The following is a 72,089-nucleotide window of genomic DNA, read 5'->3' on the forward strand; positions in this document are numbered from 1 at the left end:
TGAGATAACAACCTAAATGATGTCTAGAGAGAGAGGATTAGCAATGTCACATGTAGGAATATTGTACAATCTTATTGTTATGATGATTAACAAGTTTCTTTATAGCTTCAATAGCAAAAACACTATTGGGATTATGATTCTCTTGCATAAGACAAATTTTCAATTTGTTGAATTCATGAGTAAGCTTGCCAACTTGGGAAGGAGGAACTCTTGAGGCTTTACCTTCATCATGAGAAGAGTGAGAATATTTATTCTCAATAATAGGAGTGTTATCCATGATAGGGTTAAGCTCATAAGTGAAAATTTTTCTATCATCATGGGTCCTATGCAAGAAAGAGGAACCATAATCAAAAGAACCCATGAGTCTATGGTTACTTCTAACAAGAATGCTATAGGTTAGACTTAATGTGATAAAGCTCATAAAAGGAAAGATCATAAAAATATAATCAAGTGAGATCTAACCACAACAAAGATATAAACAATATTAATTTAACAAGGATCATACCAAGTAGATAAAGATACAATAATGAACATAAAGAGATATAATTCCATAAGATAGCATACAAAATTCAAGACAAGTTCACCAAAAGAAGATGAACAACCAATATAAAGAAGAAATTAGAGAGATCAAGGGATCTAACTCCAAAATCATAAAGTGGAGATGATTTGGGTTCACTAGAACGTTTAGGGGTGAAATGACATCAATAAATTTAATAATGTAAACTAGATGACATGAATTCACTAGTTAAATGATTTCAACTTAAGTCATTCAATACAAGAGATTGAGGGACTTCCAAACAAAACTCTCAATATAAATGAAGTTGGATTAGAACAAACTAAATAAGATGAAAGGATACCCATACTACACCTAGATTATATTCAGGAAGTACACAAACAAGTCATGTTTCACACAATGTTCATTAACTTTAGATATGCAATATGATTGTAAATTTAACCAATTGAGTAAATGGAGACAATGAAATAGATCTAGGAGCCCAATTAAAGTAGGAAAATTTATTTATGATATGAGATGAAGAGGAGAAAGAAAACTAACCTCAAAATGTACAAGGGAAAGTTCTTTTCTACTTAGAAAATTATGAATATGCAACTGTTATACAAAATCTAATTGTAGATCTACAATCAAAATAGAAAACCCATTAAACCCTAAAAATCTCATATCTCCAAGTACATTTCAATTTGGATGATGTCTACTGATGGGATACTGGACATGTTCCTAGAGCACAGAAATAGTGTCAACCTAGATTTTTCCTAAAGCTTTTGACAATTAGTTTTATAGATCTAAATTTATAATTCCGATAACCTATTCTTGCACAGAAGAAAAAAATATTTTTATTGGGGAGCCCCTATTTAGGAATCAATCTTGAAAGAGAAAACTATGAAATAGTATGTAAAGAAGTAAGATAAATGTAAATATACACCTTACTTGATGAAACCCTTGTCAAAAAGGATTTTGCAATGCTTAATGTTGTTGATGTTGAATCTTTAATAAGAATATGAGAAATCTTCACAAATGCAATGGATTTGATCAATACCAAATTGGGGAGCCATGGATGTAAATGTGCTCAAAGAAATAAGAATATGAAGGAAAGAATATAGATCTCCTCCCTTGATGACCAAAAAAATGCTAGACTTGAAGAGGAAATGCTCATGAAGAATCCTTGAACCTTGAGAACACCTTGAGTGCTTGATGAAAATTTCCTTGAATATATATTTTTTGTTGTAAAAATGCTTGAAACCAAATGTATAGGGGCCTTATGCTTTCTTTTAGATCTCTATTTCATTTGAAAATTATGTGTGTAATCTTCCTTTTATATTGGTTTTCAAAATTGAAAGCAAAACAAGATATTGGGACCACTAGATTTTAAAATTTAAATCCCTAAGAAAAAATTGGCCTTGGAACTAAAAATGCATGGGGTATAGGTCAACTTGGGCAACCTATACTAATATAGGCCAACCTAGGTAATCTATATTGGTATAGATCAACCAGGTTGGCTGATACTAGGGTTATTCTAAGAAGGGATAACTCTGAGCTCTCATAAACTACACAGATGGAACTGGAAAAGAAGAAACTGAGTGAGAGAAAAATCGGTTTGAGTACAATTGCATCCATGGGCAAAAAAATCACTAAAAGGTGAGAGCTAAAAATTCTTAAATGATGGATGAATCCATTTAAAGACAATAAAAATTCAAAGCTTAGTAGTATTTTGGAATCCGTGTCTTTCCCTTTTTTTGTTGTAGAATCAATTGGTGGACTTGAGGTATGGTTTAAAACCTTTTGTAATCTTTCCTTTTGAAAAATATTTTATTCCACATGTTTGTTAGGTTGTGCATGAATTAAGTTTAAGAAATGTTGGATTGGTCTTTTTGTGAATTATAGGAAGAAAGAATCAATTTAGTTTTTCTATGTTCTTTTTTGGATATTTTGTATGAGGAATTGTTGATTTCTTTATATGAACTTTTTTGCTAAAATTGAATATCTACAAACTCTTGTATTCAAATCAAAGAAAAGTATCTTGCATGAAACTTGTCAAAACCCTAAGTTCTTCTTGTGAAAACTTATAGGGGAAATAATTTAAAAATATGATTATTCATGTAACTAGGGTTTGATTGAATTCTTTTGTTCAAAATTTATGAAATTAAACCAAATTGAAATCTTAAACCAATTAGACATTATTAAGAAAATTTAAAATATGGAGAAAGAAGAAGAAAGAAGAAGAAGAAGAAGAAGAAGAAAATTATATGTCAAAATATATTTATATATTTTAATATTGTATTAAGAAAAGAGTTTTTTTTTTTCTAAGTGTGTGTGTGTGTGTGTGTGTGTGTGTGTGTGTGTGTGTGAATCAATGGAGATTTACATGCAAATAAAGATATTTATACATATGAAAATGAATACATACATGTTAGAAAATAGTATATTATTCTTCCATATGTTAAAACTACATAGGCATGTGAAAGTAATATGGAAGCTTATTTTTAAATTTCATGTGTGTGTGTGTGTGGGTGTTTGTGAGTGTACGTACATCTGTATCTATTTATACATATAAATATAGATATATGTATGTATGTATGTATATATGTATACATATATATGTATGTATGTATGTATGTATATACATATATACATACATACATACATATGTACATATATATATATACATATATATATATATACATATATATACATATATATACATATATATACATATACATATATATATATATATATATACATACATATACATATACATATATATATACATATACATATATATATACATATACATATATATATACATACATATATATATACATATACATATATACATATATATATATACATATACATATATACATATATATATACATATACATATATACATATATATATATATATACATATATACATATGCATATACATATACATACATATATTTACATATATGTGTGTGTGTGTGTGTGTGTGTGTATGAAATTATTAAAAAATAGATTTATTAATTTAGAAAAAAAAAGATTATTTAAAATAATTATTTATTTATTCTTAAATTATAAAATAAATAAATAAATATTACTTATTTTTTATAAATGGGTTTTTTAATTTATGCTTTTATTTATACACTAGCTTTTTATCATTAAAAATAACAAGAGGGTGTTGGCTCATATAACAAACTAGTGTATTAATAGCACTAGCGACTTTCAACACATAAACAACAACATCTATCTTGCCTCTATCAAAAACCAAAACTATAAAGTTCAATGTATTTATAGTACTTGTAATGTCATGTAGTAAAATAATAATAATAATAGAGTATCTATGCCAGACAAGATGGATAAAAGTTCTAAAGCCGTTGAGGCTTAGCAGAAAACTAGGAAAACCCATAAAGCAAAAAACTAGAATTTTCCCAACCACTTAGGCAGTAGTGTGGAGGTCCATTCTTCCTTAAGGAACTAGAAGACATCCTTGTAATCTTCACTAGGCTTCAACTTAGTCCTAAGAAACTTCTCATGGAGGGCAAAAAGGGTCACTGAACATGCATGAATAACTCTAATAGCAAATTTGTTGGAGTCCTCCAGACGCCTATTGAAACTATCAACCTCCCTTCTTAGCTCCTGAATCTCTAAGTCTTGCTTGTCAATTTTCTCCTTCATTCTACCAAGCAGCCCACCTACAATCGAGCTAGTAGCCTCCTTAGTCTCCTCCAGAACTTGCACAACAAAGGGATTGGGAGTGGGATTTGGGACAAGGTTTTTTCTTTGGGTCTATGAGGGAGAGGGAACAGGGGTATTTTTGACATTAGACCTGGAGGGGGAAATCCAAGGATTTATTAGAGGAATTTCCAAAGATTTCTTTAGCTTAGTTAGCCACAGAACTATTAGAATCTGACCCAACAACATTTTTTGAGGCTCGTTTACACTTCTCTTTGGCAAGGTGGTTAGACCTATGGGCTCCAAGGGTTTCAATAACATCACCTGACTCAATAGTATAAATCTCACGCTTGCCTTTTTTTGTGAGCTTGCTAGATTTTTCACCAGGTGCAAAATCCATTTTGGATCTTTTCTTGCCATTATGGGAAGGCCCAACATCAAGGGGCCCAATGGGATGGTCGTGTGAGAGACAATGGGTTCCTTAATCGACAGATTAAGCACATGATGAAATTTATAAAGCCTAAACAGTAACTCTTGATGCAAAATTACATTATCCTTGTCATTTTTGTTAGCCTCAATGTTTCTCTCAATGAAATGCAGCAGGTACAATGGAATGGAAATTAAGGCTCTATGGCATAAATGGTTTAGAAAAGCCAAACGGTAGAAGTAGTAAATAGTAAACTTACCTTCAAGAGTGAAGTATTCATAATAATATGGAAAATATCCTTCCAAATACCAAAAAATCTTCCCTGTTGAACCCGCCCTACTTTTTAACCAGTTCCTTCGAGGGATTGAAGAATTGGTTGAGGGCATCATAGTTAGAAGTCTTAATCTTTTTTTTCCATTTCCTCCCCTCCATGGATAGGCTTGTGAATTTCTATATGACCTCTTCATTTACCTTGAACATTAGGTCTCCCACCATAACCTTCTTGTTATTCCAGGACGAAACAAATTGCTTTGAAATATTCTCACTGTACCCACCACACATGCATTCCATCAACTGTAATAGTCCCCCTTCCTCACACACAAACATGGCCTTTGCATTGTTCCTAAAGGAAATGTAAATCCTTTTAGGCTCAATCCAAAGCTTATTGCCACCCATAGTCTCCAGCATGAAGAGCTCAGAGAAATACTAAAACTAGATTTTTTGCAAAATAACCCAAATGAGATTCAAAAAGCCTTTTTAAATGTGGTTGTAGCCTTTCCTTATAATGTCATGATGAAAGTGACAGGAATCATCGGTAGGAAAGTTGTCTCTATGACCATACTTGTGCAAACCCTTAGTATTACATAAATAATTAGTACACCACTTGCCTTTATAAATTAACTCAATGTTAGGGGAATAAATACTTAAGATCACTAAGATCTACCCATAATGATACAATATCATTAAAAGTTTGTGCCTATAAATCATGAAAAAAAAGCCCAAAGTTTTTTTTTTTCCTTTTAATAGCAATGTGACAAGTATCTTTTTAGAGTTGTAAAAAAATCCTACTACACAAAGGGTAGCCATTATTTCCCTTACGGTGATGCCACATGTATTGATTGATGATGTTATGCATGGTTGTCCCTACCCTTATATTCCTCCCTCATTATAAGGTTCCTTGTCTCATGTGGAAGAAGATTTTCCTCCCTCTAGCACCTTAACGCCTCCATTTCTAGCCTAATGGCAGCCTTTAAGTCTACAACCCCATTTCCCTCTCTGTATATGTGACCAAATTTGTAGTTTTGAAATCTCTACATTTGGGCATTTGCATCATCCAAGATAGTGTTGACCCTCCACCCAGCACTAGTCTTCATGTGCATGGCTTGTATAATAATTTTAGAATCACCCTCCACATCAATATTAGTAATTCCTAAGGCTAGAGAAAAATTAAGACACCAGAGGAACACCATTCCCTCTGCTTAGTTAACCATGTGTTCTCTGAGAGGTCCCACATAGGCCACCAAAAATTTACCTTTACAATCCCTTAGAATTCCTCCTCCCACATGTTTTTCCCCTCTAATAGCCCCTTCTAAGTTAAGTTTGCACCACCCAACCAATAGTGGAGCCCATTTGGTGTTTTCTCTAGAAAATTTCTTAGAAGTGTCAATTCTATTGAATCCTTGCTAAAGGTTCCATTCACTAGCAATATCCATTTTAGCTTGGGAGGCAAGTGAATTAGTGCATTTCCAATAACTAGCTTTTTCATTTTCAAGAAGCATTTTCAGACCCAAAATGAAAGTAAATTGAGGAGTATTTTCCTCCTTCCTAAATACCATGTTATTTCATTCCTTCCACATACACAAGAAGACATGTAGGGGGTCAACTTCCAAAGCATGGCACTAAGGGGATGATTAGAGACACTGGTCTAGTAAACAAATTGCTTGAGATCCACATCAGTAGTCCAGTTGATCCTCAACTTATTGAGAACCTAATGCCAAATAGTAGTAGCCACCTCGCATTGGATAAAAAGGTGGTTAATGGTCTCCTACTCTTTTTTACACAAAACACATCTATTGGCTAAATTGAAGATTCTCTTAATAAGGTTGTCTTGGGTGAGAACCTCCCCATGCAAAAGAGTCAACCAAAAGAAATCTATCTTGTGGAGTGAGGTGCTTGTCCCAAATTTTTTTGCACTCAAGGCCAGCACAAGGGGAGCAAGAGTGAGGTCATAAGCTGATCTAGTGGAAAAACATCCTAAAGGCATAAGGGCCCAAAGAATTTTTTCCTCCATGTCCATTTGTAGGATCCTAATGTGCTTCAGTTGTTCAGTCAATTCCTCGCCAAAGACAAGTAGCCCCTAATAATTGATGACTTGGCCCAAATTAATCCACCTTCTATTACTAATGTACCCTCCACTTTTTCCCCCAACCTTTGCATTAACTGATGACATGAAGAAATAGAAGTTTTATTAGCCCTTTTTGTGAACATTTGTCTATAACATACTGAACTTTATCATCCTTTAGTGCAAATGTCTTGAAATTTTGATGTATAAAGTATGGACATAGGGCATAAAATGATAATCGGAATTATATTTAAAAAGGGGTTCATTTTGTGGTAAAAAAATTTCTTCATGAATATCCGATATGGGTAGATCTTCCTGCAGCTAAACAGATTGCAAAAACTGTTAGTTGAATAATTAATGCCTTTTCTTTATAAACTAATAAATGAAAATAAATGCTTGCAGGAAGTCTTGTGTGTATTAAATGTTGATCGCAGGATACAAGCTGAGTGGGAGTTAAACAAACTACAAAGGAATAGCGCTAAGGCATTAATGACATTAAGAAGAAGCGTTATGATACCATTGTAGCTAGAAGACTTGGCGGCGAAGTCAGAAGGGACCTATTTTAATGAATAACAAAGCGGGACCTGATAAAATGGCTAAGCAGGGAAGCAAGCATCAAGGCAATCAGTTAAACATGTAATGCACGATACCTGGATTCTTGGAAAGCTGTTTGAAGATAGATAAAAGAGAAAATCTAGCATTTGCTATGATCTATATTTGTGGGGAATTTAAGGGATAATTAATGTCTTTCAGATTGCATTTTTGCAGTCTTAAGTTGTAACTGAATTTCCTTCATGAGGAAGTCATAGTTTTAGGAGTTTGTTGTTCTTCCCTATAAATAAGACCTCATCTATATCTATGATATAAATAGTGAATACACAGATAGAGTTGATAGACATCTTATCATTTTTCCAAGTTATTGTAATATTGCATATTGAATGAATACATGCCTTTGCTGAGTTTCTAAATTTTTATCTGAGTTTGTCTTTCCTTCATTCTTCCATGGGGCCCACGTGGAAGGTGGATTTTTCTTTAGTAAGTAGAAGTTAGAATCAATTTTTGAAGTTAGAGTTAGAACTATTGTTCTTGCAACCACTGGAAACAGAACTAGTCACTGTTCCTACAGTAGTAGGTTCATAGATGTATGGCTAAATACTTATAATTTCCTTCCAATTATTTGATAGTTGTCTTTCCCTTGGATAAAATAGATTTCCTCAATGGTTATTGCATTCAAAGTAGTAGTGAATTTTAGTGAAAACTAGAGCATATACTTTGCAGACATCATCTCAAGTTCACGCTCCTAGATTGACATTTAATGAAAATCAGTATAGTACTTTGGTGGTAAGGGATGTCCAATCCTACAACTAAAAGGGTGTTATATTGGTTAGATATATTTTTGGCGCCATTTCCGAGGATGGTGTTAGTCTAGTATTTACTGTTGAGTCATTTAGTTTTATTTTCAGCATTCTTGCATGCATAGAAGAAGAGATCACCTTTGAAGATTTCTTCCCAACTTCAATCAGGAAGATCCTTTTTATCCTGACTCTAAAGAAAGAGAAGAGAGAGAAGAAGAACTGTCTGAGAACATATTTGCAGAAGTACCAAAACAAGTACAATCACTAACCACATCTAAAGAATCTTTTCATTTGAATAATCTTTTTGTTGAGCCAGAATATCAAGATAATCCATTAGCTCTAGTCATTTATCAGCCACCACTAGGACATCTACAAATGGCAGAAGCTTAGCCTACCTTTCCTTTTCCAATTCCTCCTCAGCAGGGTAATCAAAATTTGAAAAATATACCCTCAACTACCTTGCCTAAATTCTATGGCCTTATTACTGAAGATCCAAAAAAAATTCTCTTTGAGTTTGACATCCTTTGTCGAAGTTATGACTACACAACTGATGCCCATAAGCTGAAATTATTTCCATCAACTCTAAAAGAAGCCGCTTTGAGATGGTTCATGAGTTTAGGTGCCAATACTATGATAGATTGGCCAACTATGAGTAATCTATTCCTTAATAAATATAAGGAATATTGCAGAGGCCATGATTTGAAAGGAGATGACATTTTTAAAATGTCACGAAAGGAGGATGAGACTTTGGAGGACTATGTTGCCCAGTTCATGTTTAACCTATAGTGCAACACACAACATCAGCTAAATGAGGAGTCTCAAAAACATCTCTTTCTGAAAGGATTACATGACAGGAGTATGGAAGCTTTAGACTTAATGGCTGGAGGTGACATTACACAGAAGATGTGGGCTGAAATCCAGAATATTTGTTTGAACTATTCCAAAGCAACAACAAAAAAGGATGAGGTTTGAGGGATTTACTCCAAAAGACTCCTAGGGAAGGAGTATCTAAGATAGAATTGTCAAACCTCTTGTCGGATTTCAATCAAGACATCATTAATGGTGTTGCTACACAATTGGATACCATGCAAACATGTAGGAAGAAGGAAGATGCTGATAGTATGTTGGTAGAATATTGCCCCCATTGCAGAGAAAAGAAATGCAAATGCCGATGTAAACCTATTACTAGCTTGGAATCACAACATGTGCCTACTGAGTTCAAGGCAGTTGATGAAGATGGGGAAGTCTTTTATGTTGCTCAACGAAGGCCATGGGCTCCAAGATCAGGTATTCCTCAAGACCTACTCCATAATTATGATAGTAATAGTCAATGGCAACAATAGCATGCTAATTATAATCATTGGTAACAACCTTACCAAGGTTAGTAGTAGCCTAACCCAAGGTGGTAGCAGCCTAACCAAGGTTGACCGTAGACCAACCAAGGGTGGCAGCAGCCCAACCAAGGATGGCAGTAGCCTAACCAAGGTTGGCACCAACTTGAGCAGGGTTGGCAGCAAACCCAGAATTGGTAGCAGCACCAGTAATAGCTAGCTTTGACTCAACCTCCTCAACAATAAGCCTTAATGCCTCTTGTAGCCAATACAACCCCTCCAAAATAGCCACAGTTACATGCACAACCTGCACCTAACCCTAATAGTGCAAAACCTTCAGCCCAGCAACAAAGTTATTCCATCACCCTGAATGATATCCATCTAAGATCTGGAACAATGCTTGCCTCACTTCAGCAGCCCATTATAACAGAAATAGATGATACAAATGCTGAGTCAGGTCAAGACCTTGCCACCACTGTTTCTCCTGCAGCCAAAACACCACCATTTCCTAGTAGGTTAACAGAGCAAATATTGCCAAGTGAAAATCAAGCTGCACTAGATTTGCTTGAGAAACTTAAGCAAATGACGGTAAAAATTCCCTTACTTGATGCAATCAAGGAAGTATCTATATATTCAAAAGCCATCAGAGAAGCCCGTGTTAAAAAACCAGGAAGGAAAAAGAAAGACCCAAAGACTATCCATGTCCTTGGAAAACTTTCTGATCTTATGCTTGATAACTGCAAAATGCCTAAGTATGCAGACCCTGGCAACCCAGTAGTAACCCTCACCATTCAAGGGGTACAAGTGCAGAATGTCTTAATAGACCTAGGAGCATCCATCAATGTAATAACCAAGGAAGTAGTGTCCAAATTAAGCATCATTGGTCTTAGGCAGACCCCAACAATCTTGCAACTAGTGGATAGTTCTACCATCATTCCTGATGGTATGCTAGAAGATGTCACAGTCATATTACATTCATGGGAGTATCCAGTTGATTTTGTTGTACTCTCTCCAAAAACAAGTATTGGGGGCTACCCTATAATTTTAGAACGACCATGGTTAGCAATAGTAGATGGTTATATTGCATGCCGATCAGGGAAAATGACTATTTCAGATGGAACAAACACTAAAATTTGACCTTGTATTCTCCTCCTCAACCTTTGCTGTAGGATGATCAAGTTGTCTGGCCAAATATTCAGCAATTGATGATGATCTCACGGGACTCATTTTTAAGCATTAAAGAAGAAGATGATGTCATTTCTTCTATCATAATGAATGAGTACGGAACACAACCTGCGACATCTTCTACACAAGAGTATGTCTTAGAAAGCATTCTGCCTTTATCTGATGAACTGCATTATTCCAAGTCTGCACAACTTATGCATTCACTGCTGCCACACGAGATAGATTCACAACCAATTGTGCAAATTTCAATGGCTGAAAAAGTAGTCAAAACAACAATCATTCGAGGAAGAGAATTAAATATAATCAAGTCCTTATCTTAGGCACAACATCATGATACCCTGCAGCTATTACAAAAGCATCAAGATGCTTTTGCTTGGGAGTATACAGATATGAAAGGTTTGGATCCTGCACTCTATACCCATAGAATTTATATCAGTCCAGATTATAAACTTGTGTGACAACCTTAGTGTAGGATAAACCCAACATTAAGGGATATTGTCAAAAATGAATTGCAAAAGTTACTCGATGTTGGCTTCATATATCCTATTTTCGATAGCCAATGGGTGTCACCATTGGTTATTGTTCCCAAAAAGGGGGGAAAATGGTGAGTCTCCATAGATTATAGAGAACTTAACTCGGCTACCAAAAAGTATCATTTTCCATTGCCCTTTATCGATCAAGTCCTTGATAATCTTGCAAGAAAAAAATACTTTTCATTCTTAGACGGGTTCAATGGTTACAATCAAATATAGATAGCACCAGAAGATCAGGACAAGACAACATTCACATGTCCATGGGGAACATTTGCTTATTCTGTCCTACCATTTGGTTTGTGCAATGCACCCGCGACTTTCCAAAGAGCTATTATTAGCATTTTTTCTGACATATCTGCAGATTACTTGGAAGTATATATGGATAACTTCACCACATATGGGAAAACATTTGAAGAAGCCAAGGAAAACTTGGACAAGGTTTTACAAAGATGCAAAGACTACAATTTGTCTTTAAACAGTGAAAAGTGTTTTATAATGATGGAAGAAGGAGTGGTCTTCGGACACATTATTTCTCCTAAAGGAATTGAAGTAGATCGAACAAAATTAGAAGTCATACATACATTAGCTGTACCAACCAAATTGAAAGAAGTCATGAGTTTTTTAGGACATGCGAGATATTATCAGCATTTTATCAAAGATTTCAGTCAAATTGTAGCACCCTCATACAAATTGCTTTGAAAAGATGCAGAGTTTGTATGGGATTCAGAGTGTACAAAAGCTTTCTTGTAGCTTAAGGAAATCCTCTCAACATCACCAGTGCTTCAAGGACCAAATTGGGAGTTACCTTTTCATATACACACAGACGCTTCAAATCATGCCATTGGAGTGGTACTTGGCCAAAAGATAGATTCAGTAGAACATGCAATTTACTATATCAGCAAAAATCTTCAAGGAGCCGAGTATAATTACACGGTGATAGAGAAGGAACTACTTGTTGTAATTTATGCTCTAAATAAATTTAGACATTACATTACAGGATACCAAATATTTTTACATACAACTCTGCGGATAGCTTTGGAACTTGATATTACCCTTCCTGCGGCACAACAGGATTGCATGCTGCATCTCAATGAGTTGGATGAATGGCAAAAATTAGCTCTTCATAACACAGAATTAATTAAAAGTCAAAGAAAGCAATGGCATGAAAATTTCATTAAAGACAGACAATTCTCTATTGGTGATTGGGCACTCCTGTATGATTCATGATATCAGCATCACCAAGGCAAATTTCAAACTCGATGGCTTGGTCCCTATGAAGTCATTACAATTTTTAGCAATGGAGTAGTTCAACTATCAACAATTGATCCGGTTAAATTCAAACTCCTGGTTAATGGGCATTGCCTAAAGTTATAACATCCTTGACTGTGAGAGGGAGGCCAAGATAGGTAGACAGGAGGTTGGTAGGTTGACATCCAAGGATCTTGATAATCTTGTTTTGAGTGTCGTGGTCTGTATTAAAGAAGAAGACTCTACTTTTTTGAAGGTTTATTTTTTGACCCGAATTGTCTGCATAATGATCCAGTAGGCATTTCCATGCTTTGGCTTCCACCATTGAGGATTCATCAAAGAAAAAGGTTTTGTCCACAAACTATTAGATAACAGAGTAGGGAGGGTTGAGGTTAGTCTGATGCTTTTGACTTTTTGATTATCCACCAGATGTTGCATGTTCCTTCCCAAGACCTTACTAATCATTATAAATAGGTATGGAGAGAGGGGGTCCCCCTGTCTAAGGCCTTTGCTGGGGCCAAAGAACTCCCTCAAGATGCCATTGACAATAATATAATAGTTAACAATTTCCACACACTCTTTAATTAAATTGACAACTTTGTCATTGAAACCAAAGCAAGAAAGAGTTTTTATGGAAATGACCAATTAACATTATCATAATCTTTTGAGATATCAAGTTTCAGGGCCATACTCGCATTCCTTCATTTGTCCATAAAGTGGATGATTTCATGAGTTGAAATGGCAGCATCCAAAATTTTCTTACCTAGGACAAATCCCTTCTAATTGGTACTGATAAGTTTATCCAAGATTTACATGATCCTATTCACCAACACTTTGGAGAGGATTTTGTAGAATGTGACATATAGGCTTATAGGCTTGTAATCATTAATTGTTATAGGGGTGCAATGTTTAGGGATCACCACAATAAAGATTTTATCATGTTGTCTTAACATTTTACTAGTCCTAAAGAAGTCTCTAGCCAATTTGAGCACATCCACCCCCACAATATGCCATAATTCTTGTTAGTAGGCTAGGGAGAATCGATTTAGGTCAAGGGCTTTGTAATCATTCATGGAGAATGCACTTGCACTAACTTCATCATCAGAAACCCTTCCCAGAAGGTGCATATTGTCTTCAGTGATTGCCACACTAGGGATGTTTTCTAATAGTTGGTCATGGTACCTACTCGTGCCAGTGTCGATAGAGGCAAAGCATGATTTGAAAGAGTTGGTAGCCAAACCCCCAACAAAAATTCATCACTATAGGTTTCTCCCCTTTCATCTAAAGGGTATCAATAGTATTTCCTCTTTTATAATTTGTGGCATACCTATGGAAAAAGGTAGTATTCTTTTCCCCTTGCCTCGGTCATTGAACCCTCGAATGTTGCTTCTAATATGTTTCTTCCCAACTCATAAGTTCCTTCCACTCCCCTCTATACTTATCTTCCTAGCTTGTGCTAAACATCTAGTGGGGTGCTCCCTTTAGCCAGTTGGGCTTGAATGTGGGAAACTGATCCAGTTAGATTCTTCTTGGTAGAAAAGATGTCTCTAAAATTAAGCTTTCTATAACCTTTAACCTTAGTTTTAATTAGGTCTAACTTAGAAGAGAATCTAAACATACCAGTGCCCATTATGGGCATGTTCCACCATTTCTCAACCATCCTTTTGAAGGAAGGGTGGGAGCTCCATATGATTTCATATCTAAACAGGGGATGACCTTGAGGTAGGGAATCTTTCCATCTAAACATTAACTAGTTTTGATTTGACATGGTACATGGCAAGAACTTCAGGAGGGAGTTATTAGCAACCACCGAGGAAGAGGAGACAAGGAATCTATCCAATTTGACCTGTATCAAATGAGCTCCTTTGTGGTTATTATTTTAGGTGACAGGATTTCCAATGAGAGAGATATCCATAAGGTTGGTACTATCTATAAAAATCACAAGTTTTCCCATGCTATCACTATAGTTAACAATACCCCCAACCTTCTCAGAAGGGAAAAGAGGGGAGTTGAAGTCCCCTCCAAATAGGTTATTATCATAGGGCAAGAACTATTAATAGTTTTTTAATTCCTCCCATAGGGATTTTCTACCAGCCCTAGTGTTAGGAGCGTACACATTGAAAAGATGCTAATGGTTTTGATCTTTAACAAAAGAGGCAAAAAGGTATTTTTGGGAAAAGGAAAGGAGAGATCCCTTGAGTCTAGATGGGTTCTAGAGTGTGGAAATACCCTTGAGCCACCATTGGATTCAAAATAAAATAATATGGCCCCCGACCAGAGGTTATTAATGAATTTGGAAAAAATAGAAAAAGTCATTTTAACTTCTTGGATCATAAGGATATCCACCTTGTGCTCAACAAAGTACTTCTTAATAGAAAATTTCTTTTTAGGTTTGTTAAGCCCTCTTATATTCCAGGAGAGGAAGATCATTTCTTACCTACGTGATGTGTTTCTAAGGTGAGTTGCCTTCTGATAGCAATCTTCCTTGCAACAAATTTCAGGCACCTTGCCCTTTCTTTAGGTCTTCCTCTTGTAGAGTCTCCACCCGCATCTAGTTTTTCAATTGTCTTTTTTTTTAGTCTTTTTTTTAGCATTTTCCACTCCACCTTCTTCCTCATTAGTGTCAACATCCCCTAAATTTTACCTCCACCTGGTGCTAGAGATCATCGGCTAGCCCTACCTTGCAGTGAGTAATAAATACATGTAGAGATCATTAACACCCACTAGATCAACCAAGGTTTGATCAGTAGCTTCAACTAGGACTACAAGGGTCTCATCCAGAGAACCTTCTTTCATTTGGGTTTCCCCAATCACATTGGGCTAGAAAATTGAACTTGTGGTGCTTCCCACTTCTACCAACACCTCTTGGTTATCTAATTCATTCTTAGGGGACTCCTCAAGTTGCATAACCTCAACCACCAAATGGTCAAGATCAAAAAACATAGATTCCATAACAATAGGGGTTTATTGGATCCCATCCTCCAATGAGCCATCTTGTACCTCCATAGTCAATTTTAAATTTTCTCCTTCCAAGCTATTGGTAACAACCTCATACTAGGATTCAATGGTCTTAGAAAATTTTCCTTTAGTTGTATTAATGGCTCCAGTGAGGAGACATTTTACTTATCTTTTTGTTTCTTTGACTTATAGGTATCTGCAACATGATCCCTAGTTCTATAGTTTTGGCAAAACATAGATGTGTTTTCATAAACCAACAGTTGGATGTGCTTCCCAAACCTTGACTTTAGGATGAAAAAAGTGTGGAGGGTTTTATTTATAGCCACATTAATGAAGAATCTAGCAAACACAAACCTAGATTTAGAAAAAGTGACACTATCCATAACTATGAAATTTTTGAATGAGTCCCCAATCCAATTGTAAATTTTCTCATTCCAATATTCCAACAAAAGGCCATGCAACCTAATCCAAATGAGAGCCATGCATAGAAGATTGGTGGCCAGGTCAAAACCTAGATTCCATTTAGCCAAAGTGAGGGGGTGTTTTTCATAAAGTCATGACCCCACAAGGATCTTAGACAAGTCCTCAAGATTCATAAACCTGAAGACAAAAAGGCCACCTCATATAGTAGAGGTGGAAACACTGCCTTTCAATTTCCATTGCCCCATATCCCATTTCCTAACCATCTCAATTGAAGGTCAGAAGTTTAGAAATTTACCCACCTTAGCTAGATGAATATTTTCCATGGTTATGTTCACCATTGAGTAAAGGGTCCATATCTCAATCCCTGTATCCATGGTGGTAATTTTGACCAAGACCAATTCATGTATGATCTTAGGTGCTCCTACCACCATTGATTTCTAGCCAGTTTTTGTGGGTATCAAAAGGTCAGTTTTAGGACCCACAATCTGTGGGACACCTTCCTCTAGTAGGATAAGTGGTAGACCATTTTCAGCCTCAACTAGCATCTTGTTCATGCATGGCCCAAGTGGTACATGGCCAAAGGAACTAGTGGGGGAGGATGAATCTTGCCCAAATTCAGGCATCGGGAATTTCAAAAGAAAAAGGAGTGGGAAAGTTGCAGGTTGCAAAGCTTAGGTTACTTCATATTTATACACTTTAGTTAAATTAGTGAGTGGATATTATTTATTATAAGTTTACCAATGCAAGCGTAGTTATAAGAAAATAAATATTTAATTTTAATTTAGTTATATTTTAATAAGAGTTATAGTTGAGTTTAGTATATAATCATTAAGTTGTGATTATTTGATATTATGTGGGTAGAATTATATAGAATTTAATTAAAATTAAGTGTAAATTTGAATTATTTATAATTATACTATGAATTAAAGGAAAAATAAAAAATAATATTGGACTTAGATGGAAGTTAAACTAATATTGTAAAAATAAATTTGTTGTTATTATTTAATCTAACCATATATATTTATGTTATTAATTAAGTCATTTATGATTTGAGATTATTTAAATTAATAACATAATAATATTATATATTCAAAATTAATAAGATATTAAATATATTTAATAAGTATATTTTATTTTATGATTATTTTCTTTTGAGGAAATGCACATATAGGTACAATGTTGTCCTAGGTGGAAATTTTATCTTTAAACTTCTAAATATTGTTATAATTTTATACATTTTACTGTTTGAGCTATATTGTGAAAGATTATAACAATTTTGGTGTCATGGTTGGTTCATATATGGTTTAGGGTGCATCTATGGTTGATGTCACCTATCTTGATTATTATATTATCTCACCTTAAAAGGCATTGATCATTATTGTTTTGATGTTTTACTTGGTTGCCTTGTTTTTTCTTCTATGATTTGGATGAGGATATTGGTTTGTGTTTTACTCTCACATTGGATAGAGATGTTATTAATTTTTTGATGGTCACGTGTCTTGTGATATATGTTCTTTATTATGCTCCAACATTTTCTTTGGTGACTTTCATTACTTGATGATTTATGAGAAGTCTTTTTTGGTTTTAGTTTTTTATTTTCTTTGTTTCTTTCTTGTGAGCATTAGGGTAAGTTGTCTAAGTGTATAGAGGGGGAGTACCTTGCAATGGGGGTCAAATCCCTAAAGTAGTTTCTAGGGTAACTTATTTTAAGTTGTTTAATAAGTTGTAATATTAAACATTAAATGGGGTTTAAAATGAACTAATAAGACAATTGTGTTCCTCACTCATCTCTTAAGTGCTAGTATATTCTAAGATGGGAGTGGTGGAAGATGTTTGTTTCTCGCATGGACTAGATACAACATAACCAATAAAATTATTTGTGTGAGAGGTTATTAATCTACATAGAGTCACTATGGCGTCAGGTCCTAAGGAGACTATTAGGATAACATGAGATTTGACTCATGTGATGACACTTCCTATATTGTGCATCTTAGGTTTCCTGCATGTGTTAGTTTACCAATTGAGAGAGAGATCTTTTAGGATCCCTTGCCCAAGTTTTATGTTGTTGATTTTGTGGTTTTTTATCCAAGTGAGACCTAATTTTATCTCATCAACATGGTAGGAGTGAACCTTTGGTTCTACATGGTTAGACCTGGTAGTGATTCTATTACCATTAAGATTCTGAAGGACTTATACGAGTGTCAGATGATCCTTCTAGCAGGTGTTCTTTCATGTTCATCATTTTTTTAGACTTTCTCTTATCCTTTATGTTTCATATACTATATCATGTATCATTGTATTAATTATGATGTTGCATCAAGTATTCATTTATGGATGTGATATATTGTACTTATGGTTTATCTAATTAAAAAATTAACACATATGTGATTCTACATTATGAAACCCTTGAAAAATGTAACTTATGTTTTAATTTTTAATTATGTGTATGTAATATATTTTTATTGTATTTCTTTTGCATTGTTATCATTGATGTTGAATAAAAATTTAAGAAAAGAACTATCTAATAAATTTAGTAACATGTTTAGGTTAATTTCTCTTGAGTTTCTTAGCAAGGCATTACATCTAGTATCAAAGCTTGAGTTTCTACATTTGAAACTCTATTAATCATGTATGCCCATTAGCTGTCTAGTATATAAAACTTGGAAAATTAAAAACGTTAGATATATAATTTTCTAGTATTTGAGACTATTGTTTATGGCTCTAGTGGTTTGATATTAAACTTGCATGATTTCATTGGATTCTACTTGAGTGTTGTATGATGTATTGTGTGAGTGTTGACATTATGTGTGTAAAAACATATGATTGACTATGAGAATAGAAAAGATAATTCATTGTATTTTTATTAAAAGACATTGTGTATCAAATTAAAATAATATATCATTTATTATGATATATGCATTAAAATAATTGGATGTGTGTATTACATCATAGTAGGTCAATCGGTTCAAGTATCCAAGTCTCCAATTGAATTGTGCATTAGATGCATCTTACCTTAGTGGTTTTCTTTTGTGTTGGGTACATTCTCTAATGCATCCAAGATGTATTGTTGGATTTCATGAAATGATTATTCCTTTGATTGTGACTTATATTAGTCACTTTTTATGTGAAATATTTTTATGACTGACAATTTATTTTGATTTTTGATGAATTTGTTTGTATTGTGTTAGCATTGAATTTTTGAACTTTCTTATGTCTAGATTAGTCACATAACTCTTTTTGTTATTTATTTTGTGCTACTTGTCACAATTGATTTACTAATAAATTTTCCATAGAACTTTTATGATTTAATGATGGATTTGGTACTCTCTTGCTTGGGTTTTCCTTTTTGAATGTTGTGGTAACTACTCTAAATTTTTTGGTATTTTTTGCCTTGTGTTGCAATAAGTATTTTCTATATCATCTCCATTATGGACCTCTGATAGTATATTTAAGGGAGGACATATAAGACAATTGTACTATGTTTGAATGTTAAAAAAAAGTTTAGTGTGTGACATACATGTAGCATGAGTATTGTATAAACTAGGATTACATGAAATTCTCTTTTTTTTATTCAATGTAGATATGAATGTGTGCATTATACAATTAAATTTTGTGTCTTTTATGATGTTGAATGAATAAGAATCTTAGAACTATTTATGAAATTATAAAGTTGATGAATGTTTGATTACTGCCTAAACTAAAATCATATTTATCTTAGTGATTGGTATGCATGTCCTTTTGAGAATGGATAAATAGGGTGTGCCATATTAGTTCTTGTATAAAGTATAGTTATGTAATTGTGTGCTTCTTTGTTTAACATTCGTAGATACTAGTTTATGACCTATAATTTAAATCAAAGTTGTAAATGTTGGTTGCCAAGAGTAAGCCTAATTTAAGAGGGGAGATGTTAGGATTAATGACAGACATAAATAACAAATACATGCAAATATAAACAATATTAGAAACTAATAAATTGCACAAAAGAGAACACAAGATGCTAAGATTTAATGTGGTTCACCCAATCCCTGGGGTATCATGTCCACCAAACAGGAAGTCCAATATTATTAGGATCTAGTGATTACAACCTAATTACAATATGTAATCCCTTATAGCTCAATACTATTGAAAGAAGTAATTTTCGCATCAAAGCTTATGAAAATCCCTAACCTTAAGCCTAGGGTATAATTTAGTGGCTAATATTCGTAAATTGGCTAATTTTAGAATTTTTTGGCTAGTAATTTGGCTAATAATTTAAGATTTGATACAACCTAAATCACCATAGTTTTATAAAATTCAGTTCTAGAATATTTAAAATCGCTCAATAATTTATTTTATTGAAAAATTTAAACTCAAATATTCACCACAATATGTGTTACATGAATAGATTTGAGTTACCTAAATATAATATATTATTAGAGAAATTAAATTGAACTGACCAATAATTATCATAATTATTAGTTAATTTAGGGATATGTCACCAATATTTATTATTCACTATTGATTTAAAGTATATGTAACGGTTCTTATAACATTCCACAAGGTAAAAAAATGTTCAATTTTGATTTGTAATATTCCATGGTGATTAATGAACTTCCTATTATTATTGAGATTTATCAATATTTTATACAAAAAAAATTATGATTCAAAAATAATCACCAATATTAATCATATTTAGAATAAAAAATTGAGAGTTTCACCAATATAAATAATTTTGTTTCTTCAAAATAATGAAAGATTCGCCAATATTTTATATCTTTTTTTGGAGGCAACTTTCTTAAAGTTTACCCTGCTTAAGCCCTTTTATATAAGTTTTTTTGTGGCTTTAGGGTTAAAATTAGTTACAACATGTCGGTCATAAAATATTGAGGAATTGTGGAGTATGTACGAGTAAAAGCACAAACCTATGTCACTTTTTATAAAGGAAAAGTGATATCAGAATTTAAAGTCTTCAACTTTAACGAAATAAAAGTGGCATTTGTGCTTAGAATTTGAAGATGATGTAAACTAATGAACTGTGTAAAATTGGATGAAGTTTATGTCTATAATTTTTTTTTAAAAATTGAGTGAAAAATTTATTTATTTTTGAATTTTTAAAGTGTATTTTTTAATTTTTTAAAAATACTAAAAATATAGAGTTTTTTTCCTGTCAAACAAATATATGCAAATGTTCATATTTTGGTTTGATTTTGGAATATGTTAGAGTTAACATGTATACCTGGTGCACCGAAAAAGAAAAATTTAAATTCGGCTAATATTTTTGAAGTTATAACTGGTCAAAGTCAAAGTTATCAGAAATAGACAATTTTTTTCTCCCGTCAAACTTTTTCCATCAAATCTACATATTTTTTTTAAAAAACTACATATTCTTGAAGAAGACTCTCTCCTCTAGTGCACCATAAAAAAAAATTTAATTTTTTAACATGATTTACTATTTTTTTCTTATTTTTGAATAGACATCTTCCTGAATCTTAAGATACCTACTTGTAATATTTTCAAATTATAACATATTATTCATAATCAAAACTTTTTAAAAATTATACAATCATAATCGTGACTCCGAGAACTACAAAAATATATTTTTAGTTTTAAAAAATACTTCAATTTAGTAGGTCAAATTGGCCTTCAAAGTGAGATGTTTACAGAAGTTCTGACTTTTGCTTGTTTGGCTGCCACATAGGCTGCCACATAGACTATTTTGGCCGAAACTGTTTTGGTCGTAACCGTTTCGGCCAGAACTGGAACTGTTTTGGCCGAAACTCCTGTCGGCATGAGAAATCGCTAGCGGTTAATGTGACTATTTGATATAAAAAAATATTGTTTTCCCTTTTTAAAAAAATTAAATATACAAGGACAGCGAAAATTGGAAGAAGATTTGCAAAAACCAATTAATTTTGGAGCAATTTTCAACAACTGTTTTGCGAATTTAATCAATATTGCAACGGATCGAATATTTTGAAGGTGCTTTTTTTCTCTTCTAATTATTTTTATTTTTATGTATTATATATTGAACCATTAGCTGATATTTAGTGAAATCTAAATTTATTTATTTTTTTTCTATAGATTGAAATATTCAATTGGTAGTAAAAGGAAAAGATCAAGGAAATATGATAGAAAAAGAGATGACAAAATGAAAGGCCATACAAAACATGCTCAAAACCAACCTACTGAAATTCTTGAACATGATGAGATTCATGAAGAAAATGAAAGTAATGAAGAGGAAGAAATTGGCAGTTCTATTGATAGAGACAAATTAGAAAGCATAAAAATTTGATGGATTTGGATGAAGAACTACTTTTTAACCAAATTCCATCTAAAGATATGATAAATGATAACACTATCAAAAAGCATTGTCAGAACATGTGGGATGAATATTTCAAGGATAAAAGTATATTTGGACAGGCACAATTATTTGTGAAGTTATTTAAGAGAAGAGATATGAGACCTATTTTAGAGTTGTTGGGTGTTGATAACAAGAAAAGCCATGCCCATAATATTAATAAAACAATAGTTGAAAATTTGCAAAATGCTTATAACAAAATTGACAACACAACTCGAGGAGGTGATTTGAGTAATGCACATAGAGCATTGATGACTACTATATCTAGTAGAAAATTGACACATAGAAAATAGTTATGTGCAATTTTTGATGTACTACATATATCTAGAAGAACTATCCAGAGATACATCAAGAGGAGAAATATCCTAGATGATAACATTGAGAGCAACTGGGTGAATATTTGTAGAGTTCCTCAAAAAGATAGGATTTCTAAAGAAGTAAAAAGACAAGTTATTGAATTTTGGACCACACATTCTCGTGTTTCTTCCAACAAGCATGATACTATACAAATTAAAGATCAAGAAACAAGGGCCAAAATTGAACATCCAAAACATTTCATAGATATAACTCAAAGTGAACTTTTTGAAGCATTCAAACAAGAATTTTCAAATGTCAAAATATGTCAGAGAATGTTTGAGAGTTTACGTCCTTCCTTTGTACCCATAAATAAGATGCAAGAAACTTGTTGTAGAAATCATGTTGAATTTGGTCTACACTTGCAATCATTTAAAAAAGTTATGGCAATACTTGATCCTAATTTGGTCATCCCTAGCAGTACAACACAATTTGTGAGGTCCATATTATTTGATAAATTAGAAGATTCAGATGAATTAAAAGTGCAAGGCATCAAAAATCAGTGTGAAGATTGTGCAGATTTACACAAATTTTCTGAAATTATGCAAGTTGAGAATATAAATGAATCCACACTAGTTTCATGGATGAGATATGAATATGAGACATACCAAAATAATAGAGGCGATGAATCCAAAAAAATTGTATTGAAGGAGAGTGAATTGCATTATGATGAGTTCATGGCCAAGTTTCGTCCATTGATATATCCACATATCCAACATTGTCATGGTGCACGATGGCAAGCTAAACAGTTTCGTGATTCCAAAAATTGTTTTCCACCTGGTTGTATACTTTCAATTGTAGATTTTTTTGAGAATTATACATTTGCACCTCATACAGAGCTCGAAAGCCAATATTATCATTCTGAACAAGTTGCAATATTTGTGCAAGTGACCTATAGACATGCACAATTTGAGGTGGATCAGATAGAAAGATTGGATGAAAATGAACGCATCATCATCAAAGAGGTTCATTTCTATATTAGTGATGATAAAGTTCATGACAGGAGTTATGTGGCTCATTGTTTTGCAATGTTCTCTGAAGATCTCAAAAATTGTGGAATAAATGTTTCAGAGCACTGGATTTGGTTTGATGGATGTGCAGGTTAGTATACACGAAATAGTTACACATTTATTTAACTTTATTTTAACTTGTATTTATTTGGACATGTCTATTTCTATTTGATATATCTACTTGGATAATTGTAGATACTTATCATGTTTCACGTTCACAGGACAATTCAAATCTGCAAAAGCATTTATTTGGTTAGCAATGCAACATGCTAGAACCAATGTTAAGTTTTTATGGAATTTCTTTGAAAGTGGACACGAAAAAGGGGAGCATGATGGAGTAGGAGCATGTATAAAATGTGTGCTTCGACAACATGAACTTGCAGGTAAATATATGCATATATTTTAAATTTTATATATACATGCATATTTTATGTACATACAGGGAATAGGATAGAGAGCGCAAATCAAATTGTTGAATGGTGCAAAGTTCATTTTGCTACTCGAGATACTGAATACAATAAGCGTTACTTTTGGGAGGTGAAAGGTGAACTAAGTTATATTTATTTTTAATGTCTTTTTAAAATCAAGTTGAGTTTTTAATTAAATATTTATTTTGAAATATGACAATTAGTTTTTGTATTTGTAACAGATATAGATCGATCTAATCCTTACAATTGTCAAACGATTCCTAGAATTAGAAGTTTACATCAAGTGATGACTACATGAAACCATAAACCTCCAGTACTTAAAGTAAGAGAGAAAACATGTTTTTGTGATGACTACGTTAAGGACAATGTAGTGAGTGCATGTGAAAATATTGGGAATGGATATGTTTCACATTGGGATTTGAAGGAGATAGTTAGAAAGCCTCCTTTTGAAGATGTTGACATTGACATTGACATTCATGATCCTGTATATTCAGCTGATTATGAGCGCATTTCTGATTTAGTTGTGGCAGGTTTGTGTGCATATATACATATATATAAATTAATATACATGTATATTTGTTTTAAAATTAATATATATTTATCTTTTTATATACATGCAGGAGATATTTTTGCAGTTCAAGCCTTACCAAATAATGCAAAAAATGTGGACTATTATCTTTTAAGATGTACAAAAGCAAAACACAAGTTGCTAGAAGGAACTATAGATGCTGATGAACAGTCATATCCAATTGGATCAGTTGTTATTGAAGGAACATATTATCAACAAACAAGGGTAATTGGTAGTGGTATTGAATTTATTGAATACAAGCCTGGAGAAAATGTTTTACACTACAATAACCATGTTATAGCAACCAAATTATAATTTGAAGCAGTACAAAGAAAAGGACGTCGTGGAAATCAAAAGTGGAAATTGCCTATTGAAGAACATGAAAAACTTCTAGAGATAATAAAAAGTAGAGAGGATCCTAACAATACATTGTTTGTGGAGCTCTAGTTTACCTATGTACTTATTGTGGAGCTCTAGTTGAGTTATGCCTGTATAGCTCTTATACTTTCATATTTAATATTGATAGGATATTTGCTTTATAAATTTTTGTACATTGGATCATTTATCTTGCATATGCAAAATTAGACATGTATTGTTATTTTTATTTAAATTCAACATGGATATCCCATTTAAGACCAAGTCTCTTAGGACCTCCCCTTAAGACAACCTTTTTAGTATTTGTATGTATTTGTATGTACATATAATCTTTATATGTTCTTATATGATACATTCTTTATGTTTGTATATAATCGTTATGTTCTTACATGTCTATGTTATATGAACTATGTTACATATTACATGTACATTATATTTTATTAATTAAATGTTGTTAATTATAGTTAATTAAGAATGTATGTCATTAAATACAGTTAATTAAGTCATTAAATAGAGTTAATTATTAAGACATTAAATATAATTAGATTAAAAATAGTTAATTAGATTAAATATAGTTAGTTATAGTTAATTAGGTTAAATATAGTTAATTATAGTTAATTAAGGCATGCCATTAAATAGAGTTAATTAAGTCATTAAATAGAGTTAATTAGTAAGACATTAAATATAATTAGATTAAATATAGTTAATAGGATTAAATATAGTTAGTTATAGTTAATTAGGTTAAATATAGTTAATTATAGTTAATTAAGGCATGTCATTAAATATAGTTAATACATGATCTACATTAAATATAATTAGACTAAATATAGTTAATTATATAGTTAATTAAGACATGTCATTAAATATACGTTATATTGTTATGTACATCGACCATTAAAATTATATAGTTAATTACACTTAGATTAAGGCATTAAGATGAATAACTATACATAAACATGTAAACTTGAATATTGAAAATATGAATAACATATAGAAACATGTGCATAACACATACATAAGTTACATAAAAGATGAAGACATCAAAAGATCAATAAAATAGACATCTACATTAAAAGATCAATAACATACATGTGCATATATCTAGAGAATATAATGTACCCATATCAAATGTATAAAAATAGATCATGTAGATCAAATGTCTGGAAATAACATATATAAAACATCAAAATCTCCATATAAACATGTATCTCGAAATAACATATAAAACATCATTTAGTGTCCATGATATAAACATGTATCTAGAAATAACATATAAAACATCAAAGTGTCCATATAAACCATGTATCTGAAAATAACATATAAGACATCAAAGTGTCTGGATATAAAATGTATGCATATGGAAATAACATATAAAACATCAAACTATCCATATAAATATGTATCTAGACATAACATGTGTGTAATAAAATAAAAGGCCACATATGATCTAATCAGCTACATCCCCCCTCCTGATCCTGGGCCTTGTCCCCAAAAGGGTCTATCAGCTACATCTGAACCCTGTGTCAAATGATAACAAGTGAACCATTTAATTATGTGTACAGACAAATTATATCAAGATCTACATGTATATAAATCATATATATATATATATATATATATATATATATATATATATATATATATATATACATATATATATATATATATATATACATATATATACATATATATATATATATATATACATATATATATATATATATATATATATATATATATATATAAATTGTAACATACCTGAGACTCACGATGTGTAGGATCTGTCTGTGTCTGCAGATCAGCAAAACGTAACATACTATCACTCAAACCCTATAACACATACACAAACACACACATATACATTAATTTAAACATATAGACATATTATATACTATAAAAAAAAAATCTAAACATATAGAGATATTTACCATAGCATTATGTAATGCTCTGCCGATTTGATTGATATCTGAATCATGTAATGAAAAAATAGTATCAGCATCCAAGTCAATAGTGCGGCCCTGATCTGAAAGCATGGAAGTAAATAGACCAAGCTGTATGGTGCCACTGAGATCCTGAGTAGGGGAGGTGTTGTAGGGTCCTGAGTAGCTAGGGCTAGTGCTGTAGCCTGGGCCTGTGTAGCAGTAGGAGTAGTAGAAGGTGCAGGAATGTCCTCCTTCCTCTATGAATCCTTTGGGACTGCTATACATGACAAAATATGTCTAATCTGAGAGCTCATGTCATGAATTAGAATCCCTGAGAGTGTAGATAATGCTCGATATGCATCTAAAAGATCAGATGCTAAATATGATGCCAAAAGATGCAATGCATCCACCTCTAAGACTGCAGAAATGTCTACAGGAGAAGGTATGTCTGCAACTTTATAATCATCATCAACAGGTGTGCTAGATGATGCAGCTGTGTGAGCAGTACCTCGAGACCGTAGCATATATTGATGACATCGATCAGAAGAAATCTTGTGTAACTGTGTGGTGACGGTGGCGATGCTCAAAAAAATCTGTGTCCTAATTATGTCATCAGGAACACTCTCACCTACAGTAGCCATCTGTGGACCTCTCGGCATAACCAAAAGGTTTGGACCCACCATTGCCCATTTGTTAATGGGCGCAGGAGTGTCCGCGGGTCTAAATCTATCAGAAAGTCTCCCCTGACCCTGCCCAACATGTCCTGGATAATCTGTATAGTCAACATCATAGTGTAAATGAAATTCTGCAAACAATTGTTTGCAGAAATATAGGGGGAACTCATCCTTTTGTGGCCATCTATGATGAGTAGCCAACCAACGAGGATACATCAATGGTGCGACGAGTGGATTAGTACACTTCGTTGCAGAGTAGCCTCTAACTCTGAGACGATTTGCATAAGATGGAAACATGGTTTTCACCATGCCAGTGGAAACCTCAGTGTCAATCTGTGTGTACTTCACAGTGCCAGTGACACTGTGAGATAAAGAAGAATAAAATGTCTCAATGCTCATATCATCAAAAGGGTTGTATGATTCAACTGTCTGAATCATACAAAATAACTCCTCTTGCATTGCTATGACCTTCTCCCTATTAGGAAGGGTGGTAGAAGAGGGAAGCAAGGTATCCAAAATCAGTATAGCACAGATAATCTCGCCACTGTATCTCTAAATAATTGCTATCTATCATGGGTGGAGGAGGTCGATCTACGTGTTGTACCAGACTCAGCACTCTGACCCCCACCATGAACACTGGCATCCCCTGAGGATACAGGAGCATGATCCCCAGAACCAGATGCCATAATGTATATATGAAAATAAATATGAGAATATGAACGTGAAGCTACAATCTAAGTGATAAATATCTATGGATCTGCACATGCATATATATACAAATATAAACATACAAGTCTATTTGAATTAAAATAATTAAAAGTTAAATTTAATTTGAAACACATGTACATATAAATACACAACATTAAATGTATGGTGCTAAATGAACAATCATGTAACATACATATGTATTTTAAAACAAATTATCTTAGAGACCATATCTAATGTACATTATAACGTGCTCATGCAAATGTGAAAAATAAATATTCGTACATGTACATGTATATGCAATAAAAATAAAATAAAATTTCTTGATTAAATGATAACTAAGTGTACACATGTACATACATGCAATAAAAAAATATAATTCTTGACTAAAATCTAAATTTTGATGTAAATGCTTTGATGATTATGGGGAGTGTAGATGAGAGTTAGGACATAGGGATAGAAAAATTTGTTACTAGATAAGTAAATGATTTTAGTTAGCAAATGTTAGTTTACAATTTAGAACTCATGACTTAATTTAGTAGTTTGAATTAGAGTTAAGAATGTTAATAAAGTAAACGGGATATAGTTTTATTAAGGTTGATAGTAAGGTCAGTCTATTATGTGCTAGTAAACATATGAATACCTATTACAACCTATAACAAACGTAATGACCTAGTAGGAGTCCCTAGGTCCCCTTAACATATATATGGATAAAAATACCTAGAAATGTATCATGAGGTCGTTATGTGTCATTTGATAATGTAAGAATCATCATTACCTAATAAGACCTATTATATCCTAATAATACATATTAAGACTTATTAGAACCTAAAAAAAATAGTATGACCTATTACGACTCCTATGTCGCCTTAAGACACACATGTATGGATAACGTATTGAAAAACGCAGTTGACATAAGTGATCTTAATGTGTTGTTTGGTAATGTAAGACTCATTATTACATGACAATACCTATTATGTGCTAGTAAACATATGAATACCTATTACAACCTATAACAGACGTAATGACCTAGTAGGAGTCCCTAGGTCCCCTTAACATATATATGGATGAAAATACCTAGAAATGTATCATGAGGTCGTTATGTGTCATTTGGTAATGTAAGAATCATCATTACCTAATAAGACCTATTATATCCTAATAATACATTAAAAAATAGTATGACCTATTACAACTCCTATGTCCCCTTAAGACACACATGTATGGATAACGTATTGAAAAATGCAGTTGACATAAGTGATCAAGTAATGTGTTGTTTGGTAATGTAAGACTCATTATTACCTGACAATACCTATTATGTGCTAGTAAACATATGAATACCTATTACAACCTATAACAGACGTAATGACCTAGTAGGAGTCCCTAGGTCCCCTTAACATATATATGGATAAAAATACCTAGAAATGTATCATGAGGTCGTTATGTGTCATTTGGTAATGTAAGAATCATTATTACCTAACAATAACTAGTTGTTAAAATGAACATCATCAATATCTAAGTGTGGTTCATTCGGTTAGTAGAGGGCCTATGTTATGGTTAGAATGTGGTATGGGTTATGATTTTAGTTAATATAAGGTTATGTTAGAAGGTGTATTTAATGTCAAAATTAATTTCACCATTAGATATTATTGTTTCACTTCTAGATCCATCAGGTTATGTTAGAAACTAAATAATGTCCCCTAAAGGTTTGCTACATTTTTTACTAATATTTTTCTACATGTTTACCTCATAACCTAATATTTTTCTATATTCTAAACTAATGTTTTTCCTAATGTTTTTCTTAATTTTTAACCTAATATTTTTCTATATTTTAACCTAATGTTTTTCTATATTTTAACCTAATATTTTTCTACACTTTTAACTAATGTTTTTCCTAATATTTTTCTATATTTTAACTTAATGTTTTTCTACACTTTTAATTAATGTTTTTCTACATTTTTATCTCATGCTTAACTACATTTTTACTAACAAATTAATTTAAATACCATTCTAAAATAATCTAAAATAATTTAAATAATTTAAACATATTAAAAAATAAACAATTTTAAGCATTTCACTCACAAAATACGTCAAAAAGAACTATTTTAAGTACGATTAACATCTATTAATCAAAAAATACATTGAAAAACTATTAAAAAATGGGGAAGAAAAAACCACTAACCAGTTATGGCCGAAACCCTTAACCCGCTCTCCAAACATTCAGGAACTGCAACAGTAACAATGATAGCCGCTAGAGGTTTGCGGCAAGTTTTATATCAGCTCAGGGTTTCGGCCAGAACCCTTTCGGCCGAACGTGTTTCGATTGAAACAGTACGTGCCACGTAGATGCGCAAAACTACCACGTGTGTACGATCGAAGCCGTTATGGCCGAAACGGTACAAGATATCATAAACGGTGACAAAACTTTGTGCTTTTATCAAGTACTTCCCTTATCAGTCACCACAAACTAATAGGAGAGTGTAATAATCCACTTATCTTCTACCATTTTAGTTGATGACTATGGTTATTATAATGATCATTATCTATATGATATGATTTTATTTAAATTTATGCATTTACTAGTTATACTTACCCCATATTCACATGTATATGGTTAGTGTATGTGTCCTCACTTTTCCATTTTCACTTAAGCTTTTCGCAAACCATCTACCTATCCACCTATCACCTATTATAGACATCCCATCCTTCACAAACATTTCCATCTCACAAAAACCAAAACATGAACAAACTTGTACATTTGTAACATATCTTGGTCCATCAGCTTGTACATCCTCTTTAGCCTAGTACCATTGTATCTATCCAGTGTTCGTGTCAGTTTGTCCTTGATCAACATCTTGCACCCATGGAACATCTTGGTTAGCTATTCCAATGCATCCTTTAGCTAGATTTCCTATCACCAAAGTGTTATCTTTCTTAGTTTAGCTTGCCAGATGCATCACTCGTCCAAATCCAGCAGCTTAGGTGCTCTCCGATAGGTCCTTGCAGGATATAGCTTTCCTCATGTCTGATCTTGGTCCGTTAGTACCTCATCCTACCCATCTCGTTGGCAAACAGTTCTCTTTTGGATTTTCGCTTTCTTTTGATTTGGACTCTTCCCTGTTGGGTCTTGAAATATCTTTTCCAAGAAATCTCCTTGTTCCCTCCTCAAGGTTGCCACGATCTTCCATATCATGGTATACTGCGAATGGGGCAATCAGAGCGTAAGGTCTTGATCATTTCTTTTGCTTGTTTTCTTTTCTGCTTGCGGGTTACCCAGTGTCGGTTCCACTCTGATTCTTTCGAGATTCATGTCTGATGCTGGGGCAATCCTTGTGTGTTTGTTTTAAGTCAGTCCGTCAGTCCTCTAGATAGTTGGTAAAAAGGCCTTGATGTTCTTGGTAACCTTGGCAATTAACCAACAGTCCTATAGCAAATCTAGTGCTCAACTACATGGTGGTACTTCTCTTTGAAGTATCCCCCCGCTCAAAAAGCTTCAATGGTTTTCCTTCATCTCCATTATCCCTCATCCATATCCAGCATCCGTCTCTCCTACCCCAGCTTATGCATCAGTATCTCTTTGAATCACTCATCACTCTTAGCTTTAGGGATCCACAATCCTAGTCTTAGGGATCCACCAATCCAAATCAATCCACCAAGCCTCATCTTTAAGATCCACAATCCTAGTCCTAGGGATCTCTGAAACCCATCTTCCACCAATCTGACTCTTTGAAATCCTGTTGCGTCAGCTTTATAATCCCCTCATCCATCTCCCTATCCTGGATTCCTTTTTATAGCACTTCGCTCCTTCATCCTCCACCTTCCCTAAAGTCTTAAGCTTGCTTCCTCTTGTGCATCTGATTCTCCTTTATCATTCTCCCATAGTGAGAGTTTGAGCTAATTCAGCCCCTTCTCTTTGCCAATCTGAGTTTCCTTGCTCATCCGAGATTCTTCTACTTTTCAAGAAGCCATTGAGCCTCGCTTTCTCTCCCCGCTGCCTTCTTGAGGGGGCATCTCACAGTCCATTCTCTCCTCTTCTGCTCTAGCCTTGGGCATCCTATTTTCTTATCTTTGATGCCATGCCACTTGCGGCATCACATCAAAGAGGGGCAAAATGTAGACACCTAAAAACCTTTAGAAAATAAAGTATTTTTATTTTTTGAAAAAATCCCTGATGACATCATCATTTATTTATTAATTAATTAATTAATTAATTTTAATGCCATTAAATCCCTTTATCTTAATTAAAAATATTTAATTAAGGAATCCCTCCGAAAAATGTTTAAATCTTATTTAAACATTATTTCCTTATTTATTAATTATTTAATTAATAAATTGACCAAAAATCCTAAAATAAATAAAAAATTTATTTTTTGCCCAAAACTTGGCCAATCTTCTTGAGACCAATAACCTCTTCCAAAATCTTCTAATCCTTCTTTAATTTCGATTAAAGGCTAATCCCATCATTTCCTACCCCTAATCCCAACTCAAAATATTTAATCAAGATTAAATATTAATCCTCATGTTTATTAAAAATGTTTTAATAAATATCTCCTCAACTCAAACCCTTGAAATAAATAAAACTTTATTTATTTCCTAAAAATCTAATTTATCCTCATCCTAAGAAGTTCTAGACTCTTCTAGAAAGTCTTCATCCTCATCCTAGGAAATTCTAGACTATTCTAGAAAGTCTTTATCCTCATCCAAAGTCTAGACTCTTCTAGAAGATGTCTTTAAACCTAATCCTAATCCCCTCCTAACCTTGTCACATTCCCTAAAAATGGGTTAAGACTTACTAACCCAAGCCAAAGTTAACAAATATCTCCTCCTTCACCCACCCTCATTAAATGCCATCCACTTGCCTATCCCTAAGCTAATCCTAAACCATCCTAATCCATCCTCTAATCATTTGCACAAGCCTAAGAAAGCTTAAAACCCTCCTAATCAAGCTCAAGTCTCCCTCAAAATATCTCAACCATAAAACTTTATGAAGCCCACTAGGCCATAAATGACTCTTCCAAGCCCTTTTATTGCTCTTACAAGTCATTATGAGGGTCTTTATGGAGATTTTATCCCTTGAGCCTCCTTTGTTGACTCATCCTTCCCCTTTCCTCCATCCTCTCACCCTGTGACATGTGTCACTCCCTGATTGGCTGTAAGGAAGCACAATCCATGTGCTCTCCTCTCAAGCAATCTGAGCCCTCCATGAGCTTTTTCCCATCCTTGCATCTTAGCCCTCAATCCCTCAAGCCTCTTGCCTATAAATTGGTTCCTTCCCCTTTGCAAAATAACACAATCCATGAAGTAAAGTCATAATGCCATTTTGAGAAGCCATTTTACATCAAAACCATACACTCACACCCAAATTCCAACTCCATTTGAAGCCCTTTTTGAAGCATAAAGCTTGAGCATACATCCTATCTATTTACACAAAGCTACTCAACAAGAGAGCTTCTCATTGAAAGAGCCCATTAATGGCTCATATTCTCAATTGAGAGCTCATCTTAGTCTATCTTGAAGTTTATGAATTTTTTTTAGTTTGTAGAAGCTTTATTTAAATTTGGTTTCTATTAGCATACTAACATTGCTCATATACATTTTGGCACGCCCGGTGGGACCCCGCATGGGTCATCTTCATTAGCTTTTTTAGTCAAGTTTTGTATGTTATTTGCTGATTTTGGCTAATTTTGCTTGTTTTTGTGATTGGTAGGATTGTATAAATTGGTTTTTTAGGTTCACATGAGCATGAAGAAGACAAAGGAACTCATAGTCTATCTCATAGTATTTGCAGATTTTTCAAGCTTATAGGTGGACAAAGCACTTGGAATTCTTCTTCCTCTTCTTGTCTATATTCTTCTTATTCCATCTACTTCTTCTTCTTCTTCTTGTGGGAGATCTTGGCCAATTTTTTTTTTTTTAAGGAAGCAAAATCATACACACTTCTTTTTAGTGCTTAAAATGAACCCCCAAATCATACTTAAATCCATTTAAAAACTAAAAATTTGCAAAAAAAAAAGTCTTTTAACAAGTGAAACTAAACCAATTCAATCATTTGCATCCTTGCAACATCAAGGTTTTAGATGCATTCATGCAAAGTTAGGAACACTTCATTTTTGGAAATTTAAAAAGAACTTCAAGTTTCCATTTCAAAAGGTTCAAAATCAACACGAAGTGCACACTAAAATCTAAAACAAACTCAAAGCATCAATCAAGGAAAAATGAACCTCATTTGCAAATATTTTAAAGTTCTTTTAAAAATCTCATGAAAACTAAGAGTCCTAAATGGTTGCCAAAAATTGTTCTAAAAGCTTTGTTATTTGTTCCAAACAAATATCTTGTTGCAAAATCTTGAATGTTGCTTAGGTTTTTCATGCATCAAAACAATCTAGGAATATCATTTTTGGGCTTAAAATATGCAAACTAGAACACAAAATCTTGAATGAAAACCAAAGTCCAAAGAGTCATTTTCACTTTTGAGTCCAAAACAATATTGAATGATCTAAAGTTAAAACAAAGCACTTCAAAGTTCTTAAAACAACACACAAAATCTCAATCTTGAATGCTCAAAGGAAAAAACTTGAATGTTTAATCACTTGTCTTTGAATGCATGTTGCTAAAATCACTCTTGAGTGCCATGGATTAAAATCAAATTTTTTTTTTTATGAATGCATGATTAAAACAACAAATCCAATCTTGAATTTCAATGATCAATTAACCATTGCAATATCAAACACTTCATTTGGAGCTTCTAAAAATTGAACAAAACAAATCTCTTTTCGACATGCAATCTAGGTAAAGTTTGATTTTTGGACATTTAAGAAACTTTGTTAAGTTAAAATACAAATTTTCAAAAATCAATTTGAGTAGTTCCTTGGACTCGCCTCTTTTCTAATCACCCATCAAATATTAACCATTGGTTGCAATCTCAGCACCATTTATGGGGATGGGTCTACTTGAAAATGGTGTTAAATGTTCCACAATCTAACTCACTCACTTGGTCTTTGAATGTTTGCTTTAACTTTATCAAAATTCTTAAATGATCAAAACTCTAGATTAAATCGATCACACTTCAAGTTTGGGCACTAAAATTGAACAACAACTGACGTGGAGAGCCTCCGGGCGCGCGCTTGAAATCGAATCTCACACACTTTTGTTTTGGGCTTAAAACAAACTCACACTCAATCTTAAATGCCTTAAAGAAAATCAATCGATACTTGACGTGGAGGGCCTCCGGGCATGGGGGTTTACTTTTTTGTTGACCCTAACTCTTCTTCTTGTATACATTCTTCGATCAATTTTAATTTTGTTAACGCTTCACGTTGGAATTGAACATTGTCTCTTAAACATGAGTGCTTGCAAAGTCTAGATCAAACACACATAAGAGTCAGTTGGTAAAAGAACAAGCGTGTTTTTTAGCCCAAGGTCATCCAAGTCTTCTCTCCCCTTGTCATCTTTCAAGGCCATCTTGGGTGCATAAGATTAGGATCCAAAACCTTGTTTCTTTTTAGGAGGCCTTCTTGGGGATTTCATCACCCCTTGGACGACCTCAACTCCAGCGTTCTGGCAGAGTATAAGAATCGAGAGGTGAATCGAAAGACACCTCTCTTGGGATCAAGATTTTGTCACTCGGGCTAAGCCTCAAGGAACTTTATACCCTTGAGAAGTGAAAGAGGAGAAGTGGGTTACCACTCCTCTCAGCTGTGTGACATCTTTTTGGTCTCATCTATGGATTTGGGCCTCACATACCTTGGGTATATCGAGGACTCCTTAGCTAAACCAACTGTTAGCCTTGTAGACAACCATCTAGGATGTTAATGTGTTTGAGGTGACTGATCAAAACATTTGTAGAACATACACACTCCTTGGCGCAAGTATCACTTTCTGAGAATCAAAAACTTCTATCTGGTTATTTCTATCTATTGCTTGATCTTTTATTTGTTGAATGAATGTTTGCCAAACTTGGTCAATCCTAGCTTAGGGCATACTTAGCGTAGTCACTGCCTATTCTAGAAGTTGAACGAGTTGAAGCAAAACAACCAAGATCTCTCAAAGCCAAGTAGATTCAAGAATTGATGTCAGAGCAACCCAAACCCAAATAGAAGTTTCACAAAGTTAAACTCAAACCATCTCTAGCATACCAAGAACTTTCAGCCAAGAGAAAAGAAATAACACCAAGCCCATGAATTGCCAAACTCCACAAAGCAGAGGACAAAGCTACCAATGAAGCACTTCAAGAGGCCTGGTTAGAGTGCAACATCAAATTTAGCCAACATCCAGGAGTTAATCTTGTTTATGCGTTACCAACTAGGCATGATTTCTATGATTAGACACCCTTGTTTCTCCACATCTTCTTGGATAAGCTTCACTTTAGAGTCATCTTTGTAGAAAAGCCAGCCATCTTAGGTTATCCCCTTAAGCATTATTAGCTCATCCATCTCATTTAGAATCAAACCATCTAGCCAACAATCAAAAATCTGCACATCTAAGCTTTCAAAATTATTGTCACCTTGCCAAAATTTTGCCATTCCTAAAATCTTTCAAAATCCACCAATCTCACCAAGGTTATCCCTTTGACAGAGCTTTGTCTAGGGTAATCCAGCTTTGTCACTTGTTTTTCCTCATCACCTTGAGCTAAAGGTTGGGATCCACAAGTGGTCAATCTCGTGTTCTTCCTAAAGGATCATCAGTCTATCCTTAAGTTGACACAATCACCACCAAGCTTGCACATAGGAAAGCAGACCTTTTGTGCTTTGGCAACATATCTTTGAAGTTAGAATCCCAAACCCAATCCTCCTTAGGTTTTGTCATATAGCTTTGCCTCAACCTAGGAAATCATTTGCATAGAAAAGCCTTCCCCCCTTTTTTGCATCCACCAACATTTGTTGCATCCCATCCCTAGGAGCATTTTTCATGCCACCCGTCACTCGCTTAGCCAAGAAGAAAGAAACAATGGAGCCCTATCATTTGGATCGAACAGCCTCACCCCCCTTGAGCACTCAGGCATCCTTCAGCCTAGAGAAAGCTATGCCATCACCTACTGACATTGAAGCTTTCATGAACCAACCAGGAAATGCAGTATTGGTAAACGCCATTATAGACAAGAACAAAGAGACAATCATGGCTAATTTTCGAAGGGACAATGTAGGAACCTTTGACTTTGGAAGACCCCCTCCATTATCAGATCCATCTCACCTGTTGTTTGGGCAGCTGCCACCACCCATAGGCCCTTATGATCCAAATTATCCTCAATATATGCCAAAAGAAGAACCTCCAGCCAATCCATATGATCCAAATCCATCCATCTCCCAAATCAGTGCTAGCATCTTTGGCCAACCTCAACAATATACAACAGGGATGCCTCCCATGGGGCCAAGTAATCAACCTTTCATTACCCCCAGCTTGTTCACCGCAGCCCAAAGCACAATCCCATTATTTCCATTAGGTCTTGGGAGCTCAATACCATTAGCCATAAATCTACAAGCTACTACCCTTACTACACAAAGCTATCAAATCCCACAAGCTATCAAATCCCACAAGCTACTACCAATTTTCTACCAAGCTTCCAAGTGACCCCAGCCCCTGCCACCACTCTACCAAGCTTCCAAATCCAACCACAAAGCTATCAAGCCCCATCAGTTCCATTCCCAAGCTTTTAATTCCCACCACCTCCACCACCAACTAATCCATTACCTCCAATTACCAACTACTTTTCAATGCCACTTCTAGGAGGTAATCCACCACCCCAGCCAACCACCAATTATTTGCAGATACCATCCCAAATGGGGGCACAACCCACATATATTGGTCAAACCCCACAAGCCCCCCGGTCCTTTCCCCAAGCCTCACAACCATCTTATACCTTACCTCCACAAAGTAATCCATTTATCCCACAGCCAGCTTATGTTCCTCAATCCCAACCTCAAATCCCATATCAACAGCAAGCCTCGCAGCACATGCAGCAATATGTACCACCTCCCCCTCAGCAACCTGTCATCCACCATGCAGCTGCCCAAACAATGTACAATCCCTATCAGCAAATCCCTCACATCCATCCATATTCAGTGGCCCCATCCAACACATACCTACCTCAAGGCACTCCTACATTAGGGGCACCCCAGCCATCACCTATCAATTCAAAATGGGAGCAAATGAAGACAGCTCTTAAAGCCATCCAAGAAGGGAATGATCCAAAGACATTCAAGTTTGACAATGTGTTTCCTTACCCATTTGACAGAGCCATTACCATGACACCATTTCCCAAACACTTTGAGGTACCCAAATTTGACAAATTCAGAGGAAAAGGAGACCCTGTCACACATATCAAAGAATTTTACATGCACTACCAGGACGTGGCATACAATGATGTCTTCCTCTTGCGCCTTTTTCCCAAAAGCTTGGCTGGACCAGCTCTTGAATGGTTTTATAGAATCCCCTATGGCACAATTAAAAACTTTGCTGAATTATCTGAGGCATTTTTAGCCCAATATGCCCATCTTGTTGAAACAAAGCTATCAATAGTTGATCTTGTCCACACCAAGAAAAAAGGTGGAGAAAGCCTTGCCAAATACCTGCAAAGATGGCAAACCCTTACCACCCGCATATCCTGCACCTTGCCAGAATGCCATGTGGTGAAAATGTTTATTGATAATGCCCATCCTAGCTTGGCTCACCACATGACCATGAACTGTTTGCAGACCTACAAAGATATCAAAGAGAAAGGAATGATCCTTGAGCAAGGACTCATTAAAGATGGTGTGGTCAAAATTTACAAAGAGGCCAACCAAAATCAATCACATTCCAATGACAAGTCTAGGTATTGGAACAAAAATAGGCATGTTGCAACAAATGGCGTCAGTAACACCAGACATGTGAATATTGTTGGTCCTTCTCACAACCAGTCCAACCCACCATATCAACCATATAATAAACAAGCTATCAACTACCAATAGCAGAATCACCAAAGCTATCAAGGCCACAATCCAAGACCCAACTTTCAAGGGTCTAACAATCAAGCTAATGCCATCAATGTAGCTGCAAGACAAAAGCCCAAATTCCAACCTGCACCTAGAAATTATACACCCCTTGGTGAGCCATTGGATGTCATTTTTGAGAAATTAGTCAAGGAAAACCTCATCAAATTTCCTCCTACCAAGAAAATTGACCCAAGCCAATCCAAAGCGACATGGTGCAAGGATAATGAGTACTGCAAATTTCATAGGGTAAAAGGTCACACTACCCTCAGATGCATGAAATTGAAAGACTATGTGTAGGACCTCATTGATCGGAAGGAAATCACTTTTGGTGCCCAAACCTCTCCGAATGCAGGCTTACAGATCTATCAAAATGCTTTTCCTCCTCACAACAATCAAAATTTTGGAAAAGCACCTATCCAAACCAACAACAACAACACCAACAACTGTCAGCCAAACCAACAGCATGGGAAGAACAATGACCAAACTTCATCCTATATAGACTATGGTAGCCTTATAGGTTGTATATCCAAGAAAAAGCCTTTCATCAATGTTATCAATATCCAAGGACCAAACAATGAGTGTGCAGTCACCACTCGAAGAGTGCGATTTAACATCATAGGCCCACCTGTTACACCAACACCATCAGCTCCATCAAAAAGCCAGTACAATATCTTGGAACACCTTGGGAACATGCCAACCCAAATCTCCATTTTAGACCTTCTTCGCACTAGTCCTGTCTACAAGAACATCCTTGACAGTGCTCTCATAGAATCTCGTGTCCCTTCTGATATCAATGCTACTGATTTTTGTAATCTTGTTGGACACCTCTCATCCTCATGTGCCCTATCATTCAAACCCACTGACATACCCGTGGTCGAGCCAGATCACACCCTTCTGCTTCGCATAGCCATCATGGTATCCAACTTTGCTGTGAAAAGTGTAATGATAGATAATGGATCAGCTTTGAATATTTGCACCCTAAAATCCATAAAACAAGCTGGGTATACTAAAGCAGATATCATCAGTGAGGTTATCACCATCAAAGCTTATGACAACTTGGAAAGAACCACAGAAGGAACTATTTTGCTACCAATCAAGGTTGGGCCAGTCATCCAAGAGACACTATGCCATGTTATTGATCTAAACCTACCATTTAACATCCTCCTTGGTCGCCCATGGATTCATGCCATGAAAGCCGTTCCATCCACTTACCATCAGTGCGTCAAATTTTTGCATCAAGGCACTGAGGTAACCATCCATGCCGATCTAGAACCCTTTGCTTACTGCAATGCGGTTGAAGCTTCATATACAAACCATTGCCTTGGAATTGATATCGGCACATCCATCACCAGCTCATCCCACACTTATAATGACCCAAAAACCATCCTCGCCTCTACCCTATCTACCGTGAAGATCAATAACAAAGGTTGTGGAGAGTATAGTCTGTCGGATGCATTTGTTGTCGGGACACTCCCACTTGATCCACATGCCCATGGACGACCGACATATCACAAAGCTAAGGAGATTCCACCTCCTTGATATAAACAGTTTGGCCCAACAACCTTTGTATCCTCGAAAATCCCTCTTCATGAGGAGCTCACTCCAGATATCAACAAATGGTTACATAAGGATGCACCTCAAAGAAATCAAGCACGCCTTGATGACTTCAGCCAAAAGTATCCCCAAGAACATTAGCTCATCACTGAAAAATGGAACTATCAAGGTGGTGGTCTAGGACCAGAAGAAAGAGGCATGCAGTGCCCCATCGACGCACACAAGTGGGAATCGAAGTCAAGTCTTGGCTTTGGCATACCCACAACTGGGGGCACCAATGAGAATGGTCACGCTTTTTTGAAAATTCACTGCAACCTTGTCGAAATCAAAGACATTCCTGAGGAAGTTGAAAAGAGAGCCTACGATGATATCCTAGACCAAATCTCCCTCGGAGACTCTGTTCTCCAAGAACTATCCATCCACCTCATTGACCTACCACTTGCCCATCCACAACTCATAGATTGGGACCAACCAACTATCATACACATCGATGAGTTCACATCAGAGGAGGCACTTCTAAGATTCATGGGAGCTGAAACTCCTCACGAGAAAACAAAGCCAAATTTTGCCTATATCTACAAGCTAGATCCCAAGGGGTATTTTGGATAAAATCCCCAACCTAGTTCCGATACACCCAAAACTAGAACTAAGGTGAATCTGAGACTAGCTAAGGTAGCGAAGAGATCCCCTCAGCAAGAAAATCTAGAGCCACAAGTAGAACGTGAGGATTTAGCATTGCCTCCTCAAGATAATCAACCAGAGATATCTTCTATTCTAATTGAGGATACTAGAGAAGTCAACATCGGTTCTTCAAAGATCCCTAAGCTTGTTCACATTGCTGCATCCCTATCACAAGACCAAGTTGATCTCCTCTTTGAGGTCTTAAGAGAGAACATTGGCCGATTTGCATGGTCATATCAGGACATGCAAGGGTTGGATCCAAAGCTTGTAGTTCACCATCTTGCAGTCGATCCAAAGATCAAGCCCGTCAGACAAAAGCTTAGAAAAATGAACCCCAAGGTGGCATTATTGGTCAAAGCTGAGTTAGAAAGAATGTTAGCTGCTAAGGTTATCTAACCTATCAATTATTCAGAGTGGATCTCCGACATGGTCCCCGTCACTAAGCCTTCTGGTGACATCAGAATTTGCACTGATTTCAGAGATCTTAACAAAGCTTGTCCAAAAGATGATTTTCCCTTGCCCAACATAGATATGATTGTAGATCTTACAGCTGGACATGAAATTTTGTCCCTCATGGATGGATTTTCTGGGTATAATCAAATCACGATTGCAGAAGAGGATTAGCATAAGATAGCATTCACTACCCCTTGGGGAACCTTTTTCTACAACATGATGCCTTTTGGCCTAAAGAATGCTAGGGCTACCTATCAAAGAGCTATGACAGCCATTTTTCATGATCTCATCCATAGCATTTTGGAGGATTATGTTGATGATATCTTGGTCAAGTCTCATACCTTCATGGATCATCTTGCTAACCTGGAGAAAGTCTTTGATAGGTTAGCCAAATATCATCTCATGTTGAATCCCAAGAAATGTGTCTTTGGGGTCACATCTGGCAAGCTTCTAGGCTTTATAGTTTCTAAACGAGGTATAAAGATTGACCCTAAGAAGGTCAAAGCTATCTTAGACATGCCTCCTCCCCAGACACTACGACAGCTTCGTTCTCTTCAAGGAAAGCTTCAATCTGTTCGGTGCTTCATCTCCCAGCTTGCAGATAAGTGTATACCATTTTCACATTTACTGAAGAAGGATGAGAACTTCAAGTGGGATCCTTTATGTTAGCGCAGCTTTGACCATCTCAAGAAGTATCTCATCAATCCCCCTATCTTGGTTCCACCAGTTCCTGGTCATCCCCTGATTTTGTACATATCAGCAACACCTACTGCTCTAGGGGCACTTCTAGCACAGCTCGATGACTACAACAGAGAAAGAGCCATCTACTACATCAGTAGAACCCTAGTTGGTTATGAACTCAATTACACTCCTATGGAAAAAGCTTGTTTGGAAATTTTTTTCTCAACCCAAAAGCTTTGCCACTACATGCTAAGTCATACCATCCAACTAGTCTCCAAGATTGACCCTCTCAAGTATATGCTCTCCAGAATAGCACTTACAGGCCGTTTGGCCAAATGGGTTATGCTCCTTAGCAAATTTGACATCCAGTATGTAGATAGAAAGGCAATCAAAGGGAAAGCTATAGCAGATCACCTAGCTGATGCACCTCTAGTAGATGCATATCCTTTGCTCACAGAATTCCCAGACGAGCATATCTGCCTAATTGAAGAACAACCCCCATGGAAGCTTTATTTTGATGGCTCATACAAATCTCATGGATCAGGGGCAGGAATATTGTTGGTCACACCTCAAGGAGATTACATTCCAAAAGCCTCCAAGCTACAATTCCCTAGCACCAACAATATAGCTGAATATGAGGCCCTCATAGCAGGATTAAAGATAGCCACAGAATGGAACATTGTTGAGCCACAAATCTTTGGCGATTCTCAGCTCATCATCAAGGAAGCCCTAAATGAATATCAAACCAAAGATGAAAATCTATTACCCTACAAAGAGCTAGTTGATCGGCTAACCCAACATTTTACAAGGCTTCAGTTTACACAAGTGCCTCGAATATAGAACAAAGCAGCCGATGCTATGGCTACTATCGGCTCGCTCTTGGAAATTCCCCAAGCAGCTACACAGTATGAGTTTTTAGTGGAGCAGCTCCTCACACCCGCCTACGTGAATGAGGATTCAAACCGTGTTTGTATCTTGGTTGGTCCCCAATCCCCTTGGTACCATGAGATTCACGCTTACCTTAATGATGGTATCATATCCCCTCACCTCACACGTACCCAACGCCAGAACCTCATCCGAAAATCATCCCGCTATGTTATCATAGACAATACCCTATATTGTCGAGGTTATCACGATACTCTCTCTCGATGTTTAGACCAAAATGAGGCCATGATGTTGTTAAAGGAAGTACACTCTGGACTTTGCGGTGCCCACACGAGTGGTATTGTCCTAGCATGACAAATCCTTAGAGCAGGCTACTATTGGCCTACCATTGAAGAAGATTCCTGTGACTTTGTCAGAAAGTGTCTCCCATGTCAGTAGCATGCAAATCTTATGCACGCTCCAGCACAGGATCTACAGCCTATTGCACCACCTTAGCCTTTCGCTTGTTGGGACCTTGATCTAGTTGGAACTATCACACCCCTCTCATCTGATGGACATAAATGGATAATAAAAGCTACAGACTATTTCACTAAATGGGTGGAAGCAGTCCCCCTAGTCTTAGCTAAAGGAGTTCAAGTCTCCAAGTTCATCTTGTACCACATTTTTTGTCGCTTCGGCATCCCATCCACCATCTTCACCGACCACGGAGGTAACTTTGAAAATCTCAACATGGAAGAATTATGCACTTCCCTCCACATCCATCACCGCTTTTCTAGCCCATATTTCGCACAAGGTAACAGCTAGGCAGAGGCAACTAACAAAACCCTCCTCAAAATCCTAAAGAAAGTTGTCAATGATTCCGGCTGTGATTGGCACCTACAAATAAATCCAGCCCTATGGGCCTATCAAACTTCCTTCTATACATCCATAGGCACAACTCCATACTCCCTAATCTATGGTGCCGAAGCAGTACTACCTATAGAGGTTGAACTTCCCTCCTTGTGCATATCTTTGAAGGGGCAAATATCAGATGAAGAATATAGAGTAGCTTGGCTCACCCAGCTAGATCTCTTAGACGAGAAGCGACAACAAGCCTATGATCATCTCACAGTCTATCAAACTCATCTCAAAATGAATTTCAACAAGAAGGTGCTTCCATGACACTTTCAGCCAGGTGACATGGTCCTTAAAGAAAACATGAAAGTCCAAGCAGATTGAGAAAAGAAAGGCAAGTTTGAACCTACATGGCTTGGTCCTTATGTTGTCACTGCTTCCTTTGGCTTCGGAGCCTATCAGCTATCTACACCGGAAGGAGAACTCTTGAATGATCCTACTAACATCATTCATCTCAAGAAGTTCTATGCTTGAAGATCCTTGGTATACCTAGCTTTTGAAAAATACAAAAAAAAATAGTAAAGAGAAATAAGCGTCCAATGGTGAAAACTTGGCAATTCAAGCGCCTTGGATAGGTACCTTGGTGAAAACCTAATAATTCAGGCGCCTTGTGTACTAAGACTAATCCATTATCTATCACTATCCTATCCCTCATCCATTCACCCACCATCCCATAAAATACCTGCTTGTTCCCTTGGTGTTCCAACCAAATATCCAAAATCTAATGGAGCTTGTAAATACCTCTTGTACAGCTTGTAAAATCTTGTACCAAAGCTTGTATTATACTTTGTAAATCTTGTACCATACCTTGTATATCCAAATCTTGTCCAAAGTTTGCACCATATTCTAGCCTATAAATAATCTTTTATCCTAGCTTGTATACTATCACGTGCACACACAAAACCCTATTTTCACTTAAGCTTTTCGCAAACCATCTACCTATCCACCTATCACCTATTATAGACATCCCATCCTTCACAAACATTTCCATCTCACAAAAACCAAAACATGAAAAAACTTGTACATTTGTAACATATCTTGGTCCATCAGCTTGTACATCCTCTTTAGCCTAGTACCATTGTATCTATCCAGTGTTCGTGTCAGTTCTTCCTTGATCAGCATCTTGCACCCATCACACATCTTGGTTAGCTATTCCAATGCATCCTTTAGCTAGATTTCCTATCACCAAAGTGTTATCTTTCTTAATTTAGCTTGCCAGACGCATCACTCATCCAAATCCAGTAGCTTAGGTGCTCTCCAATAGGTCCTTGCAGGATATAGCTTTCCTTATGTCTGATCTTGGTCCGTTAGTACCTCATCCTACCCATCTCATTGGCAAACGGTTCTCTTTTGGATTTTTGCTTACTTTTGATTTGGACTCTTCCCTGTTGGGTCTTGAAATATCTTTTCCAAGAAATCTCCTTGTTCCCTCCTCAAGGTTGCCACGATCTTCCATATCATGGTATACTGCGAATGGGGCAATCAAAGCGTAAGGTCTTGATCATGTCTTTTGCTTGTTTTCTTTTCTGCTTGTGGGTTACCCAATGTCGGTTCCACTCTAATTCTTTCGAGATTCATGTGTGATGCTGGGGAAATCCTTGTGTGTTTGTTTTAATTCAGTCCATCAGTCCTCTGGATAGTTGGTGAAAAGGCCTTGATGTTCTTGGTAACCTTGGCAATTAACCAACAGTCCTATAGCAAATCTAGTGCTCAACTACATGGTGGTACTTCTCTTTGAAGTATCCCCCCGCTCAAAAAGCTTCAATGGTTTTCCTTCATCTCCATTATCCCCCATCCATATCCAGCATCTGTCTCTCCTACCCCAGCTTATGCATCAGTATCTCTTTGAATCACTCATCACTCTTAGCTTTAGGGATCCACAATCCTAGTCTTAGGGATCCACCAATCCAAATCAATCCACCAAGCCTCATCTTTCGAGATCCACAATCCTAGTCCTAGGGATCTTCGAAACCCATCTTCCACCAATCTGACTCTTTGAAATCCTGTTGCATCAGCTTTATAATCCCCTCATCCATCTCCCTATCCTGGATTCCTTTTTATAGCACTTCACTCCTTCATCCTCCACCTTCCCTAAAGTCTTAAGCTTGCTTCCTCTTGCGCATCTGATTCTCCTTTATCATTCTCCCATAGTGAGAGTTTGAGCTAATTCAGCCCCTTCTCTTTGCCAATCTGAGTTTCTTTGCTCATCCGAGATTCTTGTACTTTTCAAAAGCCATCGAGCCTCACTTTCTCTCCCCACTGCCTTCTTGAGGGGGCATCTCACAGTCCATTCTCTCCTCTTCTGCTCTAGCCTTGGGCATCTTATTTTCTTATCTTTGATGTCATGCCACTTGCGGCATCACATCAAAGAGGGGCAAAATGTAGACACCTAAAAACCTTTAGAAGATAAAGTATTTTTATTTTCTGAAAAAATCTCTGATGACATCATCATTTATTAATTAATTAATTAATTAATTTTTATGCCATTAAATCCCTTTATCTTAATTAAAAATATTTAATTAAGGAATCCCTTCGAAAAATGTTTAAATCTTATTTAAACATTATTTCCTTATTTATTAATTATTTAATTAATAAATTGACCAAAAATCCTAAAATAAATAAAAAATTTATTTTTTGCCCAAAACTTGGCCAATCTTCTTGAGACCAATAACCTCTTCCAAAATCTTCTAATCCTTCTTTAATTTCGATTAAAGGCTAATCCCATCATTTCCTACCCCTAATCCCAACTCAAAATATTTAATCAAGATTAAATATTAATCCTCGTGTTTATTAAAAATGTTTTAATAAATATCTCCTCAACCCAAACCCTTGAAATAAATAAAACTTTATTTATTTCTTAAAAATCTAATTTATCCTCATCCTAAGAAGTTCTAAACTCTTCTAGAAAGTCTTCATCCTCATCCTAGGAAATTCTAGACTATTCTAGAAAGTCTTTATCCTCATCCAAAGTCTAGACTCTTCTAGAAGATGTCTTTAAACCTAATCCTAATCCCCTCCTAACCTTGTCACATTCCCTAAAAATGGGTTAAGACTTACTAACCCAAGCCAAAGTTAACAAATATCTCCTCCTTCACCCACCCTCATTAAATGCCATCCACTTGCCTATCCCTAAGCTAATCCTAAACCATCCTAATCCATCCTCTAATCATTTGCACAAGCCTAAGCAAGCTTAAAACCATCCTAATCAAGCTCAAGTCTCCCTCAAAATATCTCAACCATAAAACTTTATGAAGCCCACTAGGCCATAAATGACTCTTCCAAGCCCTTTTATTGCTCTTACAAGTCATTATGAGGGTCTTTATGGAGATTTTATCCCTTGAGCCTCCTTTGTTGACTCATCCTTCCCCTTTCCTCCATCCTCTCACCCTATGACATGTGTCACTCCCTGATTGGCTGTAAGGAAGCACAATCCATGTGCTCTCCTCTCAAGCAATCTGAGCCCTCCATGAGCTTTTTCCCATCCTTGCATCTTAGCCCTCAATCCCTCAAGCCTCTTGCCTAGAAATTGGATCATTCCCCTTTGAAAAATAACACAATCCATGAAGTAAAGTCATAATTCCATTTTGAGAATCCATTTTACATCAAAACCATACACTCACACCCAAATTCCAACTCCATTTGAAGCCCTTTTTGAAGCATAAAGCTTGAGCATACATCCTATCTATTTAGACAAAGCTACTCAACAAGAGAGCTTCTCATTGAGAGTGCCCATTAATGGCTCATATTCTCAATTGAGAGCTCATCTTAGTCTATCTTGAAGTTTATGAATTTTTTTTAGTTTGTAGAAGCTTTATTTAAATTTTCTTTCTATTAGCATACTAACATTGCTCATATACAGTATCTAATTGACTAACCATAAGAATTTGACAAGGTGGTGTGAATTCATGAACCCTTTTCTTAAGCATAATTATTGTATTTTTTATTTAGTCAGTTTCTTGTTTTGTATGTCATGTGGTTTGATATGAGCTTTTTATTAAGATGGTTAAGGAATCAAATAGGTGTATTTAAGTTTTAAATTAATTATATTTGTTATAGAATGTTGAAATATTAAATATAAGATTATTTAATTAATGAGAATTATTTAGATATTTTTATTTAAGAGACTTCATTTTGAAAATCTAATTATGAAATTTGGGAATTAAATTTAATATTACTTTCAAATTTTAATTTAAATATAACATAATCTAATAATTAATCGCCATTTCTATAGTATTTGTAGAGCTATAATACTAGTGCTTAGAGGAATACAATGGAGAACCAAAACATTCAAAACAATAGATTTAACTCACATATATGATTAGACAAAAGAGAATTAAAGTACCAAAGTAGCCTAAGAATGTGCAAATCTCTTAAACCAAGCAATCTTCCCTTTCATGCGTAGATGTGTCCGTAAGATGGGATGTATGCTCAATGACATTGCTCAATCTTCAATGGAGGATATGATTCAAAATAGATTTGTGGATGGATTTTTCCATTATGATGGTATTTTGATAGTCCTTAGTCTCTCAAAATAGCATTATAACATTAGCATAGAAGTGGATGATATTTGTGAAGGGAGAGTGTTTCATTTATAGGCCAAGGGGTAGTGAGATGGAGGGTTAGGATGCAAGGAAGGGGTGTAGTGCCTACCCTCATTCACATCTTTCTAGACATATTGTTGCTATTATTATCAGACTATGTTACACTAGTTTTATGTTGATGGATTAGTAGCATTGTTTCGAGACTATCAGACATTATGTTATGGATTCAGTTGATTAATGATGAGATTATTTAGACTCTACATTTTATGTATGCATGATGATTATTACATTGCTTTCAGTTATTGATAATGATTAGTTGGATGGTTTATTATCACATGTGTTTTATTATAGACACTTACCCCATACTTGCATGTGTATGGTGTGCATGTTTGTTCTTATTGAATGGCATTTCTGATGTGGTTAAGGAAGGGAGTCCTAGTCACCTGCTAGTCGGGATCTACATGATGCACCACTTCTTGCCATTGCCTGTTTAGCTTAGCATTATATATATTGTATATACATGCATGGTTTTTATGTAGGTTGTAGGTACCGGGTATCAACTTTCATGAATTGCCAAGATGAGTGTACCCTATTACACTATCTTAGTGATAAGAGAAGGGAGATAAATTCTCAAGTCCAAATCCCAAACCCTTAAACCATTTGTCCTAGTGAGATAGGACAAGTATCTGGATATTTTACCTTTCGAATGTGTCGGATGACATATTTCGTGATTTTTAACCCTTTAGACTGATTTTGTGTGCATTGTTCTATGATGGGTTTTCATATTTTATCTTGTAGGTATATGGTGAATTTTCTATTAATTAAGTCTTGAATAAACAGATTTAATTAATAAAATTAATTATTTGAGAAAATTAATATAATATCATGATCTTTGATATTTTGACTATAATTAATTAAATGAGTATTAATTGAGAAAAAAAAATTAAATAAAAGAAATTAGAAATTAAAATTAATAATAATTATAAAATAATAATAATAAAAGTTATAAAAATTAAAAATAAAAGTTACAAGCTTGCCTAGGAGTTAAGGCACCTTTTTATTTCTCATATGTCAACAACACAGAGGTTAGCACACAAATTAAGCACATGGTGTCTACCATCTTATGACTCATCTAGAAGGTTGGAATAGACTCATGCTTAGTTGTCAACACCTTCTAGTTGTTTCTAGAGACATTCTAGGTGTTTCTTGAGAGTTCTTTATATTCAGGAACTCATAGAGGCTTAGGGAGAGCGTTTGGAGAGCATTTGGAGAGTGTTTTTTGAGGACTTGGGAACGTGGGAGAAGGAAGGAGCTTGCTCTACAGCTTCTGAGGAGAAGCGAATTAGCATCAGAATTTGGGTAGACTCTTGTGATTTTCCCCATTTTATTTCTACATCTTGCACTTCCTATCTTCTTTGTCTCTTCCATATGCTTTCAGAAGGTTTTTCAAATTTTTGTTTGTATGCATTCTTTATATGGGTAGTTAAAATCTATTTGAGAAAACCTTATATGCATAGAACTGAAGAGATTACGGGGCTAGGGTTTAAATTGATAGCCAAATCCATTAGAGAATTTATTTAGTAAATTTGGAGAACAAATATTTTATGGAATTTCTTAAAATTAAAAGCCTTTAAAATTGTGTAGATAAAGACATGTTTATTCAGATCTGCATACATACATACATACATACATACATACATACATACATACATACATACATACATACATACATACATACATACATACATACATACATACATACATACATATATATATATATATATATATATATATATATATACATACGTATATATATATAATAATCTGCATGTTAAAATCACTGTGAAAATATACATTTGAAAAAATCTGAATCGCAGTGATGACAAATGTTTTAAAAACGTTATAATAAAAAAAATTATTTCATATTGCATAAGTTTGGGGGGGGGGACGGAACCCACACCCCTGTACTCGCTGATGTCGTGGGTACTACGAAGACAGGGTATGTAGTACCGTTGTTGCCATAGGCCCTGCGACTGCAAGGTACCGCATGCCGATAGCGGTGTTTATATATATGTGTGTGTTATGTTGTATGCAATTCGGTGGTGATAAAACTGAATTTCTCCATTTCAAATTTCTTAAAACATTTTTAAATATTTATCATTGTATATTAATAATTATATATATATATTTATATTTATATGTATGTACGTATATGTGTGTGTGTGTGTGTGTGTGTGTGTGTGTGTGTGTGTGTGTGTGTGTGTGTGTGTGTGTGCGCGTATGTATATATATGTAAGTATGTATATATGTTATTAGTAATTTAAATTATCATAACTGATAAATGATTTGGATTATGAAGAAAAGATGTTATGGAATTAATTGGTAATTCTCATGTCAAAATTTACTATTTAAATTTGATGGGGGACATTTTCAAATAACATTATATAAACAAAGTATCATTTTAATAATTGGAAGATCGAGTTTTAGAGTTATAAAGGGAAACCTTTATTTACCAAACATATACATGGGTTAGGAAAATGTACAAACATTGCTCCATTCAATATCTAAAATTGGAAAATGAAAACTGAGATCTCCACACATTACTCAACTATGTAATTTTAGCAAACCAAAACATGTGCTTGCATTTTGTTTTCTTTATACTATCTATTTTGGGTTTTGGGTTGACTAGTGTTGACCCGTTATAGGACATCTACTAGAGGCTCAAGGGTTATGGTTGTGATGTTATGATGATGTCTTAATTCTGATCTTTATAAACCCAACCATGGTTATGTGATGGTATGCTCTAAGAGATGTTTTATTTCCTGATTGTTATTGCTTTTCAGTCTTCTTGTGTGAAGCTAAGATTCATATGTATGAGACATTTGACTTAACCATTTTTGAGTCATCGATCAGTTATCCTTGGATTACTTTCTAGTCACCATGATGGGACTGAAATGTTGATTTATGATGTCATGTTGTGAAATGTTTTGACTAGACCATTTTGGAGTCTTCGATCAGTATGATTTTGAGATATATTTTGGTTATTAAGAACCAATGATTATTATGATTATCAGGGATACCTTTAGTTTCCAATAGAGAACTATTGTGGTCATGATTATCTATGATGTTTTTCAGTTGCTCATGGAGATTTGATGTTTATATTGTGGATTATCTTTTATGATTTTGAGAATTATGATTCCATGAGCTTAGGGTAGGTTATCTACTTGTAATGTCAGGAAGTGGCTTGCAATAAGGGTCGGGGCCCTAAGAGGCTATCAGGGTAACTCATTGTAAGTTGTTTTAATAAGTGAAAACATTCACACCTAATATCAACTAAATGAATTAAAAAGATAATTTTTTTGTTCTCACCCATGCCTCGAGTACTAGTACAGACTAGGATGGGAGTAGAGGGAACGCTTGGTTGTGACCTTGCATTCCATAGTATGCCTTGTCAGTATGAGAGGATGCTAGTGGCCGCATAGGAATCAGTAGGGACCTAGGAGTCTTAAGCTAACTACTAGGGTAACTTCTACATGATTAATGCAATGACACTTGCCCGCTTACAGAGCAGGTTTCCTACGTGTCATTGTCTACCTCTGGGATTAGATGTCAGTTTTGTGATTGGAATCTTTGAGTTAGTATACTTTTAGGATTCTTGGACTTATAGAGATTTATGCTATGTGATTTGGATAGCCTATTTGGGACGTGAGATTATCTCCTCAGCATGGTTGGAGTGGACCACTTAGGTTCCACATGATCGAGTGGTAGTGTTTTTCCACTCTTATCATTTGAGATCTGTTTGGGACACTGTAGCTGATGCATTCTTGGACTATGATGGTAGATATGTATCCTTTCATTGATGTTTAGCATATGTTAGATGGTGTTATCTAATGCTTATATTTTCATGTCAGATTACTTTCTGCATACGATGTAGTATGATTTAGGAGTTACATTCCTACTATGTTAATACCGATGATCTCTTCGATGATTTAGAATGTTATGCACGGAAGGATGGCTAGGACCCATGATGGTCTAATGAAGCTATTTACAGTTGGGAGGAACCGTGCACTTAGTTTATTATGTTTGATCTTTTATGATGGATGTCTATATCTTCTATGATGTTGTATGACATGTGATTACCTTTACTTGGTTGCATCATGGATTAGAATAGGAAGATGTACCTTATTTTACATATGTATATTCTTTTAAGCCTATCATACCCTATGACATGTACAGTGGATGATTGAGCATTTGGAAATGTAATTTATGAACATTGGACTTTTCATTATTATTTCATGAGGATGTGATGATAGATGAATAGATAAATTAGATGGCATTCAATGTTAAGGGATCCATGGAGAATGTAACCTATTATTTTTATGTTTACTTTTAAATGGTTATTGATATTGCTTCCTTTATTATGCATAAGTTGTATATGGTTTTACTTCCATGTCTATTTTTAAAAAAAAATGCTACCAAACTTAGTGAAATTCTAGGTTAATTCTTTGGATCCCTTGGCAGGGCATTACATTTGGTATCAGAGCTCGAGTTTCTACATTGGGAGCTCTAGGTATTTTGGAACAAACAAGGACTTTAAACTTTTATGTGTATCTCTTTCAAACTTGAAACTAGGTGAACTGAAACAGAACTTGAACTGTTATTTGCATATTTTTCATACTTCAACACTTAGCTTTCAAAACTGAAAAATTTTACTTAAACCTACTCATAGGATTGAACTTAGTCTATTGAAAATATGTGTCTTTTGGTTGTAATGGTACTTTGTACTATATGGTATCTGGGACTAGGTCTTCTATTAGAGGTCATGGTAGAGGCCATGGTCATGGCAGAGCTATCAGTGTCCATGAGTCTGCTCATGAGGGATCTACTCATGAAGAGAGTAGAGGAGAGCATGCTAGTAAGCAACAGGAAGAGAGTCGTAGAGAGGACCAAGCAAGTCTAAGGAGGTTAACTTGAGACAGATGATGCAGACCATTCTTGATCATCTACCTCCTTCTCATGAATAGCCTAAAGCACATCAAACAGAACAAGAGCATAGACCTAGGTCTAGGAGCCCTCAGAAGGATCGACAGAGATCCATTGTATCTACTCAGATGAAGGACCATTCGAGATCCAAGGTCAAGCCCTTTAACGAGAAAGGTTCTGGATATGTGGCCAAACAGTGGCTTATCACCCTTGACATGATTTTTTCTATGCAAGACTTTGAAAGTAATGTTAAGGCAAGATTCATCATTACCACCTTGGAGAATTTTGGGGCCACTTTGTGGACAATTGAGGAAAAGAAGCTGGGTATTTATATGAGCAGTGTCACTTGGGAGCTATTCTTAGAAAGTTTCTGCGAACAATTCCTACCAAAGGAATGGAAGCAACAAAGGGTAGATGAGTTCCATAATCTCAGGCAGTATACTATGACAGTGACCGAGTATTAGTGCAAATTTTATGAGCTCATGTCCTTTTTAGGATTCAGTTAAAATTTAGCTCAGTTGACCCAGCACTTTATTAGAGGATTGAACTACCGTATAATTGGGGGTGTCAAGGTATTTGAGCTAAAAACCCTCAAGGATGTGGTACGTCAAGCCATCCTTGTGGAACAAAGTGTCAACCTTGGTCAAGGACATTTTGTAGGAGCGTCATCAGCATCAGGATATAAAGGTAACTACAACTCAAGTGGAAACAAGAAGCCTTCTTTTTCTAAGGGGAAACAGTATCAGCAGCAGTCTCAGCAGACGCAGCAATAGAAAGGATTGAGTTCTCAGGCTCAAGGTGGTTGCAGAGGTTCTAACTCCAAGAAAAACCACAATTCTCAGCACAATAAATAAAATCAGCCCCCTCAGCCAGCTCAGAGTAGTTAGTCTTTTGTTAGTAGGAACAACTGTCAGCGATCAAATGCACCACCCATGGGTAAAGGATCTTGCAGGAATATAGGATGTTTTTCTTGTGGATAGATTGGACATTATGTAGCTCAATGTCCATAGTGAGCAATTCAATTTTTTAGACCTAGGCCTACAACATCAGAGCCTACAGTTGGTGATACAAGTAGAGCTCATAGAGTGTTTGTAGTAGTAGACCACCGTCAGGTAGATCATCAGGGAACAGTGGTTGAGACCACAGGTGCTATTTGAGGTATATCTCTTTTAGTATTGTTTTATTCAGGAGCTACAAATTCATTTATTTCACCATCTATAGTTGCTAAGTGTAAGCTAGATGCGGTGAAGCAAGATCATGGTTGGAAAGTGGAACTAGCCTCGGGCATTAAGGTCTCCATAGATTTTGTAGTTCATAAGTGTGGGATTAGTTTAGGAGGATTTGATACTTCAGTTGACCTTCGAGTCATACCCCTTGGTTCCTATGATGTGGTTTTGGGCATGGACTAGCTTGGATCTCATAGAGCCAGTATAGATTGCAGGAAGAAGATTATAATGTGCCAAGATGACCAAGGGAATGATGTAAAGATAGTTGGGATACCAAGGCCTATATCTCTATGGATGATTTCTACTATGCAAATGAAGTGGAGTTTCCATAAGGGATGTCAGATATTTGCTATTATGGTAAATGATCTTGATGAGGAAGATCCTGTGAGGAAGACTTTAAATCACCCAATTTTTTAGGAGCACACAGATGTTTTTCCAAGTGAGATTCTCGGCATGCCTCCAAAGAGGGACATTGATTTTAGCATTGACTTGATTACTAGAGTGGAGCCTATCTCTAAAGCTCCTTATCATATGACTACATAGGAATTGGGTGAGTTAAATCTTCAGCTAGAGGAACTTCTAGCCAAAGGGAGCATTTGACCTAGTGTATCACCATGGGGAGCTCCAGTGCTCTTTGTGAAAAGGAAAGACAGTTCTTTGTGCCTTTGTATTGATTACAGATAGTTGAATAAGGTGACTATTAAGAATAGGTATCCTCTACCTAGGATTGATGACTTATTTGATCAGATCAAGGGAGCTACAGTATTCTCCAAGATTGACCTTAAGTCAGGATACCACCAGCTTCGCATTAAGGAGGCTGAAATTCACAACACCGCTTTTCGAACTCGCTATGAGAATTATGAGTTCACAGTGGTACCTTTTGGGTTGACTAATGCTCCATCAGTTTTCATGATTTTGATGAATGGGGTGTTTTTATCTTATCTGGATAGGTTTGTACTTGTGTTTCTTGATGATATATTGATATATTCTAAGTCTCAGAAGGAGCATGAGGAACACCTGTGATTGGTTTTACAGTGTTTAAGAGACAATCAACTTTATGCTAATGCAGCTAAGTGTGAATTCTTATAATCTAAGATTCAGTATTTAGGGCATGTCATTTCAGGTGATGGTATTTTAGTGGATCCTACAAAGATTCAGGTGATAGCAGATTGGCCTACACTGACTAATGTGTCAGAGATTCATAGTTTCATGGGCCTAGCTCGTTATTATCGCAGATTTGTCCAAAACTTCTCTAGGATAGCACATCCTATCACTTCTCTTCAAAGGAAAGGAAAGAAGTTTATATGGATGGAGAAATGTGAGGAAGCATTTCGGAAGCTCAAGAAGCTTTTAACCTATGCACCGATCCTAGCAATACCCGATTCAGAAGGTGATTTCATGGTGTGTACAGATGCTTCCCTTGAAGGGATTGGAGCAGTTTTGATGCAGAATGGATGGGTGATTGCATATAAATCATGCAAGCTCAAGGATCACGAGATAAATTATCCTACACATGATCTTGAGTTGACAGCGGTAGTTCATGCTTATACAAGGTGGAGACATTTCTTGTTGGGGCACAGATTTGAGCTACATAGTGATCATCACAGTCTTCAGTAAATTTTCACGCAGCCTAATTTGAATGCTTGCCAAAGATGATGGATGGAATTTCTATGTGAGTATGATTTTGAGGTAAAGTACATCCAAGGGAAGGAGAATGTGGTGGCAGATGCTTTGAGTCATAGGAGACATGTGATATTATCTATGACTCTTAGTGTGGATTTGAGGGGTCGGATTCTTCAGGCACTTCCTACAAATTTTTGGTATCAAGAAGTGTGCAAAGAAATAGATTTAGGAAGACCTTTGGAAGGTTAGTTTGCAGGCTATGTCTGAGAGTCAGATGTTTTTTTGAGACATTTGGGGAGGATTTATGTGCCATTACTGGATGAGCTTTGCACCTTGATTCTAGCATAGGCCCATCGTACACCTTACTCGACACATCCAGGTGTCAAGAAGATGCATGCTGATTTGAGGCATTTTTTATTTTTGTCTAGGATGAAGCAAGACATTACTGATGATGTAGCTAGGTTTCTTGAGTGTTAGAGAGTCAAGGCAGAACACTAGCACCCCGCAGGACTTTTACAATCAAATCTCATTCCTTCATGGAAATGGGACATCATCTCTATGGACTTCATAGTAGGATTACCCGTGACTGTTCATCGTCATGATGCTATCATGATCACTGTTGATCAGTTGACTAAGGTGGTGCATTTTTCACCAATCAGGTCTTCCTACACAATGGCTTCTATAGCTAATTTCTTCATGCGTGACATTTTGAGATTACATGGTATTCCCAAAAAGATCATTTCTGACAGGGATCCTATTTTCACATCCACATTCTGGACATCGCTACAACATGAGCTTGGAGCGCAATTGAATTTCAGCTTGGCATATCATCTAGAAATAGATGGTCAGACAGAGAGCTCGAATCATGTTCTAGAAGATATGTTAAGGATGTATGTGATGGATAGGTAAACACATTGGGAAGACTATCTCTACCTAGTGGAGTTTACTTACAACAACGGGTATCATAGTTCTATTGGCATGGCACCATTTCAGGCTTTATATGGATGTTCTTGTTGTACACCATTGAGTTGGGATAGTCTTGAGGATCGCATCCTGTTGGGTCCTAAGATGTTTTGTGAAATGGAGCAACAGGTAGTGTGTATCCGTGAGAACTTGACTACGGCACAAGATAGGCAGAAAAAGCATGCTGATGTTCATAGGACAGATAAGCAGTTTGCTGTGGGAGATAAGGTTTTCTTGAGAGTGCATTTGCGGAAGAGTCCAATCCGATATGGAAAGGGTTCAAAGCTAGTACCTCGCTTTGTGGGACCATTCGAGATTCTTGAGAGGATTGGCCCAGTTGCTTACCGCCTTGCTCTACCGCCCAACCTAGCTCACATTCATGATGTTTTCCATGTTTCAGTACTTAGGCAGTATATCCTTGATGTCATACATTTTGTTGATTGGAATGCGTTGCAGGTAAAGGACGAGCAGCTGGATTTGGAGCTAGTTCATATTATGGAGCAGCGGGAGTTGACCCTCAGGAGTCAAACCATTGAGTAGGTAAGGGTCCAATGGGACCCTACCTATGATTCCTCAGCTACATGGGAGAATGTAGCTAGATTACGGGAGTTATATCCCTAACTGTTTGTAGGCTTCCAGGAGTAAGCCTAACCCAAGGGGGGTGGATGTAGTGACTATCCTCGTTCACATCTTTCTGGACATATTGTTGCTATTATTATCAGACTATGTTACACTAGGTTTATGTTGATGGATTAGTAGCATTGTTTCGAGACTATCAGACATTATGTTATGGATTCAGTTGATGTATGATGAGATTATTTAGACTCTACATTTTATGTATGCATGATGATTATTACATTGCTTTCAGTTATTGATGATGATTAGTTAGATGGTTTATTATCATGTGTTTTATTATGGATACTTACCCCATACTTGCATGTGTATGGTGTGCATGTTTGTTCTTATTGAATGGCGTTTCTGATGTGGTTAAGGGAGCGAGTCATAGTCACCTACTAGTCGGGATCTACATGATGCACCACTTCCTTTCATTGCCTATTTAGCTTAGCATTATATATATTGTATGTACATGCATGGTTTTTATGTAGGTTGCAGGTATCGGGTATTGACTTCCCTGAATTGCTAGGATGAGCATACCCTATTACACTATCTCAGTGATAGGAGAAGGGAGATAAATTCTCAAGTTCAAATTCCAAACCCTTAAACCATTTTTCCTAGTGAGGTAGGACAAGTATCTGGATATTTTACCTTCTGAATGTGTCGGATGACATATTTCCTAATTTTTAACCCTTTAGACTGATTTTGTGTGCATTATTCTTTGATGGGTTTTCATATTTTATCTTGGAGGTCTATGGTGAATTTTTTATTAATTAAGTCTTGAATAAATAGATTTAATTAATAAAATTAATTATTTGAGAAAATTAATATAATATCATGATCTTTGATATTTTGACTATAATTAATTAAATGAGTATTAATTGAGAAAAAAAGAATTAAATAAAAGAAATTAGAAATTAAAATTAATAATAATTATAAAATAATAATAAAGTAATAAATTAATAATAATAAAAGTTATAAAAAATAAAAATAAAAGTTATAAGCTTGCCTAGGAGTTAACACACCTTTTTATTTCTCATATGTCAACAACACAGAGGTTAGGGCACAAATTAAGCACATGGTATCTACCACCTTATAACTCATCTAGAAGGTTGGAATAGACTCATGCTTAGTTGTCAAAACCTTCTAGTTGTTTCTAGAGACATTCTAGGTGCTTCCTAAGAGTTCTTTATATTCAGGAAAACCTAGAGGCTTAGGGAGAGCGTTTGGAGAGCATTTTTGGAGGACTCAAAAACGTGGGAGAAGGAAAGAGCTTGCTCTGCAGTTTCTGAGGAGAAGCGAATTAGCATTAGAATCCGGGTAGACTCTTGTGATTTTTTCCCATGTTATTTTCGCATCTTGCACTTCTTGTCTTCTCCGTGTCTTCCATATGCTTTCTGAGGGTTTTTCCAATTTTGGTTGTATGCATTCTTGATATGGGTAGTTAAAATCTATTTGAGAAAACCTTATATGCGTAGATCTGAAGAGATTACGGGGCTAGGGTTTTAATTGATAGCCAAATCTATTAGAGAATTTATTTAGTAAATTTGAAGAACAAATATTTTATGGAATTTCTTAAAATTAAAAGCCTTTAAAATTGTGTAGATAAAGACATGTTTATTCAGATATGTATGTATGTATGTATGTATGTATGTATGTATATATGTATGTATGTATATATATATATATATATATGTCTATATGTATATGTATGTATATATATATATATACATGTATACATTTAGATATAAATATATATATATATATATATATAATAATCCACATGTTAAAATCGTTGTGGAAATATACATTTGAAAAAATCTGAATCTCAGTGATGACAAACATTTTTAAAATGTTATAATAAAAAAATTTATTTCATATTGCATAAGTTTGGGGGGGGGGGGCAGAACCCACACCCCCGTACTCGCTGACTCCACGGGTACTTGCTGCCACAGGTATTGTGACGACAGAGGGTACGCAGTACCGCTATCACCGCAGGCCCTGCGATCACAGGGTACTACGTGCTGATGGTGTAATTTATATATATGTGTGTGTTATGTTGTATGCGATTCGGTGGTGATAAAATAGAATTTCTCCATTTCGAATTTCTTAAAACATTTTTAAATATTTATCATTGTATATTAATAATTATATATATATTTATATATGTATGTACGTATATATATTTGTATATATATATATATGTGTGTATATATGTAAGTATGTATATATGTTATTAGTAATTTAAATTATCATAATTGATAAATGATTTGGATTAAAGGATCATCTTTTATAATAATAAATTATTTTCTAATATTATAGTCTCACTGTATATGTAGGTTCAATTAATTGATTTGGATTATGAAGAAAAGATGTTATGGAATTAATTGATAATTCTCATGTCAAAATTTACTATTTAAATTTGATGGGGGATGTTTTCAAATAACATTATATAAACAAAGTATCATTTTAATAATTGGAAGATCAAGTTTTAGAGTTATAAACGAAAACCTTTATTTACCAAACATATACATGGGTTAGGAAAACATACAAACATTCCTCCATTCAATATCTAAAATTGGAAAATAAAAACTAAGACCTCCACACATTACTCAACTATGTAATTTTAGCAAACCAAAACATGTGCTTGCATTGTGTTTTCTTTATGCTATCTATTTTGGGTTTTGGATTGACTAGTGTTGACCAGTTATAGGATGTCTACAAGAGGCTCAGGGGTTATGATTGTGATGTCATGATGATTTCTTAATTTTGATCTTTATAAACCCAACCATGGTTATGTAATGGTATGCTCTATGAGATGTTGTATTTACTGATTGTTATTGTGTTTCAGTCTTCTTATGTGAAGCTGAGATTCATATGTATGAGACGTTTGACTTAACCATTTTTGAGTCATCGATTAGTTATCCTTGGATTACTTTTCAGTCACCATGATGGGACTGAAATGTTGATTTATGATGTCATGTTGTGACATGTTTTGACTGGACCATTTTGGAGTCTTCGATCAGTATGATTTTGAGATATATTTTGGTTATTAAGAACCAATGATTATTATTATTATTAGGGATACCTTTAGTTGCCCATAGAGAACTGTTGTGGTCATGATTATCTATGATGTTTTTCAGTTTCTCATGGAGATTTGATGTTTATATTGGGTAAAATCACAAACCTGTGTCACCTTTTATAAAGAAACGTGATATCAAAATGTGACAATTCAACATTAATGACAAAAAAAATGGTTTTTGTGTTTAAAATATGAAGATGATGTAAACTGATGAAATGTGCAGAATTGTGTGAAATTTATGCCTATAATTTTTATAATTTTTTTGACTAAGAATTTATTCATTTTATTTTATTTTGAAGTCCCTTTTTTAAATATAAAAAATATAGGATGTAGTTCCCGTCAGACAAGTATGTGCAAATCATCTTTTTTTGTTCTGATTTGAAAATATTTTATAGATGACATGTATAGCTAGTGAACAAGAAAATAAATAATTATTTTTGATATATATTTTCTTTGTTCTAAGTACTCAAGTTCGACCTTGTCAAAATTCAACAGTTTTTTCCTCCTGTCAAAACTTCCCTATCAAATCTATACCTTCTTGAAAAAAAATTACATATTCATGAAGAGGATTCTCTCCTCTAGTGATAAATATTATTTTTTGATTTTTTTGGTATGATTTACTATTTTATAAATTATTTTGAGAGAGCATCTTTTGAAATGTTGAAATATCAACTTATAATATTTTGAGATTATAACATATTATAACTAATCAAAACACTCAAAAAATTATATAATGATGATATTGAATCTGAGATCTATAAAAGGGTATTTTTAGTTTTTGAAAAAAAATGAGTTTTGATAGAGAAATGAGATTTGACCAAAATAGGTTTTTGTATCGCAAACGGTGACACAGATCTGTGCTTTTACCCTATTTTGGATTATCTTTTTTGATTTTGAGAATTATGATTCCATGAGCTTAGGGTAGGTTATCTGCTTGTAATGTCGGGAAGTGGCTTGCAATGGGGGCCAGGGCCCGAAGAGGCTACCAGGGTAACTCATTGTAAGTTGTTTTAATAAGTGAAAACATTCACACCTAATACTAACTAAATGAACTTTAAAAGATAATTGTTTTGTTCTTGCCCATGCCTCGAGTGCTAGTACAAACTAGGATGGGAGTAGAGAGAATGCTTGGTTGCGACCTTGCATTCCATAGTATGCCTTGTCAGTATGAGAGGATACTGGTGGCTGCATAGGAATCAGTAGGGACCTTGGAGTCCTAAGCTAACTACCAGGGTAACTCCTACATTATTAATGTGATGACACTTTCCCTCTTACAGAGTAGGTTTCCTACATGTCATTGTGTGCCTCTTGGATTAGATGATAGTTTTGTGATTGGAACCTTTGAGTTAGTATACTTTTAGGATTCTTGGACTTATAGAGATTTATGCTATGTGATTTGGATAGCCTATTTGGGACGTGAGATTATCTCCTTAGCACGATGGGAGTGGACCACTTAGGTTCAAGGTGGTTGGGTGGCAGTGTTTTTCCACTCTTATCATTTGAGATCCATTTGGGACACCGTAGCTGATGCATTCTTGGATTATGATGGTGGATATGTATCCTTTCATTGATGTTTAGCATATGTTAGATGGTGTTATCTTATGCTTATATTTGCATGTCAGATTACTTTCTGCATATGATGTAGTATGATTTAGGAGTGACATTCCTACTATGTTAATACCGATGATCTCTTTAGTGATTTGAAATGTTACGCACGGAGGGATGGCTAGGACCCATGATGGTCTAATGATGCTATTTACGGTTGGGAGGAACCGTGCACTTAGTTTATTATGTTTGATCTTTTATGATGGATGTCTATATCTTCTATGATGTTGTATGACATGTGATTACCTTTACTTGGTTGCATCATGGATTAGAATAGGAAGATGTACCTTATTTCACATATGTATATTCTTTTAAGCCTATCATACCCTATGACACGTATAGTGGATGATTGCGCATTCGAAAATATAATTTATGAACATTGGACTTTTCATTATTATTTCGTGAGGATGTGATGATAGATGAATAGATAAATTAGATGTGATTCAATGTTAAGGGATCCATAGAGAATGTAACCTGTTATGTTTATGTTTACTTTTAAATGGTTATTGTTATTACTTCTGTTATTATGCATAAGTTGTACATGGTTTTACTTCCATGTCTATTTTTGAAAGAAAAAAATGCTACCAAACTTAGTGAAATTCTAGGTTAATTCTTTGGATCCCTTGGCCAGGCATTACAAGAGGAATTGGTTAAAGAGGGCTAGGATGCAAGGAGAAGAGAGCACATGGATTGTGCTTCTTCAAACCCTTAGCCTTGTGACAAGTGTCACACAGGGATTGGATAGGAAAAATGGTTAAAATAAGTGGTTAGAAAAAGTTATGAGGGAAGAAAAGGGTGGATGAGTGTGGAAAATAGGTGTAAAAATTCTTTAAAGAGCTTTTAAGGCTCTTCAATAGAAATGAAAGACTTTAAGGGTGGAACTTTGACTTTTTTTGGTTTAAAACTTTCTTAACCCTTGGTTAAAGTTGTGCACATGCTTAAGGAAGGTATTAGGCTTAGCTTAGGATTAGATTAAGAGGCAAGTGATTTGGGTAGGTCAAGTCTTTATTTGAATATATTAAAAGAGGATGTTAAGTCTTTGTTTGAATATTAAAATGGAGGATAAAGTCTTTTTTTGAATATTAAAATGGTTGGTGGGTGGACGTTTTGACTTTAAGATGGAGGATGAAGTCTTTATTTGTATATTAAAATGGGAGGTGGGTGAGAGTCTTGACTTTGGCTTGGGTTAGGAATTCTTAATCTAGGATTAATGTTGTGCACATGGTTAGAGTGAGGATTAGGCTTGGATTAGAGGGGGATTAGGGGGCAAGTGGCTTAGATTTGATGGGATGGGTTAGTTAGGTGGCTAAGTGAGGTTAGTATGTGTGAATGGGTTAGATTAGGGGTTAAGATAGGGTTTAGGGAGGCTTTTAGGATTTTAGATACTTTATTAAATGATATATTTAATAAAATGAGGATATAGAATTAAATTGAATAGATTTGAGGATTTATTCAATTTAATAGAGGAATAGGGATTTAATTGATAAATTGATTTTGGGTGATCTTTTAATTTTATCATTTGGACTATAGTTAATTAAATTAACTAATTAACTAGGGGATGACAATAGATTAATTAAATAGTAAATACTTAATTTAATGATGCCTTAGTGTACACACTTATGTACACTTAAATTGTTCTTCCTAGTCCCATCTAAAGTTCTGATCCTTCTTGAGTAGGTGTGTGAATGGTTGACATTTATCAACAAGCTGGGAAATGAACCATCTAACTGATTGGAGTTTTCCCTATAGAGAATGAAGGTGTCTAAGTGTCCTAGGAGGAGCCATTTCTATGATTGCTTTGACCTTTTTAGGGTCAATCTCAATACCATGCCATGACACAATGAATCCCAAGAGCTTTCCTAAGGTGACACCAAAGACACATTTCTTTGGATTCAACATGAGATGATATTTTGCCAATCGATTAAACACTTCTTCAAGGTTAAATAAATGGTCAAGAGCATTGAGAGACTTTACTAAAATATCATCCATGTAATACTCAAGAATCTTATGGATTAGGTCATGGAAGATGACCATCATGGCACGCTGATAGGTTGCTCCAGCATTCTTTAGCCCAAATGGCATCCTATTGTAGCAGAATGTGCCCAAAGGTGTAGTAAATGTTGTCTTATGCTGATCTTCCTCTGTTATATGAATCTGATTATATCTAGAGAAACCATCCATTAGTGACAAGAGTTCATGACCTATGGTTATATCCACAATCATGTCAATATTTGGTAATGGAAAGTCATCCTTCAGACAAGCTTTATTAAGATCCCTGAAATCAGTGTAGATTTTGATATCCACCAGAAGGATTGGTAATAGGTACCATGTTAGAAATCCATTTAGAATAATCTATTGGGCGAATGATTTTTGCCTACAACAATTTTTCTAACTCTGCTTTAACCAATAAAGTGACTTTGGGGTGCATCTTACGAAGCTTTTGCTTAACAAGATTGGCCTTTGAATCTACGGCCAAATGGTGTACCACTAGCTTGGGGTCCAACCTCGGCATGTCATGATATGACCATGCAAAAAGACCCACATTCTCGTGGAGGACCTCAATGAGAAGATCTACCTACTCAGTTGGTAGAGAAGCTAATTTGTATGTGATATGTGGTGTCTCTATCAAACTGATATTTATTGGCCAAGTTTCCTCTATCAAAACTGAAGATATAGGAGGCCTATGCCCTTGTGGGGGAAGGATGAAATCTCCATCTTCAAGCACCTTAGAAAGGTTTTCACCATTAGATACATCCTTTATTTTTATTTCATTTTTTGAGTTATCCAATGACACTCTAGAGGAATTTTCACCAGAGGACATTTTTCCTTTGATTTTTTTCTTTTTTGTTTCCTTTTTTATTCTATTTTGTGACTGGAGATTACCTCCTCCCTGAAATAACCTACAGGATCCAGCTTGTAGACATATGCCAATGGTGGTGGTGGCCATTTATGTGGATTTTTGTCCCCATGAATTTAAGGAGCACATGCTTGATAGAGAATTTGTCAACATGAATGACACTTGGTTGGTCCCAATCTATGAGTTCAGGGTGAGCGAGGGGTAGGTCTATGAGATTTAGGGATAGTTGGTAGAGCACAGAAGCTCCTAAGATTATTTTTTCAAGGAATATAATGTCATAGGCTTTCTTTTCTGCTTCCTTAGGAATGTCTTCAACCTCAACAAATCTATTTTGGATGTTTGTGAAGGCATGGCCTTCCTTCGTAGTGCCCCCAGTTGCGAGGAGTCCATAGCCTGAGCCTTTGGTTTTCTATCCCTGGTGTGCTTCTATAGGCTTTCTCATACCTGATTCCAAATGGCCCAAACCACCTCCTTGATAATCCCATTGCTCCGTGGCCAAGCGATGTGACCAGGGATATTTTTGTTTAAAGTGATCAAGAAGTGCTTCACTTTTAGGAGGTGGCTCCTTGTATAGCCATGTGCTAATGTCTGGTGCATTCTCCTCCCCATCAAGAATACCCTTGGTAATAAATGTGGTAGGTCTCATATGTTGGAGTCAAGAGGTGGTTTCTAGTCTAGGCCCTTGATGTGTCAGGCATCCTTGAGTATGGGGATCAAGTGGTAGAGTGTCGAGAGTAAAAGCATCTATAAGACTATACTCACCACAACCTTGGTAGTTGATCTTAATTGTGGAAAGAGCAGAGGCTAAAATGGCATTTGGATTGTGGTAGGTGCCAGAGGAACTAGCCGTTGTATGGCCAACTTTGATCCTAGGAAAATGATTGGTGCATGGTCGATTATCTCAGTGCCATTATGTAGAAATTTGATACATTGATGATATGTGGATGGAAGGCATAAATCCATGGGTGACCGAGGAGGATGTTGTTTGGAAGGTTAAGATCAACTACATGGAAAAGTGTTTCTTGAGTGGTTGGGCTGACTCTTATAGGGACCAAGATGGTTCCTTTAATGGTGCGCTCCAAATTGTCATATGCCTTGATGGTGATTACTTCATTAATTATATCTACCTCAGTGTATCCTACCTATTTGATGACCTTTAAAGTACATAGATTTAAAGCTGATCCATTATCTATCATGACCCATTTAACAACAAAGTTGGAAACCATAATGGCTATGCGGAGTGGAAGGATATGATCTAGTTCAACTACTGGGATATCAATGGTTTTGAAGGATAAGGCACATGATATCGAAAGATGGCCAACCAAGTTGCGAAACTCAATGGCTTTTATGTCAAAGGGGATGCGTGACTCCTGTAGAGTACTGTTGAGGATCTTTTGATAAAGTGGGCTTGTTCATAAGAGATCTAGAATGGAGATCTGGGCTGGCATGTTTCCAAAGTGTTCAAAGATGTTATATTGTGGCCCTAATGAGGATGATCAAGGGAGATGCTCTAGATGGAGGTGGTCTTGATAGTGCAAAAATAAGTGGGCTAGCTATATTGAGTTGAGTCCGGTGAGTAGCAATTACACATTGGCTATCTGGGCCCTTAATGTTAATGACGTTGATGGATGACTCAACTTGTGATATGCAACCGATAAGGCTTCCATAGTCTAAATACACCAAGGTATAGTTTTGTGACTTGTCTCAATTATCTCCTTGTTTGCCTTGAGTATTGTTTGATTTGTTGATAGGAGGGTTTGCAAGTTCTTTTCCTAGGCTTGTGTTATGAGGAGGGAAAGCATTTTGATACATCATTAATCCTACATTAGGTGAAGTTTGTGCCCCCACTGTGATTTCCTTCTAATAAATTAGGTCTTGGACATAGTCCTTGAGTTGCATGCATTTGAGGGTGGTATGTCCTTTGAAATGATGGAATTTGAAAAAATTGTTATTTTTATACTAGGATGCCCTAGATTGGTTTGGTTCTAAGGGTTATGTTGGTGGATGTCAAATAAGATTATCCTTAGCTAGTTTTTCAAAGATTACATCAAGAGGTTCTCCCAATGGGGTGTATACACAAGGTTTAGTACTTCCCAAAAGTATGATAGCATTGGTTTGATTATGATGAGTATGTATTTGTTGATTATTCTGTATGGGTGGTGGGTGATACATAGGGGGTTACTATCGATAGGATTGTTGCTGACAAAATGTGGTAGGAACATTAGTAGCTACCCCAATGATATGAACTTGTCAAGTGTCGGTGTCACCATTTGTCACCATATTTTTGTTTTTGTTCTAGTATCAAGTTTTATCATTGTTTGGTCCTTGTTCCTAGGTGTTTTCCTTGTAAATTCTAATAACACCATCCTTAATGAGGCCGTGTTCAAGTCCCATCCTCTTTTCCTTAATGTCTTTGTATGTTTGTAAACAGTTCATAACCATATGATGAGCGAGACTAGGATGTGCATTGTTTATGAACATTTTGACAAGATGATGCTCAGGGATGGTACAAGAAATCCTAGTTGTGAGTATTTGCCAACATTGCAAGTATTCTGCAAGGCCTTCTCCCCCTTTTTGCTTAATATGAACTAGGTCCACGATAGATAATTTAGTTTCAATAAGATCGGTGTATTGAGCCCAAAAGGCTTCAAAAAGATTAGCAAAAGTTTTAATAGTGCCTTAATGGATACGATAGAACCATTCTAAGGCTGGGCCTCCTAAACTTTTGGAAAAGAGCCGCATGAAGAACACATCATTATAGGATACCTGCTATCAATGCATATAGAATTCCTTAACATGTGTGACTGGATCACTTTTCCCTCTAAATTTGTCAAACTTAGGGATCTCAAAATGTTTAGGAAACGATGTCCTCGTGATGGTTTTGTCAAATGGGTATGGGTAGGCATTCTCAAACTTGAAAGTTTTGGAGTTTTTCCTCTCTTTGAGGGCTTTGAGCGCATTTTTCATCTCTTCCCATTCAGAGTTTATAGGTGACAGAGCAAGTGTCGCTAGTGTAGGATACATGCCAAGATCTAATGGTTGATATGGAAAACCTCGGTTGCCATATGGCGTCTGTAGAAAAATAGGTTGTACAGTTGGTGGGATGGATGTTATGGGTTGTTGGAATGTGTTTTGGGTATATTGTTGCATGTATTGAGAATTTTTTTGGTGGGGAAGATAAGTATGAGGCTCCTGCCCTATGAGATATCTTTGTGTGGGTGCTTGAGCATACTGTTGGCCTGAAGACTGTGGCTGAAAGGGTGGTAAGGTGGGTAATGCTTGTGCCATGCTTTGGGAATACAAACCATGTCCAATATATGTGGGTTGCACTCGTGCTTGAGAGTATGACTGATTATGAATAGGCACAAGGTAATTAATCTGCAGTAGAGTATTCATCATAGGGAACTGCAATGGCGGGGTTGTTTGGCTATTTCCTAAAGGTGACATGGAGAAATAGTTGGTAAGGGGTGGTAGTGAATAACAATGTGAAGTGGTGGATGAAAGTGTCTGAGGGGAAAACATGGTTGCAATGCTAGGGAGAAGACTAGTGATAGGTCCTTATGCTATAGCACCATTCCAAGGTCCCAAAGGAAATGAGGCTAAAGAGCTTTGGATAGCTACAAAGTGGTTGATAGTGATGTTGGGTGGGATGGAAGATGAGGTATTTGACCCTAGTGGTGGCATTTGAGTAGTAAATAGACTAGGTGTGTTGTGAGGTGGAAGTGAAAAGGTAGTGTTGATGGATGTAAACAGAGGATTTTGTGGAGTAGGGAAATTAGTGGTTGAAGCAAAGGCAAATGATACACATGAGGTTGGTTGGGATGTAGTATGTACTAAGGGTTGAGTGAGGATGTGATGGGTGTTTTGTAGAATAGGAGCAAGCACCTGGGTTGAGGGTATATTCAGGTTTACAGGTTTTGTCTGACATGGTTGATATCCTTTGTTAAGTGAAGAGAAAGGATCAGTAAGGACAGATGACTCTACAATTGGTGGTTGCCACCCAAACAGAGGGTGTATAGGATCTAAAATGTCAATAGGTGGTGGACACCCAAATTCAAAGGAACCAACACTATCCCTTAAGAAATTTTCCATGATGGTTTTCTTGTTTCGATGTATGGTTTCCCATCGGGTGTGCCAAAATGTAGAGCTATAAAACTAGTGCTTAAAGGAATACAATGGAGAACCAAAACATTCAAAACAATAGATTTAACTCACATATATGATTAGACAAAAAAGAATTAAAGTACCAAAGTAGCCTAAGAATGTGCAAACCACCAAGCAATCTTCACTTTGATGCATAGATGTATCCGTAAGATGGGATGTATGCTCAATGACATTGCTCAATCTTCAATGGAGGATATGATTCAAAATAGATTTGTGGATGGATTTTGCCATTATGATGGTATTTTAATAGTCCTTAATCTCTTAAAATAGTATTATAACATTAGCATAGAAGTGGATGATATTTGTGAAGGGAGAGCATTTCATTTATAGGCCAAGGGGTAGTGATATGGAGGGTTAGGATGTAAGGAAAGGGAATTGGTAAAGGAGGGCTAGGATGCAAGGAGAAGAAAGCACATGGATTGTGCTTCTTCAAAGCCTTAGCATTGTGACAAGTGTCACATAGGGATTGGATAGGGAAGATGATCAAGATAGGTGGTTAGAGGAAGTTATGAGGGAAGAAAAGGGGGGATGAGTGTGGAAAATAGGTGTAAAAAGTCTTTAAAGAGCCTTTAAGGCTCTTGAATTGGAATGCAAGACTTTAAGGGTGGAACTTTGACTTTGTTTTGGTTTAAGACTTTCTTAACCCTTGGTTAAAGTTGTGCACATGCTTAAGGAAGTTATTAGGCTTAGCTTAGGATGAGATTAAGAGGCAAGTGGTTTGGTTAGGTCAAGTCTTTATTCGAATATATTAAAAGAGGATGTTAAGTCTTTGTTTGAATATTAAAATGGAGGATAAAGTCTCTATTTGAATATTAAAATAGTTGTGGGTGGAATTTTCGACTTCAAAATGGAGGATGAAGTCTTTGTTCGTATATTAAAATGGGAGGTAGGCGGAAGTCTTGACTTTGGCTTGGGTTAGGAATTCTTAATCTAGGATTAAGATTGTGTACATGGTTAGAGTGAGGATTAGGCTTGGATTAGAGGGGGATTAGGGGGTAAGTGGCTTAGATTTGATGGGATGGGTTAGTTAGGTGGTTAAGTGAGGTTAGTATGTGTGAATGGGTTGGATTAGGGGTTAAGATAGGGTTTAGGGAGGCTTTTAAGATTTTAGATATTTTATTAAATGATATGTTTAATAAAATGAGGATATAGAATTAAATTGAATAGATTTGAGGATTTATTCAATTTAATAGAGGAATAGGGATTTAATTGATAAATTAATTTTGGGTGATCTTTTAATTTTATCAATTGGACTATAGTTAATTAAATTAACTAATTAACTAGGGGATGAAAATAGATTAATTAAATATTAAATAATTAATTAATGATGCCTTAGGAGATGACTAAATAGGATTACTTAAGTGATGTAATCAGATTTAGGTGTCTACAATATTAGTATGCCATAAATATTAATTGGTTATCAAAATATTATTATGTAATTTAATTGTACACACGTGAATAAAGTGAGTTATAAAATACAATTTATAACTTAGTTAAGTATTTGGATGAGTGAGAATTATTATTTAAAATAAATTTATCATTTAATTTTAAACCGAGTTCTCCCTTTTGAGGTTTTACATGCCAAGAAATCTTAGAGGACTTGGTTTTATTTATTAGAGGAATTCTGATCATTTGAGGAGGAGGTTTTATTTGGAGTTAGTTTTTAGAGATTTTTTATTAGGTTTATACACATAGATTTACATATCTTGAGTGGTTTTTACTAAAGTTAAAGAGTTGATTCACATATTACAAGTATGTTAGAATCTATATATTGTCCTTTTATTGTTACATAATTAACTGGCGGAATTGAGACCTAGAGTTTGAAACCTTATATAATTTTTGCTTTTGAAAAGATTGTATTCATCATACTTACCAAGTTGTACATGGATTAAGTGTTGAAAATTTTGGGTTGGTCTTGTTGTGAATTATAGGAAAAAATAATTGATTTGATTTTTTCACATTCTTTTTGAGAAA

At 35.4% G+C, this 72,089-nt stretch overlaps 1 long non-coding RNA gene across 1 annotated transcript; it reads right to left on the bottom strand.

Annotated features, from left to right (window-relative positions):
• Positions 1-26,272: 26,272 nt before the first annotated feature.
• LOC149575112 (uncharacterized) lies at positions 26,273-26,919 on the bottom strand. The gene is made up of 2 exons (XR_016359671.1): positions 26,799-26,919; positions 26,273-26,558 (listed from the first exon to the last, which is right to left on the bottom strand). It is a non-coding gene; the product is annotated as an uncharacterized LOC149575112 (long non-coding RNA).
• Between the last annotated feature and the right edge of the window lie 45,170 nt (positions 26,920-72,089).

The sequence above is a fragment of the Cupressus sempervirens genome, chromosome 2 (assembly GCF_028749045.1).
Source record: "Cupressus sempervirens isolate cs-2001-9-10 chromosome 2, ASM2874904v1, whole genome shotgun sequence".
NCBI classification, from domain to species: Eukaryota; Viridiplantae; Streptophyta; class Pinopsida; order Cupressales; family Cupressaceae; genus Cupressus; species Cupressus sempervirens.